The sequence below is a fragment of the Rhinopithecus roxellana genome, chromosome 7, assembly GCF_007565055.1.
Source record: "Rhinopithecus roxellana isolate Shanxi Qingling chromosome 7, ASM756505v1, whole genome shotgun sequence".
In the NCBI taxonomy this organism is placed as follows: Eukaryota; Metazoa; Chordata; class Mammalia; order Primates; family Cercopithecidae; genus Rhinopithecus; species Rhinopithecus roxellana.
Window position 1 is genome coordinate 129,394,362 of NC_044555.1, and position 69,339 is coordinate 129,463,700.

The 69,339-nt window shown below is 38.3% G+C and overlaps 1 protein-coding gene across 3 annotated transcripts; it reads left to right on the forward strand.

The window, feature by feature from the left end:
• The first annotated feature begins 5,154 nt into the window (after positions 1-5,154).
• On the forward strand, positions 5,155-60,747 carry PHF6 (PHD finger protein 6). Of its 3 annotated transcripts, none has more exons than XM_010371670.2 (11): positions 5,155-5,339; positions 9,455-9,638; positions 9,888-9,989; positions 24,923-25,056; positions 25,341-25,384; positions 44,788-44,954; positions 45,122-45,265; positions 46,298-46,402; positions 48,313-48,446; positions 57,147-57,276; positions 57,615-60,747. In XM_010371670.2, the coding sequence occupies exons 2-10, from the start codon at positions 9,501-9,503 to the stop codon at positions 57,274-57,276; spliced, it is 1,098 nt and encodes a 365-aa protein (XP_010369972.1). In that variant the 5' UTR covers positions 5,155-5,339; positions 9,455-9,500; the 3' UTR covers positions 57,615-60,747. The 3 variants fall into 3 exon arrangements, with proteins under 3 accessions (XP_010369972.1, XP_030790293.1, XP_030790294.1); XM_030934433.1 differs by having other exon boundaries at positions 5,165-5,339; positions 44,785-44,954; XM_030934434.1 differs by having other exon boundaries at positions 5,165-5,339; positions 44,785-44,954; positions 59,461-60,747.
• The last annotated feature ends 8,592 nt before the right edge of the window (positions 60,748-69,339 follow it).

A 69,339-nucleotide genomic window follows, 5' to 3' on the forward strand; every position in this document is an offset into this window, starting at 1 on the left:
AATGGGACTAATAATATTCCCTGCTTCTCAGTGCTATTGTAAGGATCTAATAAGACCATATACACAAAGTACTGAGTGCACTGCCTGATACATTGTCTGCAGTCAGAGTTAACTCCTTTTGAAATGATTCATGATTGCACCAGTACTGTGAAGTTTAGTTACTTCTGCAATATTGCCATCAACATATTAAATTAAGATCAGCTTCTGTGTTTATTCAGCACTCAATAAACAATGTTGTAGAGATGTTGCTGTGTCTCTAAGCATTTCCCCTCCCACAGTTGCTAGTTTCCTGAGCTGTGTCTATACCATACCCAGCCTCAAATTGCTAAACAAGGAAGAGATATCAACAACAAAGTCCATCAGACTCCCCAGCTCCTCAATTAGTTGCCTGAGTATTTCCATTGGCTGGATAGAATTAAGAACGTTGACTGGGCACAGTGGCTCTTGCCTGTAATACCAGCACTTTAGGAGCCTGAGGCGGGTGAATCACCTGAGGTCAAGAGTTCGAGACCACCCTGACCAACATGGCGAAACCCTGTCTCTACTAAAAATACAAAAATTAGCCAGGCATGGTGGCAGACGCCTGTAATCCCAACTATTCAGGAGGCTGAGGCAGGAGAATGGCTTGAACCTGGCAGGCAGAAGTTGCAGTGAGCCAAGATCGTGCCATTGCACTCCAGTCTGGGCAACAAGAGTGAAACTCTGTCTCAAAAAAGAAAAAAAAAAAAAGAATGCTATAAAGCCTCACCAATACAGTAAGTGAAAATTTAAAAAAAACAACAAAAACTAAGTAGACGCTGGGAACCAACACTAGTAGGTAGATCAATCAGATGATATGACAGTTAAGGGATATATTTTTAAAAACCATCCTTCATATTTGTTGGGACAAGAACATTCACAATCATCATTATCTCTCTTGTGTCTCATAACAACCTTGCAATTCTCATTTAATTGATGTATAAATTAAAGCTAAGTGTAGCAAATGAACTGCCCAAGTAACCTCTGCTAGTTAGTGGCAGGCCAGTGATTAGTACTCAGGACATCTGAATCTTATGCAGCATTTCATACAAATAAATAGCTTTTTTTTCCCCACAGGAACATTTAAAATGCTTAATCCATCCACTTGAAAAATAAAGAATAAGAAATACAAAATGTATTCAATATACAAAATGCAAATACATAATACTTCACTTTCTTTTTGTATTTGTCATGTTTGCAAGTTTACATTTGTTTATGCGATTACATGATTCAGGCCCATCTCCCCTACTACACCAAAATGAATCATATTAATTTTTAATCTAACACATAGTAGGTGATCAATATGTATTTAATGAATACATGAGTGATCTACTGGTGTTGATTATAACCAGGAGGTCACATGTAGGTGAATTTAGTTGTTGGTTTAAGGAGGAGCAGAAATGCTAGCGGTATCTTATATATAAACACTGAAAATGGACAAAGGAGTCACTTCCTAGTTGCTGAAGAGGATGATTTGCATGTACTGGAGTTCGTGATTTGAAGTCAAGAGCAGGGCTGATCTAAGCAGAGCAGATGCGGTTGCTAAGCATTGGTTTACAGGGTAGTGAAAGTCAAGGGGCTGTCTCAATTCTTAAAAAAAAAAAAGCGGGGGGGGGGGGGGTTTCTTAATGCTTAGTCCTTAACAGATCTACATCAGAATACCTGGGTAGTTTAAGGAGGCAGATTCTTGGATCCAAACCTTCAGAATTTCCAGAGTGCAGTGCCAAAATATCTGCACTTATAACAAACTCTCCAGGTAATTCTCACTTCCAAAGTTTAAGAACTACTGGACCTGGAATAGGTCTAAGACTGTGTCTGGGGAAGAGTCAGCCTTATGTTAACATTATAAAGTAAGAAGAGAAACCTATGAAAGAAAAAAAAGAGCAGCCAGAGAGCCAGAGTCAGGGCATTGCTGTTATGAGCCAAGGGAGGTGAAAGTTTAAGAACAAGTAGATGGCCAAAAATGTCAAATGTAACAGAGATGTCAAGAATGAAGACAGACCAGCCTGGGCAACATGGCAAAACCCCGTCTCTACTTAAAAAAGTACAAAAGTTAACTGGGCATGGTGTTGCGCATCTTAGTCCCAGCTATTCAGGAGACTGAGGTAGGAGGATCACCTGAGCCCAGGAGGTCGAAGCTTCAGTGAGCTGTGATCATGCCACTGCATTCCAACCTACAGAGCGAGACCTTGTCTCAATTAAAAAAAAAGATGAAGATAGAGAAAAGCTGTTGGATTTGGAAAAAGATCAACTGTGGCCTTGGAGTATATTTTTTGTAAAGTTGTGATGTAAAATATAGACTTTTCTAGGCCCTGACCTGTCCTTCAAGACCCAACTAAAAACATTGCCTCCCAGTGATGTATTTCTTGGACTGAGTCCACCAATCCCTGTGGTAGATAATTCTATTATAGCAGTTCACCTATTATACTAAAATTCTGTTCACCTGTTTTTCTTCCTTATTAGACTGTGAATTTATTGAAGGAAGAAGCTGTGTCCCCCTTTTTTTTCATCTGTTTCACCCCCACCAGCTTTCTTGAGATCTAATGGACAAATAAGAATTGTACATATTTAATGTATACAATTTGGTGTTTTGATAAGAAGCCATATCTTGTTCCTTTTCAAATCTCCAGGGTCTGGCATAATACGTGGCATACAGAAGATGTCTGTAAATGCCTGCTGAATGAATGACTGGAGAGCAATTGGAGGCAAAGGAGCAATTGCAGTCTGGCAGTGAAAGGAGATGAATCCCATAGTTTGAAGGCAAATGAGAGCAGGGCAGTAGATGCTGCTGGAGCAGGTAATAAGTAGGGAATCAGATTCTCCAGAGCATGGAAAAGATGTAATTAAAAGCGCAGCTTTGAAAAGCTTTAGAAAGCAAGCGGGACAGCTCTTTCTCTGAGTCTTGAAGGCAGCATGAGAGGGTAGGTGTATAAGATAAAGTAGCTTAGCTCAGATGGCCCTTTGCTAAATAAGTCATGAAGTTAATACCTTTGCTGAGAATGAGGTGGAAAAAGTGAGAGCTTGAGCCTGAAGAAAAAAACTGGAAGAGTGTTGGTAAGAGTGTATTGGTGAATCAGTAAGAGATGACTAGATCTCACGCTATATCCCCAGGCATTAAGGGCATGTTATCACAATCCGATTCCTTTCTGTAGACCTTGAAATAACAGCCTGCATCTATCAGTCATGCTAATTGGGACTGGCTACCAGACTTGGGGCCTGGAAGTAACTAGTCACTGATAATCTCCCTCTCCTGAACTCTCTCTGCACTTCCTTTCCACCTTTTAAGGCACTTAGTGCAGTTATCTCCTATTGTAACTATTTATCTTTTTCTTGATAGACTGTAAACAATTGAAGGCAAGGGCTGTGTCTTAGTTACTGTTGTGTCCTACCTCAGCATGGTGCTTTGTACATAATAGGCAGAAGATGTCTGTACCAGCCACACGTCTCTAATATAGCATTTATCACATCATACTGTATATGTCTGCTTGCTGTCTCTTCTTTTTGACCACGAGCTCAAGGGCAGGGTTTGAGTTGTATTGATCTAGGTCTCCATTGTGTTTGGAACTTAGTAGTTTTGCAAGTGTTTATTGAATCAAAGTTTGTTGAAATGAATGCATGGATGAAATAATGAATAATGAATAAAAGATAGCAAAATGTGGGGATTTGGGGCGGGGACTTAAAAAGATGGCATACTGCCTAGGCATTGTATTTTGTCAGTCTCATCCTGGCATCAGTAAGTGTGTAAAGCTGGTAGAAAATGATGCTGGGAAACCTGTCTTCTTGTTCACCATAAATGTTTGGAATACACATTCTGGATCTTCTTATGCAAATCTTTAGCCACTCCCTTTCACAGCATAGGGCCTTGGGTAAAAGGGCTAAGGGTTCCTTGCAGCTAAATGGCTGATTTGTCCACCCTTATTAGGTACCTATTTGAAGAGTTCAACGTCACACCACCATGGTCACTGTTTGCTTGGGAAATTACACTTTAAAGTTGACATTGCAGAGAAAAGTAAAAAGATTGACGAAACAGCATAGAAACAGCACTGGATCAAAACAGTGGAAATCCACCCCCACTACAGGAAAAATGGCTCTTGAAGAGCATCTTTAAAATTTCACTAGTTTGTTAAGGCTTTTTGTGGTTGTTGTTGTTGTTGTTAAAGTCTGTGAAGCCCATAGCAAATAACAAAAGCTAACCCTTACATAGGACATACTATATGCCTAGGCATTATTCTGTGTGATTTACATGTATTATCTCATTTCTCACAACTACCTTTTGAGACAAATACCATTATGATCTCCATTTTGGACAGGATGAAACTGAGGGACTGAGAGGTAATACAAAGCAATCAAGGTCATACAGCTAGAAGTGGCGGAGCCGGAGTTCAAACCCAAGCATGGCTCCAATACACCAAAGAGGAAAGCACTCATCTAGGTGTCTGGTTTACATGTGTAGATTATAAAGAAAATCACCTTATCATTTCTGATTATGATAATCCCAGCATTTATGGAGAGTCTGTTATATGCCAGGGATGCTAATAACATGCTTTAGTTGCATTATTTCATTTCTTCCTTACCACAAACCCGTGAGGCACTATTTTTATCACCATTTTAAAGACCAAAAAAAAAAAAAAAAAAAAGGTATAAAGGTTAAAACGATTCGCCCAAGGATTGAAATGCTGGCAGGCTGACTTGACTACGAGCTTCTCAGTCTTTCCTGGCAATAAAATGAACGGAGGACCTGAAAGAGATGCCACGAGAGTACAATGAAATAATGGATGTGAAAAGGCCTCGGTGAACAAGTGCAAGGGATAAGGCCTGTCTACATGAATCACTGTTGTGAACTGGTTACCCAGGGCCCCTGTCCAACGGTTTCCAGTCCCAACCCTGCCCCTTCTCCGCCCAACCCACAGCGATATCTTTGAATCTCTTTATCTCCTCGGATCCTGCCCCCAAACACTTGGCGGAGCGGCGGAGCGGAGAATAGAAGGTCCGCGCGCGAACAGGAGGCGGGGCCTGCCGCCTCGAGCCGTACAGGGGGTGGTTTCTGCACATGCGCTGTGTCTCTGCGGCTTCAGCTGCCCCCTCTCTGCGGCCAATCAGGGCCCGCGGCGCGCTCGGGACGTATCAACGCTCTGTGGGTCGTGTGCGTGCGAGGGGGGCGACGTAAGGGCGCTCCGCGAGCCCGTCTCTCCTCGAATGAAAGGAAACAACCTCCGGCGACAGAGCCCCGCTCTCAGGCACTGCCGGAGAACCGAGACCGACTTCTTTCTCTTTACCCTCATTGGCGCTTCTCTCCTGCCGTCCGCCTCTGGGCCCTGCCGGTGAGTCCCCACGGAACCCTGGGGCCCCCCATTCTCTGCCCGGCGGGAGAAGACAAGGAGGATGGCGGTGGCCAGGCCGCCGCCCCTGCCCGTTGTTAAAGGGGACTCTTGGTGGTCTCGCTTTATTGTCAGGGACCCCAGAAGCGCCGCTCATTGTAGACGCTTGGCGGAGAGGCTGCTGAGAAAGTGCCTTGGAGGTGCAGAAGGAGAGGTTAGGCTTACGCCTAGACTTCGGGGGAGGGGGCGCAACATTTGAGGAGGGAAAAAACTGGGAATTTTTAGTTTTTGCCATTGCTTAGAACATATTTGGGAAGGAGGGAGACTCCCAGTTTGGGAAGAGGAAGAGGAAGAATTGTTAGGATGGCAAAAGAGCTAGCCTTACGGAACGAGGAAAAACTCCGGGGTGGGGGGAATTAGGGGTGAAACTGGGGTATAAGGGGAAGCTTACAACGAAGACTGTGAGAGGGCTAACTCTTGGGGGAGGGGGCATAAAGAAAGTGGTAGGATGATATTTTCCTGGATTCGGGAGCATTGGAAAAGGACGTTTAGGGGACCCTGACTTTACGACGGAAAGGAACCTGCTGAAGTGTTTTAGAGGAAGATAGTTTTGTGACTTTAGCGCTTGATTAGAGGGAGATCTTGGAGTCTAGTGTGTATTGGGGGAATAAATAACGGAGAGGATCCGGTACTTTATGTGTACCGTCTTTCATTATATGGATGAACACCACGGTATTCTTTTCCAATTTCTATTCATTTTGGTATTCTGCGTGGAAGTTAGAAAATCTTTTGTTTTTAGAAAACCTTTTATTTTCATCGCCTTACTACGTAATGTCAGGTCTTATTTATACTGTTCAAATTATTTCTCTACCCTTGGGTTTGAAACAACTGGAAAATTCCTTTAGTTTCCTTTTGAATAACCGCAAAAAGCAGTGCGAAGCATGTAATAATATCGTGCAACCAAATTCAGGTGCCCTTCCGGTATATCTTATTCGTTTATTTCTGTCCACTGTAACTTTCCTGTTAGAAATACTGCTTCTTTGGGGAATCACGTTTGTTATCTATTTTGATTTGTATATTTCAACTTGCTGTCGCGTGGAATGTTTTAATCTTCCGGAACTGCAGTTTTTGTTGTTTTGTTTGTTTTTCTGTGAACATGCTTTTTCAGATACCAGGCATTGAATGAGCTCTGGAGTTGGTTCTTGAATGCTCTCTCTGATGTTTCAGGTTATTTCTACCTTGGTGCTTCGCAGCATCTTGGAAAATCAGAAATGCATTGATTGCTTAAGCTTAACTAATCTAGTTTTTGTTTTTTTTCCAGGCATTTAAATTATGTATTACACGCCGTTATTGTTGCCTCTCTATTTCTGCTTTGTAGTGTTTTCCATAATGCGATGTTTCTTTTAAAGAAAAGGCTTCATTGTTGCGTGAAAGCATCAAACTTTGATCTCCGCATGGCCTGAAAAACCTTTTAGACTAAAATTAAAATGCCATATAGCTGTGGATCATTATGAACCCCTTAGTATTGGTCCTTGGAATGCCCTTATTCTACTTAAGTAGAGACCACAAATGTGACAACATTAGATAAAAATCTGTACTTTTATGATAAAGACATTTTTTGCTAGGAGTCATTGTTTCCATGATGTTCTCCACTTCATGTTTTACAAGGAGACTAAAAAAATTACCAAGATATGCACAGATGTATTATTTGAATTTTAGTGGAAAAATCCATTTAGTAATTGCACATTGGGGAAAGTTTTTAATTGGTTTGGTGCACTTTTTTTGTGACTCTTGTTACTTTACAAATTAAATTTAAACTGATTACAGAAAAAATACACTAGAATATTTTTGAATGCAAAATAAAGTGTACCTTTTTTCTCTTTTAGATTTTGGGGTGTTTGATATCTAGAAAAGCAGGTTCTCAAAATTAGGATGAGAAATTAGCCTGTTTATAAATTGGAAGAGGCAGAATTCAATATAGATAGGATTTTGGGGATGCCATTTCGGAATTAATTTTAAGAATACGAAGTGATTTTTTCCATTCTAGAAATTTTCTTTATCTTAAGCCAGTTTTATAGCCAGTGCTAGGATTGTATGGAAATTACACATTGAAGATGTCTGTACCGGATTTGATTTATACTGTGCCATCCTTTCAGCTGGCCAGGATGACCGGGAGTAATGCTGAATACATTATTATGGTGATTTCAGAGTGCCTACTATTCATTGCATAGTAGTAAAGAAACTAATTTAGAACTCAAATATAATAGCAAATTCTGATGCTGTTTATGGATTTTGGTATTTTGCATAGTTGATTCTAAAAATTTGGGCAGCTATATTCTTGATAAAGCAACCGAACACATACTTGCCTGAGCAAATGCAAACACACTTCCCTTTTGTTTCTTTTGTTTCTCTGTTATGTCCTTTTTTTTTTTTTTTCTTTAATCCTAAAAGTATTTGCTGCCTGTTTTCAATCAGTTTCACGGTTTATAGCCAGTGCTATGAATACAGTACTATGGTAAAGTATCCGTTGCCATTTGGAAGACTGAGATATTTAAAATTATAGATAGCATTAAGAGTTTGTTAAACCTATCAAAGCAGAGACTGTCATGGCCTTTGAAGTTGTGTTAAAAAGAAAATTCTAGACATAAATGGATGAGAAGACATGTTTTCTTTGTAGCTTCAGATTAGATTTTGATTAAGTATCTGAATTTTATATTGAAAAGCACTGAATAGTTTGTAGATATTACCTTCCTAGCATACAGCTGCTACTGTTCTTGTTGGTGAACTAATGCTTCTCGGAAAGCTGCAATGTAGTGTTAGAAAATTTTTTTAACATAGTATTATGAAACTGTTCAAATATATAGACAAATGGAAAGAATTTAGTAAATTAATTTTAAGACAAAAGTTTGAGATTTTTCTTGATTGTGATGTGTGTTGTGGCAACCTGGATCTTGAACTGCTTAGTCCTGTTGATTTGGGAAAACTATACAAATCAAGTAACTGGTTTTAAATTTCTTCTGAGGAATCCATATTAAGATTGATGATCTAAATCTGAAACCTTTCATGTTACAGCTTTCCTTCCCTTTTTTTTTGACTACCCTGTACTACCTATAATTATAATGTGACCAAATTTAAGGCTCATTGAGAAAAAAATTTCTTCCTTTACACAATATTACTAATTTAAGTATGGAAGTTACTACATTTAGAAGACCACTATCAGTTTGTGACTTTAATTTATAAGCAGGCTTGGAGTAAATCTTACAGTCATATAATATGGTTGTTTTATAAATAATTGGGTCTTAAAGTTTGCATTTTTAAATAGACTGTTAGAAGCTTAACTTTTTATTTACTTGAAAATGGAATAGAATAGCAAAAATTAATTTATTAAAGACATATACCTGATTTTTTTTTAACTCAGAAATAATTTTTAAAGTGCATCAAAGTCGTAGTTAGGTAAATTCATTTTACTTTTATTGTTTTATCAATATGTGAACTTCGAGAAATTGTTCAGTTGTAGAATTCTGTTCCCACGGAGTATTCTGAAGTTTCCTTAGTAGCTTTTGCCCTGTTCTTAAGAGGTATAATTCTTTATCTCCTTGAAAGGGCACCTAGCTACACATGAAAAATATTTTACATTAATTATGCCAGCAGGTGATAATTTAATATTATACATTGTACATTTTTATCTGCACAGAAATAGTGTCAGTTATTTCACATAGCCTCCAATTTGGGAGCGGTTTGATTTTTCTCAGTTACTCTAAACTTCATTTAGCTGTCTGTCTGTCTATCTGTATTGATTATGGAGGCACCTTAGATTTTAATGTTAATTTATGTATACTAAATAACCGTTTAAAAATGTATGTATTAAAACCTAGGTCAAACATTAAACAACTTACTTGAATATGTATAAACTGATTTTAAAACGAAATGAACTTTGTTACCTTTCTTATTCTCTGTAGCATTTCTTGGGGCTTCAAGGGGCTTAATTTGTCTATACTAAATAAATATTTTAAAATGTGTATATTAAAACCTAGGTCAAATTTTTAACAGCTTTAATGAATATGTATAAACTGATTTTAAAATAAAATTAACATTGTCGCCCTTCTTATTCTCTGTAGCATTTCTTGAGGCTTAAAGTGGCATTCTAAAGGCAATTTAAAAATCATGTCAAGCTCAGTTGAACAGAAAAAAGGGCCTACAAGACAGCGCAAATGTGGCTTTTGTAAGTCAAATAGAGACAAGGAATGTGGACAGTTATTAATATCTGAAAACCAGAAGGTGGCAGCGCACCATAAGTGCATGGTAAGTATACCGGCAGCAACAGAGACCTTGAACCGATTCATGAGAATCTTAATAACACATGAATGTTCCTGAATACTAAAAAAAAAAACAAAAACCAAAGAAAACTCAGTTAAATTTTAAGAAATGGTTTATCACTAATGCTATGCCATTTTTACTAGAAAATTACCATTTAAATTTAACATCTTATTTACTGTTTTACTGTAATTAATTTATATGTGAACCTTATTTTTTTTTAAATGTAATTTATAGCTCTTTTCATCTGCTCTGGTATCATCACACTCTGATAATGAAAGTCTTGGTGGATTTTCTATTGAAGATGTCCAAAAGGAAATTAAAAGAGGCACGAAGCTGGTAAGTTGTTATTTCTGCCTCTTGAGAATAAAAATTATTTAAACTCATTAAAGAGGAAATTGCTTATGTTAGAGTGTATTGCATTATTAACTGAGTATAATTTTAAATTGCAGGCTTTTTTTTTTTTTTTTTTTTCTGAGCCAGCAAAATCCAAGGCCGGGTTTATCTTATTTACCACTCAACAAAAAGGAATGAGTCAATATTTATACTATTCAATTTTTTTTTACTTTTCAAAGAGAATTAAAATCTTTTTGGAGGCTGTTTACTTAGAAAACAAGCAGTTTGGTTAATTCGAGTATATTTTGTGTTAAAGTCTTCATTCAAGTTTATTTTTCATAATTCTGATATGTTTTCATCTCCATCATAAAGTTATTATGGTCATTACAAATGAAGATGACAGTAGCCTCTCAACAGGAAAGTGTTAGCTCTTGCTGAATGAAGTATTTTATTGTAGTTCAGCTGTATAACACAACATTTATGACTTTGGATAACTTTCAGTGAATTTCACAGGAGCTTTTCTGAAGCTGTGTTAATGTTCCTGTAGTCTTCACTACCAATAACCATATTAGTAAGATATTACATTGCTCTATTGGAATAGTAGTGTCATCTCAGTTGGTACTTATGACACATATGGTTTACTTTGAAACAATGAATGGGAAGATTTATTTTTATTTTTCTCATTTGAACCCTTTATTAAAATTACATCCATAAATGTACCTTTAATAGCTTTGCTCTCCAGTTTCATTGTTTAAAAGATAGGTTTTGCCAAACATATAACTGTGTTTGTAGTTACTACATAACCTCTTATTTCACAAAGACTCTGAGATGGTAGTTTTTGGATGGAATGGTAATGGGAAGGGGGGGGCTATCGTTTTGATGATCAGGAATGATATGTTTTGAAAAGTAGTCTTCTATTAATAGTTTTACATAAAAAGCAATGTGAAGAAATATGGGTTCAAAGATGACATTTGAGATTTGCTTTAGGATAGTCTCAAATCCTAGTATCAGTGTTAGTACAAATGAGAATTCAGAGGTCAGACCATTTCTGTTGTAGTGAGACCTTAACTGTGAAAATGTTTATCTTCCCCATCCTAAAAAATGTAGATAGTAATAGAAAGCTCTGTTTTGTTTTGTTTTTCCTTTTTCTTTCTTTTTTTTTGAGACAGTTTCACTCTTGTTGCCTAGGCTGGAATGCAGTGGCGCAGTCTCGGCTCATGGCAACCTCTGCCTCCTGGGTTCAAGTGATTCTCCTGGCTCAGCCTTCCAGGCAGCTGGGATTACAGGCATGCGCCACCATGTCTGGCGAATTTTGTATTTTTAGTAGAGACAGTGTTTCACCATGTTGGTCAGGCTGGTCTTGAACTGCAGACCTTAGGTGATTTGCCCACTTCGGCCTCCCAAAGTGCTGGGATTACAGGCGTGAGCCTCCGCGCCCAGCCTAGAAAGCCCTGTTTTTTAAATGTGAGTTTTATTTGATGGTTTTAGGTTTCTTCATGTTACTGTGCTGATTTCTGAGAACTATAGCACTATGTTTTTATTTCCTAGTCCTTAAAACAAATGCAGATATAAAAAAGAATGATACTTACTTGAAAGTGATTGTGCTGTAAACCTTATTACCCCTTTATTTATTGCTTGACATTATGAATATCCCTGGAAAATATTTCTGTATCTTGACTCGTTAGCGTTTTGTCGCTTGACACAGCTCCTATAGTCAGAACAAAAGCAGTTTTGGTCCCTAATGTTGAAACATTATTAACAAATGCAACGCCTACTGTTACGTGTTATGTGAAGCAACAACACACATCTGTCAATATTGCTAAGTTCAATGGAGATTTAATTTATTTGGACCTATTTGTTGAAGCATCAGAACTTTGTATGGGTTTTACTATTATAAATTATTTTGATTAATTTTTAGTGTTATAGTGTAGGGAGATAATTTTTTCCCCAAGTGTAGTGTGTTATAAATAATGAAACTTGTTCCTCGATCTAGGGAATGGAACAATACTGGGAATTGAGAACACAAGCTTTAGTAACAGATTTGAGTTTGAATCCCAGCTCTGTCATTTACTAGCTAAGTGATCCTGAGTAAGTTATTTACTTCTCCAGGCCATGTTTTCCTCACCTGCAAAAGGGGATAGATAATGACAGTACTTGCCTCCCAGAATTATTGCCAGAATTAAAAGAGGAAGTATATAGGATTTAAGGTGGTGCTGGGCACATGATTAGGACTTGGTAAATAGTAGCCACCACTTACAGTTATTGTTTTTGTTTGTTTTTGTTTTTGAGATGGAGTCTTGCTCTGTTGCCCAGGCTGGAGTGCAGTGGTGCAATCTCGGCTCACTGCACCCTCCACTGTGTTCAAGCAATTCTCCTGCCTCAGCCTCCCGAGTAGCTGGGACTACAGGTGTGTGTCACCATGCCTGGCTAATTTTTAAAATGTTTTTTATTTTTAATAGAGAGAGGGTGTCGCAACATTGGCCATGCTGGTCTTAAACTGACTTCAGACCATCTCTCCGCCTCGGCCTCCCAAAGTGCTGAGATTACAGGCGTGAGCACTGAGGAATAGTGGCAGAAGGGAAGAACTTTTGCTCCATTTCCTTTCCTTAGAATGTCACAGTTTAAACAACTTATATAGGGGATAGGAGTGTAACATTTATACGTTTAGGTTTGAAATAATTTTTGAAACTCCTTTTAGCCTTCAGTTTTGCTTCTTTCATTATATCATTTTTACATGATGTGCTATCAGGTAACCAAAATTCTAGATTTAAGTTTTATTCTCTACTATTCCCTGTGTCAATTTGTCTAAGCAATAAAAGGGCTATCAATCAATAGGAGGGGGAAAAAAAGAGTGAAAAGCTTTATGTAACTAGATAAAGTACATATAAACTAGTATAAACTAGGTAATCAGCTTCCCTGATTGACTTTTTTTTTTTTTTTTTTGAGACGGAGTTTTGCTCTTGTTGCCCAGGCTGGAGTGCAATGGCACGATCTTGGCTCACTGCAACCTCCACCTCCTACGTACAAGCGATTCTTCTGTCTCAGCCTCCCAAGTAGCTTGGATTACAGGCATGCGCCACCATGCCCGGCTAATTTTTATGTATTTAGTAGAGACGGGATTTCACCATGTTAGTCAGGCTGGTCGCGAACTCCTGACCTCAGGTGATCCACCCGCCTCGGTCTCCCAAAGTGCTGGGATTACAGGCATGCGCCACCATGCCCGGCCCCTAATTGACTTTTTAAGGCATTTTATCCCGTGAGCCTGTGAGCCTGTTTGCTCTGGCTCCTATTCATCTGGATTTCTAGGTGAAAAGTAAGTCATGAACACTCATCGAAAATCATCGAAAACTGGAGTACTGACCCCTCTGTGCTTTCAAGACAAATTTCAGTCTGTACCTGGTGTTGACTCCAAAGTTGTTCGCTTGCCCCAAAGAAAAGAACAGAGATAAGGAGGCTAGGGCTTGAGATTAAAGTGTATGTATCAGCAGCCAGGTGGGTCAGAGTTGAGGATGAGAGGGCTCAGTAGAGCAGGAGGTGCGTGTGTTTGGTTTTTATGTTCTTGCTGCCACAAGCAATTTTCCAAGGTTCGTGTCAGCCACAAGGATCAAAGGAGGAAAGCCATTCTGCATGAACATTTTCATCTCCTTGACACCATCTTTAATTATATAGCACCAAGATGGACCAGGAAAAATTTGCCAGAGTACTAAGGCTTTTATGATTTGATGCCCTGTTTTTGCAGTTTAGACAGATATATATTTTTCCAGTATGATTTCCAGTTTCTACTGAAGCCATATGGAGATACCACATCTGTACCATCTATTCTTACTCTCCAGTCATCTAGCCAAGAAATGCAAATTTCCAAGTAAAATTATGAGTTATCACTGCTTTTTTGAATTTGTTTAAGGAGATACTTGAGAGAAGGATATTTGAAGAATTTATTGTTTCTGGATAAAGCTAGCTGGTGAGATTACTAAGGGTATCTACATTGGATAGCTTTTTTTTTTTTTTGATGGAGTTTCACTCTTGTTGCCCAGGCTGGAATGCAGTGACGTGATCTCAGCTAACTGCAACTCCACCTCCCAGGTTCAAGCAATTCCCCTGCCTCAGCCTCCCAAGTGGCTGCGATTATAGGCGCCTACCACCATGCCCAGCTAATTTTTTGTATTCTTAGAAGAGACAGGGTTTCACCATGTTGGGCAGGCCGATCTCAAACTCCTGCCCTCAGGTGATCCGCCTGCCTCTGCAGATAGCTGTTATTCTAATTGGTACCGGTGTCAGATTATATCACAGATTACAAGAAGAGAAAGAGTTCAGAAGGCCATTTAGTTCACCTTTCTTACCCCTATGCAAGATTTTTTACAAGCCACTCAAGATAAGATCTTTGGCCTGAGGACTGGCTGACACGTGTAATCCCAGTGCTTTGGGAGGCCGACTGGGAGGATTGCTTGAGGCCAGGAGTTGAAGGCCAGCTTCCACAACAAAGCGAGACCACTATCTCTACAAAAAAATATAAAAATTTTGAAATGTGTATTCCTGTAGACCTAGCTACTCAAGAGGCTGAGGTGGGAGGATTGCATAAGCTCAGGAGTTCAAGGCTGTGGTGAGCTATGATTGTGCCACTATGTCCATCTAGCCTGGGTGATAGAGTGAAGTCCTCTCTTTAAAAAAAAAAAAAAATTTTGCCCTGTTCTTAAATATATCAAAAAATTGTGATTGGCCGGGCGCGGTGGCTCAAGCCTGTAATCCCAGCACTTTGGGAGGCCGAGACGGGCGGATCACGAGGTCAGGAGATCGAGAGCATCCTGGCTAACACGGTGAAACCCCGTCTCTACTAAAAAAATACAAAAATCTAGCCGGGCGAGGTGGCGGGCGCCTGTAGTCCCAGCTACTCCGGAGGCTGAGGCAGGAGAATGGCGTAAACCCGGGAGGCGGAGCTTGCAGTGAGCTGAGATCCGGCCACTGCACTCCAGCCTGGGCGACAGAGCGAGACTCCGTCTCAAAAAAAAAAAAAAAAAAAAAAAAAATTGTGATTCTACCCAAGTAACCTGAAACAAGACTAGTAATATATAACACTCTTCAGAGTTGAGAAATTCATCCTTCTGTATAAATTAAGTATTTCTCTTAATTTAAAGCCATTTTAGATCTGTCTCCTTCCATTAAATAAATATTTGGGGTTTTTTTTTTTCCTTATAAAAAACCCTTCATATACTTGATGACTGTCCTCAGGTCACTCCTAAACGTTCCCTTTTTTCAAACTAAATTTTACTCATGTCTTATGAAATCCTCTGAACAGTTTTCCTGCTTTTTCTAGTAGTAGAAATAGCTAACATTTGTTAGACACTTAACGTGTGCTAGGGACTGTTCTAAGTTTTTTAATTATATGATCCTTTTTAATGCTTATAATCATGTTGTGAGATAGGGAAGTATTATCATCTTACATGTGAGGAAATTGAGGCTCAGATGAGTTAAGTAACCTGACTGTAGCTAGTAAGTGGCAGAGCTGGGATTTGAATCCAGGGTCAGTTGACTCCCAAGCCAGAACTCCTAATCACCAGGTTACGCTAGACTGTCTTTTAAGCTACACTCCAAAATCGCATTTAAAGAAACAATGATTACAGCTTAGCAGTTTTCTAATAAAGATGGAAATAGTACTGAATTTAGGACATAATCAGACTCCTATTAATATGTTCTATTAAGTAGTAATATCTTGTTAATTTTTAGGACAAAAACCCTATACACATCCTATGTAAGAATATTGTGATATTACCCTCCACATATATTTGTAGCCTCTGAAAAATAAAAAGACGATTTCCACGTAGTCTTCACTTTTGTTATTTACTCAGTACCAGTGGAGTACTTAGCATTTTAAAGAACAGGGTGTCTTCTGTCTGGGAGGAGTCTTACCTATTGAGATAGTTCAGACTGCTTCCTAGAGCTGGTAAGGTTAAAAAAATGGAATGAGTCTAGGAAATATTAATAGGTTAGCCATACCAGAATAGGTCTTTGAGACCCACCCCAGTTGAGTAAGGTGGGATGATTGCAGGGTCTTCCAACATTAGAGAGGAATTTCAACTCAGATAGGAAGGGATGGGGAAGGGTAAAAGCAGGATTTTTCAGGAGACAGGTGATATACAATAGTCACTGTGAAGAATGAAGTATAATGATGGCAGCACATTTGTCTACTCTACATGGATGTCCTGCGGGTATGTTAAACTCAACCTGTCTAAACCAGTTCATCACCCGCCCCTCCCCAAACCTGATTCTGTTTCTGAATCCTTTACCATCAACTCTTCCTTCTTCCATATCAGTCATGTCAGTCCTATTTGTGGGATGTCTGCCTTTTCTTTCTTAATGCTACCCTATGTCCAGTCTTGCTCCTCCCACCCTTCCAGCATACTACTGATAGTTACCTGATGTCTGCTTTTAAAAGCTAATGCCACTCCCTAACTGGAAACCTTTCATGATGTCTTACTGCATACAATATAATGTCCAGAGGCCTCAGCCTGCCATTCAGAAGTCTTGTCTTAACCCACTTTTCCATCCTTATCTCATTCTCTCTCCTCTGGGTTTTCCAGGCATCCTGTCTCTGACCCCATTGCGGTGCACATACTGATTTTCACCTCTGCTTGCGGCTCTTTTTTCCTCCTAGCTGCCTCTCAAAACTTCTGTTTTTGAGATCCAGCTCAAACTTCACACTTTGTTTCTGTCATACAGCATAACACAATATGCATTGTATTTGATACACATGTGCAAGCCTTTCTTCTCCACTGTATTGACGACTCTGTGAGAGTAAGACTGTATTTTCTTTGCCCAGCCTAGCATGACATGGGGATAATGCATAGAAAACTCTTAATATGGTGCTTGATGTCTTCTTTGTGCTCAGTAGTGTTCTAATAAATAAGTGGGCACTCATTGTTGGTGGACTTTGAAGATAGAAAGGGCTTCAGCTGGATAATAGTGTGAAGCCTTAATAACAGGCTAGGTATAAATTGACTAGGGAAGTCATGGCGTAGCACAAAATTCCTCTGTTTTGGTTAATTAGTGTTTCAGTGTTGTTTGCAACTTGAGCGGTTTGAAAAGGGAGGAGAGTAATTTAGAGGGAAAAATCAGGTTGGTTATTTTTTTCCAGAGAGTATAGAGAGCTGTGTGTGCCTCAGACGTGAGAGTTTTCATGTTTCTTCAGCCTTCGCTCCCTCAGTATAGTTTTGTGTTTATTGTTTCCTTGGGTATTATATTAGTCAAGTTCCCATACAATATAGAGTTTAGAATTTACCTATCTGTTTATCAAATACTTGAGTGCCCACTTTCTACCAGCACAATGCTAGGTACTTTGAATGTAAACATGAATAAATATGGTTTAGCCTTAGAAGTATGTAAAGAATGACACAGGAGAGCTGGGAAAGAGGATCACAATTAATTATGAGAAGTCAGAAGACTCCATAGAAAATGAGAGTTGAAATGTGTTCCTCCAGGAGAGGGAAACTATGGAAGTCAAAGATGAAGAGTTTCAAGGAGGAGGAAGTGGTCAAAAAATATTAAATAAGTATTAAATGCCAGTGCTATTTATAGTAGATTGTGTGACTTACTTAGCATTCAGTAGGGGCAAAATGGAATACCCACATTGTATAGAATGCTGCCACTTTGCTTTCTGCAATCACAGAAGCTGAAGATTCTAGATGACTCTTGGTGCTACTAAATCCTTAGAGCAGTGGTACCTAACCAACTCTACTAAATCAGAAAAGGGGCAGGGGTGAGGGTTGTGCTGCAGACAGGTATCTTTTGAAAAAGGTTCCCTTTTTTTTTTTTTTTTTTTTTTTTAGACGGAGTCTCACTCTGTCGCCAGGGTGGAGTGCAGTTGTGTGATCTTGGCTCACTGCAACCTCCATCTCCCTGGTTCAAGCCATTCTCCTGCCTCAGCCTCCTGAGTAACTGGGATTACAGGCACGCACCAGCACACCCAGCTAATTTTTGTATTTTTAGTAGAGACGGGGTTGGGGGTTTCACCATGTTGGCCAGGATGGTCTCGATCTCCTGACCTCGTGATCCGCCCGCCTTGGCCTCCCAAAGTGCTGGGATTACAGGCGTGAGCCACCATGCCCGGCCTCCCAGGTGATTTTTGATGAACAGCCCTGGTTACGGACCATTGCCTTGGGTCAGGGGTTGGCAAACTTTCTGTAAAGGACCAAACAATATTTAAGGTTTTGCAAGCTATGTAGTCTCAGTTGAAATCACAGACAATACACAAAGAAATGAGCGTGGCCGTGTTTTAATTAAACTTTTTATTTACAAAAAACAAAGTTTTTTGTACATAAAAATATTTTTACTTTAATTGTAAAAAAATGTAAATAAAAATGTTTACAAATAAAGTTTGTAAATCGCATGGATTAGGCCCACAGAAGGATGCCTTCTGTAGGGAGGAAAAGAGGTAAATTTTCTTCCTGAAGATTTGTTCAGTGGCCTCATTGTCATCCGTGTACCTTAGTATACATGCATTGTGAATGTATTCATATAAATGTGAATTTTTTTAAAAGCTCCAATTATGGCATGCAGATTAATTTTAATGTATGCAGATATTTTACCAGTCATTTATATTAAAATGAACTTTGCTTTACTTTTGAGGTGATAAAGGAGAATGAATGTAAGGTCAAAGAGAAACTTGGAAGTGTAGTGGTGGAGAAAATTGGGTCTTTGGCTATTACTGAATAAATTTTTTTTAATGCACAATTTTTTTATTTGCCTCCATTTAATACTTTTTGGCAATTGGGAATACTGTCAAGTAATTTCATTATAAAATCCTCATTTATTTTTGCTAATGGAGGAGATCCAAAACCAATAATATAAACAAAACATATTCTTGGTTTTGGGGGCTATCTCGGTACTTATTTGAGCATAGATGTGGACGAGGTGTTCTTCACAGATTAAATATAGCAAGCGGCATAGCAGTTTAGAGTACCCTCAGCTGGAAAAACCCATACCCGAGAAAAGCTTGGACATAAAAATCTGAGCTCAGAAAATGTCTGTCTGAATCTTTCAATACACAAAAAGAAACTTCAGAAACTCCAATAAGAGAATTTATATTCCTCGTCAGTCATGATGCAGAGAGTTGGATAGAGTTGGAGTGTGTGATATTCTGAGCAAGGTCAGGAGATGAGGTTAAGGCTTAGTTCATTTCCCTCCCATTTCCAAGACATCTGAAATAACCTATTCAGTAACTGCTTAGATTTAGCCTGTTAAATCTAGTAAAAATTTAACGAGTACTTTTCAGTGGCCCCATTTTTTAGAAGTACCTGGAATTTAAGGTCCTAATCTGTTTTTCAAGCAACTTGTCACTTTTCAATGACTGACAGCTTTCAGATTTCACTATTGTTTTCTGGCTTTCCATTTAAACCTTAAAAGTAGTGTTTGTGTTTTTATGAGAACTCCTTCAAAATGCTGTTTTTAACAAATAGTAACTAAAGGATCATACAAACAGTTGTAAGTTCATATTCCACCCTCCCATGAAGTGGCACTTTTTAAGGAATTTTTAACACATAAATTTAACAAATAAAAACTAAAACAGCAGTTAACCAGATAATTCAGAGCCACTCTGTTGTCTAGTTATTTGGATATGTGAGGTATTACTATAAATAAAGCAATGAAGCTGGAGTTAAGGAGCATTTTTGGGTGCATCTCTGAAAACTTGCCCCAACTGTACTGTCACTTTCTAGTATTTATTGGAGGTAATATTATCTGTTATTCAAAACAAAACCAAAAGCCAAGCATCTGCGTAAGGTAAGCTGCTCTCACTTTGTTTTTGGCTCATATCTCCTGTGAAAATATCCTCGGTACAGTGTTCCCTACTCCAAGAGCTTTTGGCATTTTTTTTTCTTTGCCTACAGGCTCAAGAATGTGACCTCTTTTTGTACCCTCCTTTGCCTTGTCTGTGCATTCGTAGCAGTTTTCTTGGAGCAGGTTTCTTGAGAACAGTTGACTGCTTGGCTGTGAGAATGTCTATCTATACACTGGTAGTCAGTTACTGACAGACATATTATAGGGCGATGAAGCTGGACAAAAGCTAAGTTGCAGGCAGCCTTTCTTCCCTCAGTTCCCTATGGCTCTGTCTGACCATTAGGTTCCAGCTTTTCCCCAAGAGCCTATCGTAGAAGTTGGCAATCTCATTTTCATTTTACTCCCCTATAGTTACTGAGAAAGCAATATTTTTCCTTGTGCTCTTTAAGACTTCTTTTTGCAAACTGAATTTCAGTCCTGTCCTAGTTAAGTTGACTGAGGAGCAGGTATGTCCCAGCCTCTGGCTCCTACCCGACATTAGCTCAGTCTCAGTCCATTTAGTTCCTTGTGTCTCCTCTCATGCATGACTTAGTTCCTCTTTCATCAGTAGGTCAGCTCCTTGAGACTCTGCTTATGTTGCACAATTTAACCTTAAGTTAGTGTAGCTTATAGAGATGCCGTGCAAATATCTATAATGAGACAGGGCCTCTTTTTCCAGTATCCCTAATTTGAAGCTGGTAATTAATTACTAAGGTTTGCTAGGTCGACTAGGTAGCAAACCGAATAGAAGAGTAAAAGAAAAATCATTGTTAATGAAGGAGTTTTCACCTCTATCTAAATCAAGAACTTGAAATCAGGATACAAGCAGGATAAGCTGAGAATTAACATGTATGCCTATGATGGGGGCAGGAAATTAGCCCTCAACAGAATGTTTGATATATGGAGCAGGCCTTTTTTGGGGGGATTGGGGGAGAGATCTTCCATTGTTCTTGAAAAACACGTTTCTGTCAGGTTAACTTTCATTTTCCCACGTTTGAGGAAACCATGGATACTGTGTAAGCATGATGGTACATGGCAGCTGACAGTCATTTTGCGGAAGCCCCAGTAGGGACTGTGGTAAATTGGAGAGCAAATGTTTTGTGTAAAGGGAGATACTGGAGCCATTATTAGGGTATAACCAACCAGGTGCCTTGTGGTAGAGGGGTCCCCATTTTCCAGTTATTTCACATTTTTCTAGGGAACACCTCTGCTTTATTTTTATTTCCTATAGCATTTTTTAAACTGGACTAGCCACCTATCTGGTTTCTCAGCTCCTTTAATTTTTCTTTTTATCTCATCTTAGTTCTCAACCTTGTTTCTAATGGGGCTAATCTTTTCCCTGAAACATTCTTGCCGCTGTTGATTCTGTGCTGCTCCAACTGGATTGATCTCCCCAATTTCACCATTCCCAGTCCTAGATCAGAATGTTTAAATATTTTTAGAAGTAGCTAAAGATAATTATGTTAAATCTGCAGGTATTAGAAACATGAATGAGAAAAAATATGCCGTAAGATTAAAATCTTCAATAATAGAGTATGTTTGCAGTGACATACTTACTGAACACTACTTTGTAAGGCACAGTGTTAGTCTTCAAAAATAAATTCTGTCTAGAATGATTGATTGATAAAATTTATGTATTTATAAAGATAATTAGCCATATAATGGAGTAAAATGATAAGAGCCAAAATGAACAGTTTATATATATATGTATCTCCTAAGTCCCATAGGAGTTTAGAGAAAAAGGATTATTTTAGAGGTTGGAATATAGCATGGTAGACTACGATAATTTTCCCTTTTTGTATTCATAGGTAAGCAAGCAAATGTAAACATTGTATTTTGGTTTTATTATGGATAATTTTTGCTATTTTGTTAGTACCTTGCCGGAAATTCGACTGCTTGTATGTGAATGCTGCATAAAATAGGTCTTGTGAATTCTAATTTAGCAAAATTCCAACTCCTAACCTTGTAAAGAAGTTTCCACTCTGAAAATATTTTTTATTGGTATGTCTTCCTCTTTCTTCTCTTTCTTGAGTGAAACTGACTATAAAAGTAAAGTAAGCTTTAAAAAAATTATCTGTCTTGAGTTGCTATAGTTAACTGGTTATTTGCAAAATGCATTTATTTCACCATAGCAGCTTAAAACCAGTTACTTTGGGCAGATTTAAATTTATAACCAGCCAAAAACTATTTTGGTATACTTTGGGTTTTTGGTTCCCATCTTATTCTCACCAGACTGAGAGATGGGTATTGAAAGCATTTACTGGAGTTTTCCTAATTTGTTTTTTAAATAATACTTTTGCATATAAAAGTACTTTTGCCCATTGTAGAAAAATCAAAATACAGGGCATTATAAAGAAAACCAGCCACCCAGAGATAGCCACTTAGCATTTTGCTGTTTTTACTTCTACCCGTTTTAAAGAATCTATGTTGTAAACATAATTGGGTTCATAATTCACATAGTTTTGTATTCTGCCTCATTTTTTTTACTTAACATTACACATAGATCTTCCTGTGCCATTCCAATTTATTTGTAAAGAATGGCTGTAGAACATTTTCTCATGTGTATAATTTATTTAAACATTTTTCTTTTTCTTTTTCTTTCTTTCTTTTTTTTTTTGAGATGGACTTTCACTCTTTTTGCCCAGGCTGGAGTGCAGTGGTGCAATCTTGGCTCACCGCAACCTTCGCCTTCTGGGTTCAACCGATTCTCCTGCCTCAGCCTCCCGAGTAGCTGGGATTACAGGCATGCACCACCACACCCGGCTAATTTTGTATTTTTAGTTGAGACGGGGTTTCTCCGTGTTGGTCAGGCTGGTCTTGAACTCCCAACTTCAGGTGATGTGCCTGCCTCAGCCTCCCAAAGTGCTGGGATTACAGGCATGAGCCACTGCACCCGACCCTAAACGTTTTTCAGTTGTTGATAGGTGGTTTTACATTTTAGACTGTTCTAAATAATTCTACAATGAATGTGCTTGCGCATTAATTGCCTGAGTCTGATTATTTTTTAGACTAGATTTATAGGGTAAAATTACTGGCTTAGAGAATACAAATTTTAAAAAAAACCTTGTTGAATCAGGCAAATTGCATTCTAGAGAGTATGTACCAATTTCCAGCTGTGTATAAGAATGCCCATCTTAACTGTATCTTGTCAATGTTGAGCTCAATATAGTATTTTAAATGGCACCTCTCTTTTCAGTTTTGCTTGCTAATTGAATTTAATAATTTTTTTTCAAAATGTACCCATCTAAACCTGTTTTAGATGTAAGTTTCAAGATAAACTACTTTTCCTAACGTTCTTAGTGAAGTGGGATAGTGTTTGATGCGTTAAAAAAGATAGATTGCAAAATAGTATGTATAGAATTACGTTTCACATAAGCGTTGTAATACTGTGAGGCATCTCTGCTTGGTGAGTATGAGTGATTTAAAAATTTTCTTTGTGCTCTTTTGTGTTTTCTAAAATTTCTTTAATATAATAGAACTTTGTAATTAAGCAACAGTTCAAATGCTCTACCTCCTTAAGAATTTATAAGCCATCCAAAAGCTTTGCCTTCTTGATAATTTGGCATAGTATTTCTTTTTACAGTAATACTTTGAAGTTTCTATATTTATTTAAGGAAGAAAGGGGTATTTCTTGTATCAATAGTGGGCACTGACCCTCATGTTTTCTGGGAAACAGCTGTAGCAAGACTGTTTCTGTTTCTGACTTATATATGAATATTTTTAAAATGATAGCTTGAATGAGAGTGTGAGTGTTTGACTTGCTTAGAGAAATGTAAGAAATTTTATTGGAATTTATATTAGCCTCTTGATACACCAATATTGCTTAGAGGCCGAGTAATCCAAAAGTTAGGAATGCTAAGTGTTCTTTATGTTCAAACTAATAAAAAAGGGATGAGAACACTTTAGAACAAGGTGTCCAGCAACCAAGAAACAAATGAACAGTTTTTTAGATTTAGCTTGTTGTGAATCTATTTGGGCATGTCATCTACAGTTAAATGGCCTCATTATAAAAGTTCACTTGGTACAGTACATTATGATATGTTAATCAAAACCACTGAAAGTCATTGTTACATAACTTTTTAAAGATAACTTTTTTCCTAAATGTAGAGTATGAGCTAGTTAATCAATATGAATTATCCATTAAATTCAAAAGGTAAGGTATAATAAAATACATTGAAAGCATCTGTTATATGTTTACCTGAATTCGTAATGCAAGAGGTAAGTGACATAGATTAAACTGAAGTACCATGCATATTTTCACAATATAATCAACTTGACATCATAAAATAGTCTCAGAGCTCAAGGTATTAAAAACACTACCTAATTCTTTTATCCTCTCTCCTTCCCTCACTTTAAATGGATTTTACCAGGTTTTCAAATAGTATGTTATGTGAGATTTTTTTCCCACAGAGTTTCATTAATTAAATGGAATTTCTTTTTTTTTTTTAAGACGGAGTCTCGCTCTGTTGCCCAGGCTGGAGTATAGTGGTGCGATCTCGGCTCACTGCAACCTCCACCTCCTGGGTTCAAGCATTTCTGCTTCAGCCTCCCAAGTAGCTGGGGTTACAGACGTGCGCCACCATGCCCAGCTAATTTTTTTGTATTTTTAGTAGAGTTGGGGTTTCACCATATTGGCCAGGCTGGTCTTGAACTCCTGACCTTGTGATCTGCCCGCCTCTGCCTCCTAAAGTGCTGGGATTACAGGCATGAGCCACCGTGCCTAGCAATTAAGTGGAAATTTTAAGGGAAACATTTTTTTCTGGTATGAGACATTTTCTCCAGTTACTTATACCCAGGAAGATCTGGATTGCATAAAAAGTTCTCTTTTATAATGTTACATACAGCTCACATTCCTGAATTACAGTATTTCAAATTTTCTCTTGACCATAATGAAATAATAGACATTAATAACATTCTGTTAATTTTGTCAGTGTTTAATGTGGGAACAAAATACCCCAGAAGAATTTTATTCCGATTATTCTAAGGAGAGAAAACAAGAAAAATAGCATTAATTACAAAAGTTTTCAATAACCAATTTGTTTCCTTGACAGAAATTGATATGCCTCTAATCTGATATACAGCCTTAGAAAGTCACATACTAATAATATTATTTTGTCGTTTTGCTGCAGATGTGTTCTTTGTGCCATTGTCCTGGAGCAACAATTGGTTGTGATGTGAAAACATGTCACAGGACATACCACTACCACTGTGCATTGCATGATAAAGCTCAAATACGAGAGAAACCTTCACAAGGAATTTACATGTAATTATTTAACTTCTCTTTAAGTTTTTTTTTTTTTTTTTTTAACAATTATACTTTCTTTGGGCTTTTGTAAAAATTTTTCCCATTTCAAAGCATTTCATTGTCATCATAAAGGGTGTTTTTGATAAGAAATTTAATACTTAGAGAAATAGTACAGGAAGTTTAATAATATTTTTTGAATCCAGCTAGTAAATGGGGGTGAAGTGTACTGCTCATTTTCTTAACTTGAAAAGTGAGTTTAATTTAGTTTGCTTACTAATTTTTGATTTCTTCACTTTTTATAGGGTCTATTGCCGAAAACACAAGAAAACTGCACATAACTCCGAAGGTACATCATTTAGCCACGTTTCAGCCACTTTTCAGTTTCAAGAAGAAATTTGAGTACAAATTAGTGAATTGTACTATATCAATTTTAACCATAAGATATATCTCAACATTCAGTACATTTAGAAGAATTGAGAAAAGTGTTAGGATAAACTAACGTGCATAGTAAAAAGATCTGAACTTTTTTTTTTTTGTCTGAAACGAAGTCTTGCTCTGTCACCCAGGCTGGAGTGCAGTGGCGTGATCTCAGCTTACTGCAACCTCAGCCTTCCAGTTTCGAGCGATTCTCCTGCCTCGGCCTCCTGAGTAGCTGGGATTACAGACGCGCGCCACCATGCCAGCTAATTTTTGTATATTTAGTAGAGACAGGGTTTCACCATGTTGGCCAGGCTGCTCTTGAACTCCTGACCTCGTGATCCACCTGCCTCAGCCTCCCAAAGTGCTGGGATTACAGGCGTGAGCCATCGCGCCCAGCCAAGATCTGAACTTGTAAGAAAACTTTTACCCCAAAGTCCTTGTAAAGTATATGTTGAAAATCTATCTTTAGTAAGAAATTACGCTGGTGGCTGCGTGTTTCGTTTCTTTTTTTTTTGAGACGGAGTCTCACTCTGTTGCCCAGGCTGGAGTGCAGTGGTGCAATCTCGGCTCACTGCAAGCTCCGCCTCCCAGGTTCACACCATTCTCCTGCCTCAGCCTCCCGAGTAGCTGGGACAACAGACGCCTGCCACCACGCCTGGCTAGTTTTTTGTATTTTTAGTGGAGACGGGGTTTCACCGTGTTAGCCAGAATGGTCTCGATCTCCTGACCTCGTGATCTGCCCACCTCGGCCTCCCAAAGTGCTGGGATTACAGGCATGAGCCACCGCGCCTGAACTCGTTTCTTTTCTGTTTTCTTTCTTTTTTTGAGATGGAATCTTGCTGTGTTGCCCAGAGTGCAGTGGCGCAATCTCGGATCACTGCAACCTCTGCCTCCTGGGTTCAGGCAATTCTCCCGCCTCGGCCTCCTGAGTAGCTGGGATTACAGGCACCCACCACTACACTCTGCTAATTTTTGTATTTTTAGAAGAGATGGGATTTCGCCATGTTGGCCAGGCTGGTCTTGAACCACTGACCTCGGGTGATCCACTCCTCTCGGCCTCCCAAAGTGCTGGGATTACAGGCGTGAGCCACTGTGCCTGGTCAGCTATGTGTTTCTTTAAGGATGCTAATTGGGATCCTTGCTACTGTCATATTATAAATGATGTGAACTTGGCAATAGTAGTACATTTTGTGATCACCAGGCTTTCTGTTAAATTTTTATTCACATTTGTAGTACTTAAAAAAATGCGAATGTGTTAATAAGTAACCAAATTTAAAATACAAACTTTAAACATTATTTTATAGTTTGTTTCTACTTACATTTATATAAAACCAGGTTAGTCATGTTTATATGTAGTTAGCCAAGTTGTACTTGGTCTGTAAAAAGTATGGGAAAACTCTGATATTGAGTTCTGACTTGTTTCAAACATTTTCAAACAGATGGTTTTGGTACTTTTACTAGCAATATAAAATGGCTTAGATGTAATCTGCAATTGTTCTATCCCTTCATTTAGATTAAGATCTTTAAAATTTTTGTTTGCTTTTGAGAATATGTTGCTTAGAATTATAATGGTTTGAGCACTGTTGTTTTAGGAAGTTGTTTCTTTTATAAAAATTTACCTAATTATTGGTATTCACATGTTAAAATTGGTGGCCCTTTTTGATCTCTAGATCTTGGCTTTTGTAATACAAAACAATATTGTTTCCACTTCTGGACTTGAGATTAGTCCAAATACTTTAAAGTGTTGGTTAAAAACACAGTCATTAGCAAAATTTAGTCTTTAAGGTAAACAAACTGGATAAATAATAACAGTGTTTTTTGAGGTGATAAAATATGACGCAAAAAACCTTAATAATGCTTTTCTTCTGTTTTCTCCTCACTGAATTCTAGAATTGAATTGGAAAATCCTTTGTGAAAGATTGAGTATGCTTTTCCACCTTTAATTATTTCAGATTTTAACAGTACATTTATTTCATACTCTTTAAGATTGTAGTGGCCCTATATGGTTTTTTCTTAATTTTTAATTTTTGTGAGTACAGAGTAGGTATATATATTTATGGGGTACATGAGATATTTTGATACAGGCATGCAATGTTAAATAAGCACATCATGGAGAATGGGGTATCCATCCCCATTTCAAACAATCCAAGTTAAGCTGAGGATTGAGACGATGTTATGCTGTATGTTAAGCTGAGGATTTAGACTATGTTATGCTGTATGTTAAGCTGAGGATTGAGACTCATGATCTGATGAATACAAGTATGAGCACACTGAGACAGGATATTTGAGATAATTAAGGATGATTAATATATACTGATTAATATAAACAGCTCCCATTTTATTCCCTGAATTTCTGAAGCTGATAGTACCATCTAGTGGTAGGGAGAAGTCACTGCAAACTATATAAAGGAGAATAATTTTGGCCATGTTTTAGCACTATGAAACTTAATAGTGAGAGATCTAAATTCATACTTTTCAAGACAACTTTTCTTTTAATGTAACTGGCAGCATTATTATAACTTCAGATTTGTGATACAATTAATTTGAATTTGGGATTCGATGTGTACGTCTGTAGAACAGTGGGCAGGGGTTTGTATCATTTTTATATATAGTGTGTTTATACTCACATTGTGGACCTTGAAAGAATAATTCTATAAAGTATTAAAGCTTTATGTTTATTGATTTCTGGCTTTTATCACATTGATCTATCTCAAATTTAGTTGATTTTGAGTGCTTTGTCAGAAACAGAACTTCCAATTATTCCATTGTTCTAATGGGAAACATATGTTCTCCTTTATGATCGTGATTTATGATGGGAGGTTATAGGATTGTATTTCAGGGACTGTCTTTTAAGAATTGTGCCGCACTAGTCTCCAGAGCAAAGAGGAATTAATATCTATGGTAATGTCTTGGTCATTTGCCATCTGTGGCTCAATACTTACTTTGCTAATACTTGATATGATAAATGCTATTAATATATAATTCAGTCTGCCATGTTAGCTTTATATAAAATGAGCTGTTTTGAAATACTAAATTTGAGAATAATTGCATAATATAGCAATTCAATTTTCCCATCACAAATAAAATATTATTGAATATTAAATACCTAAAACCTATGTCATCCGTTTTGCTTCAGAAAAAGTGGACTGTGAATTTGAAAAGCAATTTAAAATAACCTATGTGGAGTTTTTAACTATCATTATGTCACTAGGTTATTAGAATGCCCATCCCAGGAACTATATGTATTTACCTGTTAGTGGTGATGGGCTTAGATAAGCTGCCTATAAAATGATTCCAGACATGCAAGAAAGCATTTCTGGGCTGGCGCAGTGGCTCATTCCTGTAATCCCAGCACTTTGGGAGGACAAGGCTAGTGGATCACCTGAGGTCAGGAGTTCGAGACCAGCCTGGCCAACATGGTGAAACCCCGTCTCTACTAAAAATACAAAAATTAGCTGGGTGTGGTGGCGCACACCTGTAATCCCAGCAACTCAGGAGGCTGAAGCAGGAGAATTGCTTGAACCCAGGAGGCGGAGGTTGCAGTGAGCCGAAATTATGCCATTTGCACTCCAGCCTGGGTGACAGAACAAGACTCAGTCTCCAAAATAAAAGGAAAGCAGTTCTGATGCAAAATATCTCCCCTATCAATGGTGACAGTTAACTGAGGACAGAGTCCCTCTGGAATTATATACAAGCTGGTAAATACATTTCAGCTACTATTTGCCAGGCCTGTTAGATAACTGGGGAGATAGGGATAAATTAGATGGGTCTCTGCCCCAAAGGGCTTGAAGTCTAATGTGAGAGATGTACACTAAATAATTGCACAAGTAATAGGTTACAATTGTAATAAATCATATGAATGAGAAATTAGAGTGCCATGAGCAAATGTTTGGGGGGACCTGTGAGAAAATTTCATTTAAATTAAGTCTTAAAAGGCTAAAGAGGATTGGAGGCACATTCTATGCAGAAGGAACAGGATCTTTGAAGACTTAGACAGGAAGGAACTTGATACTTCCAAGGAATTGATAGAAAGCTATGTAAGTAAAAGATAGATTGGGGCAGGCATGGTGGTTCATGCCTGTAATCCCAGCATTTTGGGAGGCTCCAGTGAGGAGATGGCTTACGGCCAGGAGTTTAAGACCAGCCTGGACAACATAGCGAGACCTTCTCTCTACAAAAAATTTAAAAATTACCTGAGCATGGTTCTGTGCACCTGTAGTCCCAGCTACTCGGGAGGCTGAGGCAGGAGGATTACTTGAGCCCAGAATTTCAAGGCTGCAGTGAGCTACGATCATGCCACTGCACTCCAGCCTAGGCAACAGAGTGAGACTCTGTCTCTTACTCAAACAAACAAAAATGATAGGTAGAGTGGCACATGAGGTTGGGAGGAGAATGCATGGGCCAGATTGGTAGGGATTTTGAATATCATCCTAAGAACAGCAAGAGGTAATTGAGGGTTTTAAGCAAACAGAATGGCTTGTTGTAGGAATCCTGTTTAGTAATGATAGCAGGCTTGGACTAGAGTTGTAATTACGGGGTTGAGCAGAAGTAGACAAATTTAGGAAGAGTGTTTGAAGATAGAATTGATAGCACTTAGCAGGTGCATCCAGTGTAGAGATGAGGCAAAAGAGATATTAGAGATGACTCCAAGTTTTCTGGCATATGCAAATGGGTGACTGATGTTACCATTTGCTTACATAACAGGAGAGGTGAAGTAAGCTTTTGGGGAAAGTTGATGACGTAAGTTTGAAAGATCAAGTTTAAGGTACCTATGAGCTAGTTAAGTGGGGTATCAGAGAAGCAGATGGATTGATTATATGGTTCTTGTTCTCAGATTAGAGACCTTGGCTAGAGATAGAAATTTGCCAAGTGAGAGTATAAATAATTGCATCTTTGTGAGTGGAGGAAAAATCCCCTAAGGAGAGAGTTCAGAAGAGGAAAGGGCTTAGGACTGAGCCTTGAGGAACTTTAACAATTAAAGGCTGGGTATAGAAGGATGGGCCTGCAAAGGGAGAGAGAAACAATGACTAGAGAGGGAGGAGGAAAGTCAGATTAGTGTTACATCCTGGAAACCAAAGGAAGGAAGAGAGTAGTTCTGAAGGAACGAAATGGTCAACTTGGTAGACTGTTGAAAAAGCATCCATTAGATGCAGTGACAATGGAGCCATGGGGGACCTTAGAAAATAGTTTGGGTAAAGTAATAGGGGCAAAAGCCATATTGATATGCACCTCGGCAAATGGGAAGTGAGAAATTGGAGATTTGTGACATGGCATGTTACATACATGTCAAAATTCATAGAATGTACCACACTAAGAGTACCCTAATGTAAACTGTGGACTTCAGGTGATAATGATATGCCTATATTGGTTCATCCATTGTAACAAATGTACCACTCTGGTGTAGGGTGTTAAGAGTAACACAGGTAAGCGTCCTAATACGTTTGCTTGTAAAGGGGAGGGGAATAGTTAGAAGGAAGTTAAAGGGTGGCTTTTTTCCCTTGATTGATAGACTTTATTTTTAGAACAGTTTTAGATTCATAGCAAAATTGAGCAGAAAGTACAGAGTTCCCATATATCTCCTGTTCCCCAACCCCTAACACACACACACACACACACACACACACACACACACACACAGCCTACCCACTATTAACATCCCACACCAGATTGGGTGATATTGGCACATCATTATCACCCAAAGTCCATAGTTTAAGTTAGTGCACTCTTGGTGTGGTACATGCTATGGGTTTTGACATGTATATAATGACATGTACCTACCATTACAGTATCATACAGAATCATTTCACTGCCCTGAAAATCCCATACAGAATCATTTCACTGCCCTGAAAATCCCCTGTGCTCCACCTGTTCATCCCTTTTCCCTCCCAAACCTCTGGCAACCACTGATACTTTTACTGTCTCCATAGCTTTGCCTTTTCCAGGATGTCATGGTTGGAATCATACAGTGTATAGCTTTTTTCAGATTGGCCTCTTTCACTTAATTGCCTTTTATTTTTATTTATTATTTTGAGACAGAGTCTCACTCTATCACACAGGCTGGAGTCCAGTGGCTCAATCATGGCTCACTGCAGCCTCAGCCTCCCAGACTCAAGTGATCCTCCCACCTCAGCCTCCTGAGTAGCTAGAACTACAGGCATATGCCACCACACCCGGCTCATTTTTATTTATTTATGTATTTATTTATGTATTTATTTATTCATTTATTTTTGTAGAAACGGGGTTTTGCCACATTGCCCGGGCTGGTCTCGAACTCCTGGGTTCAAGCAGTCCTCCACCTCAGCCTCTCAAAGTGCTGGGATTACAAGTGTGAGCCACGACTCCCAGCCTTTGGCTTTTTTTTTTTTTTTTTTTAAGGAGGAGAATTAATTGATTGATAGACACTTATGAGAAAGGATGCTTTGGGCAGGAAGAAATTGAAGGTAAAGGAAAAAGGATTCAGCACACAAGCAAAACAACTGGCCTGTGATAGGAGGGCATTTCCACTGTAGTAGGAGGGAACAAACAGGATAAGTGGCTCCTATCTGGTCTGTCTTCTCTGTGAAGGAGAATGTAGCGAAAGGTGTGAGGGTTGGAAGCTGAAGGAAAGAGAACCATTTGAAAGAATAGCTCTGAAGACTGGGAGAGGAAGTTTGCCTGGAGAAATGTAAGGTTTCCAGAATAGGTTGAGGGCGCTGTTGAGGTTAGTACCTATGAGTTTATGTAGTGATTCCCATCAGTCAAGTGATGTGACTTTTCCACCAGTAATTCAGGATCCTGTATGTGCATAGAGAAAGTGGCTAGTAGGGTAAATAAAAATTGGGATCTTGCCAAGTGAGTTTAATGAAGTAAAGGGATATGGGAGTTTCAGATATTTGCAAGAGAGCAGTTGGAGCGAGATAGGGAGGGAAGTGATGGCAGGAGAACAAGAAACAAGAAGTCATCAATGGACTGGAGGTCCTAGTAGGGTTGAACAATGAGAATGAAAGTACTTAGGAAAACAAGCATTTGTGGTCCCAGAGTGTGACACAGGGATGTCAGAAATAGAACCGTTTTATGTGATTATAAGGTTTTTGAGTGTGGTAAATTGGGGAGAGTAATGCCCAATTTACCAGTACACCAACACTCCTCCTAGTATTATAAAGCCCTGTCTGTCCCTTTACTGATTGTCTTCTCTTCTTAACCACTACTTTCCTTATCTTACCTTCTTCCTAGTTTATGCTCCATCTTTCTCCTCCTAAGTTCTCACATCATTTAACAGTGTGAGGTAGAAAGGATATCTGGACAGAAAGTCTGAAACTGCCCCACAAAGTCTTAACTTGTTTAACTTATTCACAAGGCGAAGTGTCCTCATGTATCAAATGAGACAAATTTTAGTTTTGGGGGAGTTGGGGAGGACATAATTTAGTGACAGATATGTGACAAACATTAAAATACAGTGGTGACATCATGGCTGCATTTTACTCTTAAACTTTTCAGGAAAAAGTGTGTATGGATATTGAGAGAGAATGAATGATAAAGCAAATGTGGTAAAATATTATTTTTAGAATCTGAGTGAAGGGTATACAGGAATTTTTATGACAACTTTTTTTATAAGTCTGAAATTACTTAAAAAGATAAAGTGGTGATAAGTGTTAGAATTACAGTGACCACAAAATCCCTTGCTTTCTGAGATGGTGTAAAGGAATCTTTTGTGCCTAACCTTGGAGGCTATAGTCTGTATTTTATTCAAGGACCTGGTGGATTCCCTAATGGACAGTTCTGAAACTTTATATTAGAAATTGCTTGTCAAATGATATAACTCAGTTTATGTTTCAGGAAATAGGGTCACCATAGTTATGTTAAAAGTATCTTAAAAATGTTATAATTTATGTAGATTTGCAGCCTTTACCTGCTTTAATATTAGTGTTTTGTTTGTTTGTTTTTTGTTTGTTCGTTTGGTTGAGACAGAGTCTCATTCTGTTGCCCAGGCTGGAGTACAGTGGCACGATCTCGGCTCACTGCAACCTCTGCCTCCCTGGTTCAAGTGATTGTCCTGCCTCAGCCTCCCGAGTAGCTGGGATTACAGGCAAGCGCCACCACGCCCAGCTAATTTTTCTATTTTTAGTAGAGGCAGCGTTTCACCATGTTGGCCAGGATGGTCTTGATCTCCTGACCTCGTGATCTGCCCGCCTTGGCCTCCCAAAGTGGTGGGATTACAGGCTTGAGCCACCGCACCTGGCCACAGTTTGCATTACTTTTATTAAATGGAAATATAGGGAGATTTTGATATTGGTATTAAGCTCTTTAAAAACCTTTTAAGTTGAGTAGTACTGAATAGACTTATGAAGTACTGGGAAGGCAGTATTATATACTGGTTAAGAGTATGGGCTTTGAAATAAGGCCTATATTTGAATCTTAGCTCTGCCACATCCTAGGCACATGATCTGGGGCAAATTACTTGATCTCTCTCAGAGGAGAGCGTTAGATATTGCATCTGTAAAATTTGTTTTGTTTTTTTTTTAAACCTACCTCATAGGATTATTCTAAGGATTAAATGAAAAATAATGTGTGTACTACTCTAAACAATGGCTCAGTACAGGCATACCTTACTTTATTGCACTTCAGTTTATTGTGCTTCACAGATACTGCATTTTTACAACTTGAAGATTTATGGCAACCTTGCATTGAACAAGTCTGTTGGCATCATTTTTTCCGACAGGATGTGCTCACTTTGTTTCTGTCACATGTTGGCAATTCTCACAATATTTCAAACCTTTTCGGTTTTTTTTATCCGTTATGGTGATCTGTGATCAATGATCTTTGATATTGCTATTGCAAATTGTTTTGGGACATCATGAACCGTGCCCATGTAAGACAGTGAACTTAATTGATAAATGTGATGTGTGTTCTGGCTGCTTCCCCAACCAGCCATTCTCCATCTCTCTCCCTCTTTTTGGGCTTCCCTATTCTCTAAGACGTATCAGTATTGAAATTAGACCAATTAATAACCCTCTAATGGCCTCTTAAGTGTTTAAGTAAAAGGAAGAGTTGTACTTTTCTCACTTTAAATTCGAAGCTGAAATTATTAAGCTTAGTGAGGAAGGCATGTTGAAAGCTGAGACAGGCCAAAAGCTAGGCCTCTTGTACCAAACAACCAAGTTGTGAATGCAAAAAAATAGTTCTTGGAGGAAGTTAAAAGTGCTATTCCGGGGAACACACAAATGATAAGAAAGTGAAATAGCCCTATTGCTGATATGGGGAAAGTTTTGGTGGTCTGGATAGAAGATCAAACCAGCCACAATATTCCCTTAAGCCAAAGCCTAATCTAGAGCAAGCCTCTAATTCTTCAATTCTATGAAGGCTGAGAGAGGTGAGGAATCTACAGAAGAAAAATTTGAAGCTAGCAGAGGTTGGTTCATCAGATTTAAGGAAAGAAGTCTCCATAACAATAAAGATGCAAGGTGAAAGCAGCAAGTGCTGATGTAGAAATATAGTGAGTTATACAGAGGATCTAGCTAAGATCATTGGTGAAGTTGCCTATACAAAACAACAGATTTTTAATATCAATGAAACAGCCTTGTATTGGAGGAAGATGCCATCTAGGACATTCATAGCTAGAGAGACGTCAATGCCTGGACTCAAAGCTTCAAAGTACAGACTGAGTCTTGTTAGGGGCTAATGCAGCTGGTGACTTTAAAGCCAATCCTCATTTACCATTTAAAAAATCCTAGGGCCCTCAGAATTACAATAAATCTACTCTGTTTATGCTCTATAAATGAATGATAGCACATCTGTTTATAGCATGGTTTACTGAATATTTTAAGCCCACTCTTGACACCTACTGGTCAGAGAAAAAGATTCCTTTCAAAATATTACTGCTTATTGACAATGCATCTGGTCATCCAAGAGCTCTGACAGAGATCTGCAAGGAGATGAATGTTGTCTTCCTGTCATGCTAGTACAGCATTAATTCTACAGTCCATAGAGCCCATGGACCAAGGAGTACTTTGGACTTTCAAGTCTTATTATTTAAGAAATACATTTCATAAGGCTGTAGCTGCCATAAATACATAGTGATTTCTATGTTGAATCTGGGCAAGGTAATTAAAAACCTTCTGGAAAGGATTCATCATTCTGGATGCCATTGAGAACATTTGTGATTCAAGGACAGAGGTCAAAATATTGACGTTAACAGGAATTTGGAAGAAGTTTATTCCACCCCTCACGGATGACTTTGAGAGGTTCAAGACTTCGGTGGAGGAAGTCACTGCAGATGTGGTAGAAATAGTAAGAGAACTAGAATTAGAAGTGGAGCCTGAAGATGGGACTGGATTGCTGCAATCTCATGATCAAACTTTAACAGATGAGGAGTTTGCTTCTTATGGATGAGCAAAGAAAGTAGTTTCTTGAGATAGAGTGTACTTCTGGTGAAGATGCTGTGAACATTGTTGAAATGACAAAGGATTTAGAATATTCCGTAAACATGGTTGATAAAGCAGTGGCAGGGTTTGAGAGGATTGATTCTAATTTTGAAAGAAGTTTTCCTGTGGGTAAAATGCTATCAAACAGCATCTCATTCTATAGAGAAATATTTCACAAAAGAAAGAGTCCATCAGTGCGGCAAACTTCAATGTTGTCTTAATTTAAGGAATTTTCACAGCCACCCCATCCTTCAGCCATCCACCACCTTGATCAGTTAGCAGCCAACAGCATCAAGGCAAGACCCTTCACCAGCAAAAAGATTACAGCTTACTGGAAAGTTCAGATGATTGTTAGCATTTTTTTTAAGCAATAAAGTATTTTTAATGAAGGTACATACCTTTTTATATGCATAATGCTATTATACACTTAGTAGACTACAATATAGTGTAAACATAACTTTTAAATGCACTGGGAAACGAAAACATTCGTGTGATTTGCTTTACTGCGATACTTGCTTTACTGTGGTAGTCTGGAAGCAAACCCACGATATCTTGAAGATGTCTGTAAATACTGTGTTCTATATCATTATTATTCCTTTAAACTTCCACCTGCTTTTATCACCATCTTTTCATATGCTCTTCCTTAGATGACAATGGAATTTAAATTCTTTGTACTTTAACTTGGAAAATTTTAGTAGTGTATTCATATTGTGGTCTTTGCACCATGTAAAACTGACTCCATATTCTTTTTTTGTTTGTTTGTCTCATTCTTTCACCCCGGCTGGAGTGCAGTGGTGCGATCTTGGCTCACTGCAGCCTCCACCTCGCAGGTTCAAGCGATCCTCCCACCTCAGCCAAGTAGCTGGGATTACAGGCGCCCACCACCATGCCCGGATAATTTTTGTATTTTTAGTAGAGGCAGGGTTTTGCTACGTTGGCCAGGCTGGTCTCGAACTCCTGACCTCAGGTGATCTACCCGCCTCAGCCTCCCAAAGTGCTGAGATTACAGGCATGAGCAACTGTGCCTGGCCTACTCCATATTCTTTCTGATTCACCCATGTGCAGAGTACTGTGTTAGGCATTGTGTATGCTCATGTTTGATTTAGCACATTGTACAAACTTTCATTATAGGAAATTTCAAACTTAAGCAAAAGTAGAAATAACAGCATAACGTTTCATCTTTACCCCCCACTCACTTTCTTCATCTGGATTATTTTGAAGTAATCCCAGGCATCAGATTTCATTTTAGCACACTTAATTAATAATATATTTTGGGTGTATGCTACAAATTTGTGTATTCATGTGTATGTATATGTGCATGTGTTTGTATATGCATGTGTATGTGTATATATATTATATACACATATATATATAAATCATTTACCTGATACCTTTCCTGAAAAAGCAGGAAACTGAGTTCACAAATGACTCCGCACATACAGAGTAAATGCACATCACATTTACACTGGAAAAAGCAGGACGAATGTCCTCCAGTTTTCCTTTTGCAGCAACCATGAAGATTCAAAGCAGAGGTGGTGATGCTTGCCTCAACCTTAATGCTTGTCCTTCTTCTTTCTTTCTTTCTTTTTTTTTTTTTTTTAACTCTGACAAATAGTTATTGAGTGCCTGCAAAGTGTGAGCACCTTGGGGAATTTAAGAAAGAGTCCCCATGTGGACAAAGAGCTTACAGTCTACACAAGATATGCCAAGAGTATTAACTAACAAATATAATTTTATAGTTTACAAAACATTTTTCACAAGTAATTTCTTCAAGCAGCCTTGTAAGAAAGGTATTAACATTAGTCCCATTTGACACATGAGGACACTTGTGAATGGTAAGTAACTTAACCAAGTTAAGAGCTAGTAAGTGGCAATTTCAGACGTTCTGTCCAGTTATCCTTTCTACTTCACACTGTTAACTGATGGGAGAACTTAGGAGGAGGAAGGTGGAGCATAAACCAGGAAGTTGTAAAATGAGGAAAACATTGGTTACTAAGAGTAGAGAATCAGGAAAGGGACAGACAGGGCTTTACAGTACTAGCAAGAGAGTTGGTGTCCTGGTAAGTTGGGCATTCCCCTCCCCATAGGGGCCAGAAAAGAGCAGAAGGGTAATAGAGAGGGGCCTGGCCATTCTAAAGTGACACAGACATCTGCAAGCTGTGCTGATAAGAGGCTGGGAATGTTTGGTGGCTTGAGAAGGAGGACAACCCTATTTTGTCACCTACCTTATCAGCCTGGATTTTTAGAAATTGCAGTTGTGAATGCAAGTGTAAAGTTTTACCTTTTATCGTATTTATTTTGAATAGGTACATGAACATTGTACAAAAATCAGGCCTTCCTGTCACCTGTGCCCTTGTATCCTTTTCTGAATTCTTCTGCTAAAAGCAGACACTATCTGTGAGTTTCTTGTGTTTCCTTCCAGACCAATTATGTGCATACATAAGCATAACTGTTCTTTTTCTAACATCCAGGAGCATATGGAAATGTGTATTTCCATGACAATGAATATTACTATTTTAAGAGCATACTTGTAGTTATTCACTGACATATATGTATTTGTCCCAGCTCTGCCATTCTCTAGCTTTGTGACCTTGGGCAAAATTACTTAACCTTTCTAAACTTCCTTATCTGTAAAACAGGGCGGTGGAGGGTGAAGAGGGGGGATTGGGAAGATGACCGTTACAACTTTGTGGAGTGATTGTGAGGCTCAAATGAGATAATGCATATAAACCACATAGCGTATCTGGTATGGTGAAAACTCAAAAGCTCAGATGTTAGCTCTTACTATTCTATTTCCAACTTATACACACATATTTACAAATGAAAGCTGTAAAGATACTGTACAAGTGAGCAAAGATAAATGGAGAAAGATGTTCATCACATTTGTAACAGCAAAAACACTGAAAACTTACAAGTCATAACCATGGGGGCTGGTTAAATACGATGGATTACTATTAGCTCTTACATGGAAGGAGGTAAATTCCTATATACTGACATGGAAAGTTGTCAAGCTATATTAAGCGGAAAAAGCAAGATGCAGAATAGTGTGCTTAGAATACCATTTTAAAAACGTGTGCATATGCAGAGAAAATAATAGCATTTACTAAAAGCATCTTATATGCCAGGCACTGTTTTAAGTACTTTACGTGCACGAATTCATGTAATTAATTTAAGAACACCCTGAGGTAGGTTTCAGGTCCAAAGATACACAGTATGTGGAAGATCCAAGATTCAAACCCAGACTCTTATACACTGAAGTTGAGAAAAGAAGCAGTTAACAGTGCTTTCCTTGGTGGGAGGTCAGGAGGTTAGGGAGGGAGGCAGGTTAGGGAGACTGAGGAGCCAGCTGGAAGCACAGAGCAGGTGGAAGTAGAAGGTGAAAGGAAGATTTTCACTTTTTTTTTTTTTTTTTTTTTTTTTTTTTGAGACTTGCTCTGTCTCCCAGGCTGGAGTGCTATGGCGTGATCTCAGCTCACTGCAACCTCCGCCTCCTGGGTTCAAGTCATTCTTCTGCCTCAGCCTCCTGAGTAGCTGGGATTACAGACGTGCACCACCACACCCAGCTAATTTTTGTATTTTTAGTAGAGACGGGGTTTCACCATGTTGGTCAGGCTGGTCTTGAACTCCTGACCTCAAACAATCCACCCGCCTTGGCCTCCCAAAGTGCTGAGATTACAGGCGTGAGCCACTGTGCCCAGGCCTAACGATTTATCTATTAATAAAATTGTTTATATCTGTTTTTTCACGATTACAAATAATACTGCAACACCTTCCCTTATACATAATATACTTATGTACTTAAACGAGTGACTCTATGAGATAAAAGTCTTAGAAATGGGGTTGCCAAGTCAAAGGGTCTATGCATTTAACATGGGGAATGAGTACTGTCACGTTGCTTCTGAAACTGTTTACCCAGTTTATGTTCCCACCAACGTCAACTTCCCATACCTGTGCTAGGTATAAGTCTTTTTGTCTGATTATTTCTTTTAATTTTAATTTCCATTTTCACTGGTGAGGTTGGGCCTCTGTTCATGTTTTTTTTGTCATTTATATTTCTTTTGTGAATTGCCTTTTCCTATTCTTTGTGCATTTTCTCTTGGGGTTTGTCTTTTAAAAATTGATATGCAGGTAGGTGTTCTCTATAATATAGATATTCTGTCACTATATGCAAATGATCTTCCAATTTATTTATTTATTATTTTAGACAGAGTTTCGCTCTTGTCACCAGACTGGAGTGCAGTGGCGCGATCTTGGCTCACTGTAACCTCCGCCTCCCAAGTTCAAGCAATTCTCCTGCCTCAGCCTACCGAATAGCTGGGATTACAGGCACCCTGCCACCACGCCCAGCTAATTTTTGTATTCTTAGTAGAGACTGGGTTTCGCCATGTTGGCCAGGTTGGCCTCAAACTCCTGACCTCGGGTGATCTGCCCACCTCAGCCTCCCAAAGCGCCGGGGTTACAGGCCTGAGCCACCGCGCCGGGCCCAATGTATTTCTTTTAACTTAGTTTATGGTGCCTTTAGCTGTACAAAAGTTACTAATTTTTAGTCAAATCTCCCAGTCTTTTCCTTTAGGGCTTCTTATATGTCCTGATGCAAGATTATTTTTTAAAATTCTCCTCTATTTTCTCCTATTGTATTAATAGTTTACTTTACAATTAGATTTTTAATCCATCTGAACTTTTTCATATAGTATGAGGTATCCGCTTTTAAAAGGTGGATAGCCAGTTGTGCCATTATGTCTTTTCCACTCACCTGAAATGCCGCCATTACCATACTTTCAATTTTCATGTGCATGTGGGTCTGTTTTCAAACTTGGAGATTCTCTTCCACTGGTATGTGTCTATTCTTGTGCCAGTGGTTTAACTGCTATTGCTTTATAGTATATTTTGATATCTTCTTTTCAAAAGGATACTCTTGTGTATTCTTTTTTTCATCTTGTGTATTCTCATCCATTTTCCAGAAGACCACAGAATCAACTTTAAGTTTCATTTCATAAAGTCAGATTAGTGAGAGCTGATTTTCTGTCTATCACGTTCATTCAGAAACATAGTCTATCTCTCCATTTAGGGGCACTTGTTTTATGTTTTCTTTCTAACACATATTTTGTTGGGTTTATTGTACCTTTTTTTTTTAACTTGTATTTCAGATTCGGGGTACACGCACAGGTTTGTTACCTGAGTATATTATGTGATACTGAGGTTTGGAGTATGAATGATGCCATTACCCAGGTACTGGGCATAGTACCCAATAGTTAGTTTTTCAACCCTTGCCCTTGTCCCCCTCTCCTCCTTCTAGTAGTCCCCAGTTTCTATTACTGCCATCTCCATGTCCATGGGAACCCAGTGTTTAGCTCCCACTTATAAGTGAGAGCATGTTGTATTTGGTTTTCTGTTCCTGCCATATCCTTATTGCCACAAAGGACATTATTTCATTCTTTATTATGGCTACAGCGTATTCCATGTAGCAGGGCATTCCACTCCAAACCACATTTTCTTTATCCAGTCCACTGTTGATGGACATCTAGGTTGATTCCTTGTCTTTGCTATTATGAATAGTGCTGTGGTGAACATACCAGTGCATGTGTCTTTTTGGTGGAATGATTTGTTTCCTTTTGAATATATACCCAGTAATGGTGGTGTTGGGTCAAATAGTAGTTCCGTTTTATGTTCTTTGAGAAATTTCCAAACTGCTTTCCCCAGTGGCTGAGCTAATTTACATTCCCACCAACAGTGTATAAACGTTCCCTTTTCTCCACAGCCTCACTAGCATCTATTGTTTTTTGACTCTTTAATAATAGCCATCCTGACTGATGTGAGATGGTATCTCATTGTGGTTTTTATTTTAGCTTTTAATAACTATTTAAAGTCTGCTGTTTTGATAGGTGAAAATGATATATCACTTAATTTGCACTTTGATTCTGGAGAAGTTAAATATATTTAAACTGTGCTTATTAACTACTTATATTCTGAGAATTATCTGATTATATCCTTGATCTATTTTTCCATTTGGGTCTTAATCTTGTATGAGCTTATCATGTCAAAATGATACTAATTCTTTGTCAGAGGTACAGCAGAAGCAGATATTTTTCCAGTTTATTTTATTTTATTTTATTTTTATTTTATTTTATTTTATTTTTGAGACAGAGTCTTGCTTTGTCACCCAGGCTGGAGTACAGTGGCATGATCTCGGCTCACTGCAACCTCTGCCTCCTGAGTTCAAGTGATTCTCCTGCCTCAGCCTCCCTAGTAGCTGGGTTAACAGGCACACGACACCATACCCAGCTAATTTTTTTTTGGAGTTTTAGTAGAGATGGGTTTTCACCTTGTTGGCCAGGCTGGTCTCGAACTCCTGACCTCAAGTGATCCAACCACCTTGGCCAGCATGCCCAGCCTTTTTCCAGTTTATTGTCTGCCTTTTAATTTACCACTTTTTTTTTTTTTTTTTGAGACGGAGTCTCACTTTGTTGCCCAGGTTGGAGTGCAGTGGTGTGCTCTTGGCTCACTGCAAGCTCCGGCTCCCGGGTTCATGCCATTTTCCGTCTCTGCCTCCCGAGTAGCTGGGATTACTGACATGTGCCACCATGCCCAGCTAGTTTTGTATTTTTAGTAGATACAGGTTTCTCCATGTCAGTCAGGAGGGTCTCGAACTCCCAATCTCAGGTGATCCGTCCACCTTGGCCTCCCAAAGTGCTGGGATTACAGGCGTCAGCCACCGCACCCGGCCCAAATTTACCACTTTTTAATTTATACTTTTCAGAAGTTCGAAAGTCTAATATAGTTAAATATATTAATCTTTCGTGACTTTTACTATTGATGTTAAAGTTGTTAAAAATTTTTGTGGAATGATTTCATATTTAGAACAAATATGCCATGTGGGAAACTAATCATGTTGGCTTGATAATGGAATCAGTTCTTAAGTAATTTTTATAGATGTTTAATAATGTTATTTATTAAACATCTTATTTGTTTATTAATGTTATTTGTTAAACAACTATTAAATGTTATTTAATAGTGTTATGTATGGTGTTAGTGATGCTTATTTTCATAATAGATAACTGAATATATTATATGTGTATACATATGTATAAAACTGAATGTTTTATATATACATACACATAGATGTCTTAGAATGATTGAAACGGTTACGATTTTTCATTTTGAGAAATTTTAATATTTGGCAAGTGCAAGTAATTCTTTTTTGAGATGGAGTCTTGCTTTGTCACCCAGGCTGGAGTGCAGTGGCACAATCTTGGCTCAGTGCAACCTCTGCCTTCCGGGTTCAAGTGATTCTTCCGCCTTAGCCTCCCAATTAGCTGGGACTACAGGCGCGCACCACCACGCCTAGCTAATTTTTTGTATTTTTAGTAGAGATGGGGTTTCACCATATTGGCCAGGCTGGTCTTGAACTCCTGACCTCGTGATCTGTCCGCCTCGGTCTCCCAAAGTGCTGGGATTACAGGTGTGAGCCACCATGCCCAGCCAAGTGCAAGTAATTCTAACAGCTTTTAGTGAAATTCCGTGTATTAAAGATTGTCAATTTGAATATTTAAATTAAGTAGTATATTCTGACATGAAATTTGCTACTGTGTTAAGGAGAGGAAACATCTTTAATTGGCTTCTCTGTCTTCACAGGAAGTTATTCACATGAATTTATGTTGTTGCCTATAAAACACTATCCAATAACTTTTACCTTTTCCCCTTAACTCCCTCAGGTCCTACCACAGCTCTGTGAAGTTGCACTCGTGTATATTGTTATTAACTGTTTTGCAAACAACCTAATACTTGTAGTTCCCTTAGTTTATATATATTCAGGTATACCAACTGAATTGCCCTTTTCTTATAATAAATGTGCTTTCATTCCTAATAAACAACCTTCAAAGTAGTAGGAAAGATATTAACATCTGACCATAGGAGTTGATATGGTTTCTCATTGAGAAATTAGTCTCTAGAATTATAATCAATAACATGGTAAAGGAAAAAATGGTGAAGATATTAGAGCTGTACCTAAAACTTTCCATAGTTTGACCTTATGGCAAGTGAACATTTGGTTTTTATTACCCTTTTAAACACTAAATATTAATACATTATCTTATACAGAGGCCCTCAATAAATAAAATATTTATAGTAAACTACTGATGAAACACCTTTCATTATGGTAGAAATTCTTTTCAGATTACTGAGAAATGCAGTTCTCAAATTTCTGCGTAAGTTTTGCTTAATTCATTAAAGCATATGCAACTAACTAGCAACATACTTCTTTTACTGCTTGTATTAGAAATTCTTTTTGTACTTAATATTTGTTTAATTATTTGATCCATTAGTTCAATTGTAAATGACTTCCTTGTTGAATTTATTCATTCAGTTTTCATGATAGTTTGAAGAGTAATCTAGACCAATGTTATCCAATAGAACTTTTTTTGTGACAGTGACACTGTATATTTGCTGTCTAATACAGTTGCAACTAGCCACATGTAGCTAATAAGCTCTTATAGTGCAGTCAGTGTGACTATGAGACTGAAGTTTTAATTGTATTTAATTATAACTGACTTAATTTTTTTTAAGCCACATGTTGCTAGTGGCTACCACATTGGATAGCACAAATATATCTACTTTATTTTCATTTAGTTTTCCAAGTTACAATAAGTGTATTTTCTAGGTAAGTGTTCTACTTTTACAAACTCTTTGAAACCTGTGATAAAAAAAAAAATGCAAAAGCAAACTCTAAAAATTAATTTACTAAACTATTTGTATTTGATTTTTATTGCATTTATTTGAAACATTGGGTTGCTATATTGAGCATACCACAGACCATTTCTCCTCATTTCTGGAGACAGTTTCATTCTAAGGAGAAACATATGTCCTAAAGACCCATGAACTAATACTTATTTTGAGGTTGGTCCATAAAAGGTTTTTGTTCATTTTTAAGCAGCTGATTTAGAGGAAAGTTTTAATGAACATGAACTGGAGCCCTCATCACCTAAAAGTAAAAAGAAAAGTCGCAAAGGAAGGCCAAGAAAAACTAATTTTAAAGGACTGTCAGAAGATACCAGGTCCACATCCTCCCATGGAACAGACGAAATGGAAAGTAGTTCCTATGTAAGTAAAAAAAACTGTTGGATTCTTACTTTTTGTTGCACCATGAATATTTCATTTAAACTATCTATAGGTGAAGTTCATCATTTGAAATGTTAAATAAGCTTGAAATACTGATAGCATATTTTCATGATTTTTTTTTAAGTTCTTTTTTTCTTTTACATTTGCAGAGAGATAGGTCTCCACACAGAAGCAGCCCTAGTGACACCAGGCCTAAATGTGGATTTTGCCATGTAGGGGAGGAAGAAAATGAAGCACGAGGAAAACTGCATATATTTAATGCCAAGAAGGCAGCTGCCCATTATAAGTGCATGGTAAACATGGTTCTTTTAAGCCCAATTTTGTTTGTTTGTTTTTCTTTGTTTCCCCTGTGATCTAAAAGCCCAAATGATTTTTAAAAAATCATTTAGCTAGTAACCAAAAAACTTCCCCTACAAGCTTTAGTATTTTAGAGTTATGAATAGTATATCTTGTAATCCCAAATCTTAATAAAATTTAGATTTTGTTAAATTATAGCCTTTATGTTTTAGTAGGATTTGAAGTAATTCTAATTATAGTTACTGTAGTTAGGATAATCTGTAATTAATTATTTCATAACTGTAAAAATTTATAAGCATGTCATGAAATATATTTTAGACTTTTACTATAACCTAATAATTATCTCTGTTGTACTTAACACACTGTATTACAGTTATTCATTTATGAACTTACCTTCCCTAACAGACTCTTAAATTCCTTGAAGATAAGAATAAGTTTTTATCTTGATATCCTTAGATCCATGCCTGACTTACAGTACACATAAATATCTTTGACTTAGAGTGTATTGAATGACTCATCCCATTGATAAGGTTTTTAAAATTACATTATTTATGTCACAGGTTCTTAACCAGAGTACATATCATATTTACCTGGTGAGCTTTTTCCAAAATATGTGCATCTAGGAACCCTGTGGAATAGATCTCATATATGTCTAGTTTGAAAAACAAAATCCCCCAAGTGATTCTGATCTGCATCTATGGTTGAAATTTGCCAATTTAAATTGCTTTTTAAAACTTTGTGGAAATGTAAAGTAGTTGAAAATAGAGTGACATAGTTGAAATTTTCATTGCTTGAAGCGATTTAATCTTGGCTTCACACTGGCAGTCCTCATTTTTATTTCAATGTCCATCATTTTGGCTGTATTTTAATCAGACATGTAAATATATTAAAAATATTTGAGCAGATACTTGATTATTAAGGAAAGATTATCTTTCTTCAGAAATTAAATATAACACATTTGTTATCACATTTAATGTTTTTCTCATAAGGATTCTGAATGTTAATGTTCCTGCATTTTTCTTCTCTAGTTGTTTTCTTCTGGCACAGTCCAGCTCACAACAACATCAAGAGCAGAATTTGGAGACTTTGATATTAAAACTGTACTTCAGGAGATTAAGCGAGGAAAAAGAATGGTCTGTAGTTTTTATATTTGTTATGCAACATTACACTTGACTTGCTGCTTTAAATTTAGAGTACATCCCAAATTTATCCAGTCATCAGAAAATTTAATATAAAGTAGTTCATATGTTAAAGCAAAGTATATTGACTTATTTGTAATATAATAAAGGATGTTAATGTTACTGAAACTTATTTCTCTTTCTATGTAACTTCATTACTTAAGAGGATTATACTGAGAAGATTTATATACATTTCAAGGCATTTGCAAGCCTTTAACAATAAAATAAATGAAGATATGAATGTGACAAACTTTATTAAGTTTAAAATGTTACATTGTGTAAGCTTGCTTAAAGGAAATTTTTTTCAGGGCTTTCTTTTTAAAGTACACATACACAGGACTGCCTCTTAAAATGTTTGTCATAGCGTTACAAGTTTTTTTAAATAAAATAATATAAACTACACCTTAGGCTCATGTTGTTAAACATACTGAATTACCAACAAGTAGCTCTAAGAAATATTGGCATCTTTATTGATCACTTACTCCTTTATAGCTTATGAATGCTATAATATGTCAGTTGTCTCTAGAAATTAATTTTTAAATTTTTTGTTGGGAAATTTTCAAACATACCACAATTGGAAAGCCTAGTAACACGTATCTATCCATCATCTTGCTTCATCAATTACCAAAATTTGTGGCACTTGTTTCATATAGGCCTTTGTTGTTGTTGTTTTTTTGAGACAGAGTCTCACTCTGTCGCCCAGGCTGGGGTGCGGTGGTGCGATCTTGGCTCACTGTAACCTCTGCCCCCTGGGTTCAGGTGATTCCCGTGCCTCAGCTTCCCAAGTAGCTGGGATTACAGACATGCACCACCACACCTGGATAATTTTTGTATTTTTAGTAGAGACAGGGTTTCATTATATTGGCCAGGCTTCTCATGAACTCCTGACCTCATGCAATCCACCTGCCTTGGCTTCCCAAAGTGCTGGGATTACAGGCGTGAGCACCCAGCTGAAAAGGAAACTTTCATAACAGAGCCTGTGGTACTGAAAAAAGGAAAAACCACTTTATCGTATTGTTCAGAGCAGTGTTGTATAATACAGCTGAAGTCCAAATAGGTGACTAAGATAGCAATTCAATTATCTTGCCAACTTATTGTTTACCTCTGCACCATTGAGGGTTGGGGTAAACACTAACCTAGCATTTCCAAGTGTGCTCCAAAGGAATTTAGTTCATCAAGATGTTCCCCCACCCCTCCAGAAATAAAAGGGCATCTAGATTTCAATAAACTTGAAAACTGTTTACTCTATGCCCCCACCCTTGGAGAAAAGGCTGTGAGAAGTCCTGCAATAAAGTGATCTGCTTAACCTATCCTTTCTCAAACTTATTTGACTTGAAACCCCTTTTTCAACAGTTACCTTTTAATCTCCGAACGTTCTTCAGGCAAGGCTTATCTAGGCCAAACTGAGAAGTCTTGAAAAGATTTCAGCCCCTTTAGTCTCCCTCTGCACTTTTGTCTACTGGTAGTGATTCCTCTGTGGGGGAGCTGCTTTTCTGGTTTCTTATTCTTTCCCCTAATCATAATAGGAAAGGATCTGATCTTAGGGAGGAAAAGAAACCAACCACTAAAATATACAACATCATTCTTTTTGTGTATTTGGCAGTATTAAGAAGAGTCTTATCTACGTTTAGATGTCAGACCTGGGATGGTCAGTAGTTTTTTCTAACAAGCCGGCAGTTTATAAATGTTAAATAATAAAAACGTCAGGGGATGGCAATATTAGAGGGCTTATCAAAGTATGGTTTAAGTTGCAGCGTTATTTCAGTTATATGCTATGTGATAATTTCAGTGTATTCTTTTTCAATAGAAAATGGCTGCTGTTTTCTTGAAATACTGCTTACGATTATTTCTCTTTCCTTATACAGAAATGTACACTTTGCAGTCAGCCTGGTGCTACTATTGGATGTGAAATAAAAGCCTGTGTTAAGACTTACCATTACCACTGTGGAGTACAAGACAAAGCTAAATACATTGAAAATATGTCACGAGGAATTTACAAGTAAGAAAACAACAATTGTCTATTTCCCTAAACATGTTAGTAAGTAAAATAGATGACATTAGTTTACTCAATCTCTATTCTTAGGTGGTATTTAGTTAAGTATAGAATAGAATACTGAGCACATTGTGTAAGGAATGAGTACTACAATTGGCATTTTCCTCTGACTGCATATCCCTGGATTAGCATTCATCCATCCAATATTAGTTATGCTTCCTGTGTGCCAGCCATTGTGCTTGAAGCTGGGCATATAACAGTGATCAAAACTACATACACTGGGCCGGGTGCAGTGGCTCACATCTGTAATCCCAGCACTGGGAGGCCAAGGCGGGTGGATCACCTGAGGTCAGGAGTTTGAGACCAGCCTGACCAACATGGTGAAACCCCGTCTCTACTAAAATACAAAAATTACCCAGGTGTGGTGGCAGGCACCTGTAATCCCAGCTACTCAGGAGGCTGAGGCAGGAGAATCGCTTGAACCCAGGAGGGAGAGGTTGCAGTGAGCCGAGATTGTGCCATTGCACTACAGCCTGGGCAACAAGAAGCTTACAGTCTATTGGGAGAGACCTATTATTTAAGTGGCCAGACAAATATGCAATTACAACATAGCAGCATAAGTGTTCCAGAGAAGTTACAAAGTGTTATGAGAGCATGTAAGAAGGAAGAGGTAACCTAGTCTGTAGTGGGGAGTCTTTAAGAATTTTCTGAAGGAAATAGTGCTCAGCTTTAAGCTGAGATATTAAGGACAAAAGTGAGCCTTGGTTGGGAGAGGTATTCTGGGCAGAGAGAACAACATATGCAAGAGCCCTGGGTGAGACACAAGCAGAGGTGGAAATGGGAAGATGTGTTAGGAGGCTAGTGCTGGTGGTCCAGGTGAGAATTATTGGTGGCTTAGAATAGGATGTGATAGATAGAAGGCAAAAGGTTCTCTTGAGAAGATGGTGAAAAAATAAAGTTTGAAGATTTGGGATTGGGGGTCAGCCTCTTTTTTATGGGTCTTCCACTTACCCGTGCTGCCTTGGGCTAGGTGGTGTTAATGTAATGGTTCCATTTGTTTAATCAACTGGAGTATAAGTTGGCAGGTACTCCTGAAGTTTTTATTTGCTGTCTAGAGTTGTAAAGCACTTCCTTACTCTCACATGCCTAGAATGCAATAAACCAATAACTTCCGGGTCTAGTATTCTGTGTAAAAGACAATGTGCACAAGCAGTCACCAAGTCATTTGGGTGCCTACATAAGGCGCTATGCTACATAATAAAATTTGCCAAATTCTCTTTAATAATCAAGGCACAAATGTTTTCAAGTGAGTTCTATAAAGCCTTTAAGGAACAAATAATCCCAATGTTATTTAAGAGATCCAGCACATAGCAAGAGATGGAAAACTTACTGGTTCATTCTGTAAAGCTTACATAACTGTGGTACCAAACCTAACAAAGATACGTTAAAAGACAAACAAACAAACTGTAGACCAGTCTCCCTTTTTTTGCTTTGAGACAGGATCTGACTCTGTTGTCCAGGCCGGAGTGCAGTAGTGCGATCATGACTCACTACAGCCTTGACCTCCTGGCCTCACGTGTTCCTCCCACCTCAGCCTCCCAAGTAGCTGGGACTATAGCCCAGCTAATTTTTTTAATTTTTTTTTTTTTTTTTTGAGGAGGGGTCTTGTTATGTTGCCCAGACTGGTCTCAAACTCCTGGGCTCAAGTGATCTCCCTGCCTCAGTCTCCCAAAGTGCTAGGATTACAGGCATGAGCAATGCCCAGCCACAATCTCACTTTTATAAATATACAAAAATTCTAAATAAAATATTAGTAAATCAAATCCAGCTCTGTATTCTAAGAATTGAAAGACTGTTCAGGCTGGGCAGAGTGGCTCACACTTATAATCTCAACACTTTGGGAGGCTTAGGTGGGAGGATTGCTTGAGGCCAGGAGTTCCAGATCAGTGCAGGCAACAAAGCGAGACTCTCGTCTCTATATAATTTTAAAAATAGAAAGAAAAAAGACTGTTCAAAATTAGGAAATATATTAATATAATGTGTTAGTAGAGTAAATAAAAATCTTATCACCTTCCTTATAGATGGTGAAAAGACATTTGATAACATTCAACATCAGTTTCTGAATTTTAAAGTAACAAGTGCTCTTGGTAAGCTAGGAATCTTAATAGGTGTTTATGAGAAAAACAACAGCAAATAGCTTATTTGTTGTTAAAGTAAAGGAGCAATGGTTCTTAACCAGGAGTGAGCCTCAGAATCACTGTGGGGTGGATAAGACCCTCTTTTAAAATGTTCATGCCTGAGCCCTACCCGTAGAGATTTAAATTTAGTAGGTCTGGATTGGGGCCCAAACCATGCACTTTTATGACTCCCCAGGTGATTCTTATGTTCATCTCTAACTGAAAACCATTAGACTATACTTTAATTCAGATTAGGAAGAAGACAAGGATGCCAACTACTAGCATGACTTTTAACATTCTTCTAGAGGGTTAAGCTGATGCAAGACAAAAAGAAAGAGGCCCAGTGCAGTGGCTCACGTCTAAAATCCCACACTTGGGGAGGCCGAAGCAAGAGGATTGCTTGAGGCCAGGAATTCGAGACCAACCTGGGCAACATAGTAAGACCCATCTCTACACAACATTTAAAAATTGGCCACGCAAAGTGGCACACTCCTGTAGCCCCAGCTACACAGGAGGCCCACACTGGAGAATCGCTTGAGCCCTGGAAGTAGAGACCAGCCTGGGCAACATAGTGAGAGACCCTGTCTCAACTTAAAAAATAAGGCCGGGCGCAGTGGCTCACGCCTGTAATCCCAACACTTTGGGAGGCTGAGTGGCAGATCACGAGGTCAGGAGTTTGAGACCAGCCTCAAGATTGCCCCACTGCACTCCAGCCTGGGCAACAGAGTGAAACTCCATCTCAAATAAAAATAAAAGTAAATAAAAGTGTGTAATAAAATGATCAATATTTGTTATTTATATCATTATCTACCAAGAAAATTCAAAGGAATCAACTTTGAATTTATTAAAATTAGTAAGAGCTCAGTAAGATTGCTGAATATGAGATGACTTTTAAAAAACAATTCCAGTAATAACTAGTTAGAAAATGTAAACGAAAATCGTCTGCCATACTCCGCCAAACACACATACACTAAAGATGAATTTTTTCCATTTAAAAAAAGCAGACACACAAAGCTTTGTTTTGGGGCATGGGTGGGGAGACAGGGTCTCACTCTGTTACCCAGGCTGGAGTGCCACTACATGATCATGGCTCACTGCAGCCTCCACCTCCTGGGCTCAGGTGATCCTCCCACCTCAGCCTCCTGAGTAGCTGGGACTGCAGGCACACGTGACCATGCCTGGCTAATTTTTGCTATTTTTTTGTAGAGACAAGGTTTCACCATGTTGTCCAGGCTGGTCTCAAACTCCTGGACACAAGTGATCCACCCACCTGCGCCTCCCGAAGTGCTGGGATTACAGCTATGAGCCACCATACCTGGCCAAAAATTACATTTTACAAAGGACTGAAATGAGTGGTGAAATATATTATGTTCCTTGATAGAAAACTCAGCTTCGAAAGACACCTATTCTCACCAAATGTATAAATTTGGTATAATTTTGATCAAATCCAAATTTTTTGACAGTTTTATTTGAAAGGCTAAATGTGATAATAATTTTCACTTGTAATGGTTGTGTTTACCTTATATAACAGAAAAAAAAAAATAGCAGCTTAACAAGAGAGAGGGTTGCTTTCTCACCTAAAAGACATGCAGAGAAAAGCAATCCAGATGTGGTAGGCAATTTTTCAGTGTCGTCAAAGACCTACATCACCATCCTTCTGCTCACCCCTCCTTAAGGTCTCCTTCCACATATGTGTGTGTATGTTTTTGTGTACGTAGAAAAATCTCTAGAAACGTATTCAACAAGCTTAATGGTTATATTACTTCTCATTAGTTACATAGGGATGGAGGAGAAGAGGCAAGTTTATATTCTCCATGATAGGATTCTGTGGTGTTTGAATATCTTCATGAGCAGTATATTATTATTAAAGTAGCCATTAACATTTTAAAATAACAGGCTGATTTTAAATATCCAAAATCAGATTATATGGAGAACTATTATATTTAAAATGTAACTTTTAGATGCTTTTATTATAATAGTTTTAAATGGAAAATATTTCCATTTTCATTTTGGAAGAAAAATGGAAATATAGATGAGAAAAAATACTTAATGTCAACTTTAAGTCTACCACGCAGAGGTAATAATTTTAAATCTTTTGGAATGTTTTCTCTTAGACATTTATGTGATTATGTGCGTGTATTTATAAAAACAAGATTTTCTGCTGCTCTGCCTATGGGGCAGCCATCCTTTTATTCCTTTGCTTTCTTAAAAAAAAAAAAAGATTTTCTTATCTATGCCATTTTATAATCTCTTTTCCACTTATCTGAGACATTTTTGTGTGACATTAATCAATTTTACATCTTGGTTTTTTTTGGTTTTTGGGTTTTGTGCTTTTTTTTTTTTTTTTTTTTTTGAGACAGTCTCACTCTGTCACCTAGGCTGGAGTGCAATGGTGCGATTACAACCCATTGCAGCCTCAACCTCCCAGGCTCAGGTGGTCCTCTCACCTCAGCCTCCCAAGTAGCTGGGACCTCAGGGGCACCCCATTATACCCGGCTGATTTTTTTTGTACAGACGAGATTTCACCATGTTGCCCAGTCTGGTCTCAAACTCCTGGGCTCAAACGATCCACCCGCCCCAGCCTCCCAAAATGCTGGGATTACAGCATGAGCCATTGTGCCCAGCCTACATCTATTTTAATGATTGCATGGTATTCCATTATATAGGTATATCAGTTAATTCTGTTGGTTCCTTTTTCAGACATCTAGGTTGTTTTTGCTTTTTAGCTATTAGACAACCATATTTCAGTGACCCTCTCAAAACAAAAATATTTGTACTTGGATCCATAATGATTTGAATTGCTCTTTTACTTTTTTCCTGTTGAGATTTATTTCTGCAATCCACTTGTAATGTGGATTCCAGATAGAGACCATTGAGTTCAAATGAGAACCCATATAGGTGGGTAGTTTGGCAAGAGAAGAAGGAACAAATAGGAGGAAATGCAGGGAGGAATATTTCTGAATGAAATGGCTTCCCTGGCCAGGTGTGGTGGCTCACGCCTGTAATCCCAACACTTTGGGAGGCCAAGGCAGGCGGATCACGAGGTCAGGAGATCGAGACCATCCTGGCTAACATGGTGAAACCTGTCTCTACTAAAACTTCAAAAAATTTGCCAGGCGCGGTGGTGGGCCCCTGTAGTCCCCAGCTACTCAGGAGGCTGAGGCAGGCAGAGCTTGCAGTGAGCAGAGATCGTGCCACTGCACTCCAGCCTGGGGCGACAGAGCGAGACTCCGTCTCAAAAAAAAAAAAAAAAAAAGAAAAGAAAAAAAAGAAATGGCTTCCCTGTCTCCTAACTATGGCTTTTCTTCCTTACCAGCCCTTTCTGGGTCCTGACTGTATTCCTATTCAAAAGACGAGGGAGGGGTACATAATAATTGTTATTTATGTTTATCCTGTTTTATTGTATTTATTGTATTTTTAACCATTTAAATATGGATTCTTTTTTTTTTTTTTTTTTTTTTGAGACGGAGTCTCGCTCTGTCACCCAGGCTGGAGTGCTGTGGCCGGATCTCAGCTCACTGCAAGCTCCGCCTCCCGGGTTTACGCCATTCTCCTGCCTCAGCCTCCGGAGTAGCTGGGACTACAGGCGCCCGCCACCTCGCCCGGCTAGATTTTTGTATTTTTTTAGTAGAGACGGGGTTTCACCGTGTTAGCCAGGATGGTCTCGATCTCCTGACCTCGTGATCCGCCCGTCTCGGCCTCCCAAAGTGCTGGGATTACAGGCTTGAGCCACCGCGCCCGGCCTAAATATGGATTCTTTTAAAATGTCAGCCTCCCACTATAAAAAATGGAGTTCTGGCCGGGCACGGTGGCTCATGCCTGTAATCCCAGTACTTTGGGAGGCCGAGGCGGGTGGATCATGAGGTCAGGAGATCGCGACCATCCTGGCTAACACGGTGAAACCCCATCTCTACTAAAAATACAAAAAGTTAGCCAGGCGTGGTGGTGGGCGCCTGTAGTCCCAGCTACTCGGGAGGCTGAGACAGGAGAATGGTGTGAACCGGGAGGCGGAGCTTGCAGTGAGCCCAGATGGTGCCACTGTATTCCAGCCTGGGCGAAAGAACGAGACTCTGTCTCAAAAAAAAAAAAAAAGGAGTTCTGTGACAGCAGGGACCTTGTTTGACCAGTTGACACCTGTGACCTTGGCACCTAGACTAGTGAAGGCCATATAAGGGCCTATGGGAAATATTCTGCAAGTAAAAACTAATCCCGTAAAATGATTAAAAGTTGCTCCAACAACAAAGCACTTGCCCTTTTAGAGGAAACTTTCTATTAAAAAGATGATTTTCAAATGTAAACAAAAACAGAATAGTATAACAAGTCCTCATATCAGCAGTTACCAAGTTACTGCCACAGTTGCTTTATCTAATTGTTTATTTTCCTGGAGTATATTGTTTATTTTCCTGAAGTATATATATTAAAGCAAAATTCCAGATCCCTTGTCATTATATAATTATTATTCCATTATCGCACTTTGTAAAATTAACAATTATTTCTTAGTATCATCTTATACCCAATCCATTTTCACATTTGCCCAGTTGTGTAAAAAAAATCTCATTTTAGACTTAATTTGTTCAAATCTGGATACATGCAAGGTCCATCCATTGCATTTGATATGTCTCTTAAGTCTAAATACGGACAAATACTTGTCCCCTTACTTATTGAAGAGCCTCGATAAATTGTCCTAAGTCCCACATTCTAGATTTGTCTCTTTGCCATTTCATGATGTCATTTTACTTGTGTCTCTATCCCTCTCTCCCATTTCTTGTAAACTAGAAGTTGGTTCAGAAGTTTAATTAGATTCAGGTTATATTTTATGGGAAGATTCTTCGTAGGTGCTATTGTGTAGGAATCTCACTCTTGATATTTAAACTCATGATTTAAAAATGTAAAAAGAGGTAGTTCCCAATGTGTAGTATTTGAAGTGTACAAATTCTCCCTAGCTCTTTGAAAGTTATTGAAAATGTTTTAAGACTAAAAAGAAAAATAATGAACAAAACTAAAGTCAGTTGTTATTGTTGTCTACTGTGTCCTGAACCCCACCTTTGCCTTTTATTCTACTCAAATATTAGACTTAGTTTAGATAATCTAAACTAGACATGTGAATTCCTAGATGATTTCTTTTATCTATTGCTGACCACAAGAGGGCATCCAGTGAACATGTTCTAAGCATTCTTCCATTGTTGTCTTATGTATAATAGACATAAAACTGAGGAATCGCCTCCCACTCATAGGTGGGAATTGAACAATGTGAACACTTGGACACAGGGTGGGGAACATCACACACCGGGGCCTGTCGTGGGGTTGGGGGGAGGGGGGAGGGATAGCATTAGGAGATATACCTAATGTAAATGACAAGTTAACAGGTGCAGCACACCAACATGGCACATGTATACATATGTAACAAAACTGCACATTGTGCACATGTACCCTAGAACTTAAAGTATAATACAAAAAGAAAAAAAGGGCTCAAATCAGCCTGCCCTTGTTTGATTGTCCAAATCACCTATATTATGATTTTTATTAAAAACTTAATGAACTTTAAATATACAGTCTGTATACCCAAATAAAAGGTTAGAACCAAGCATGATAATCAAAGTGTCACTCCAGAGATAACTTGCCAGATTTAAAGGGGAAAACCTACCTTTACAATGGAGAAATCTGGCCATCACCACTACTTTAACCAAATGATCAAACATAGTGTTACCCAGTAGCAGGATATTTTGAAATTAGATGCCTCCTGAAGTATGCAGGATTGCCTACAAAATGTCTTGACTGAAAAAGAAAAGCTGAACCTGAAGCTGACCAAGCCCTTAGACCTTATTCCCAGTGTATAAGAAATACAGGGCGAGAGAGAACCAAATAAAACAGTACCACAATTAGACAAGTCCAGAATGTGCTACAGTTGACAGACTGTCTGGTCGGATCTCATCCTAAAAAGTCAGTGTCATGTAAAAACAAGAAGTTGGAAGGACCAGTCTAAATTAAAAGAGACATAGCCAAATGCAGTGCCGGAAAACTGTTAGATGACTCATGTAGGTATTCCAGTGAAGGCTAGGATGCTGATAATGAAAAGACATTTGAAGAGTTTGAGTAAAATTGTTTCATCAAATGTGAGCAGAAGGCAGCAGTATAGATAGAATATATATTTCCTGAAATGTGATTTTGAATTAAATATATGAAACAAATTTATAGAATTTGATTATTTCATCAGTATACCTGAAGGTTGGTATTTTTAAGTTGGCCAAAACTTTGCTTTTAATCTCATTGGGCAAAATGAGGAATTGCTTTATGATAACTGTCATCTTAAACCAGAGATTTTGTTTCAGATGAACTTTTATTATCTCAATAGTAGTGTGTTTTCCTATCTTTTAGATAAAAATGGGTCTGTAACTAATTGGGGAGTATTTTCTAAAGTGTGGATGAGGAAACTCATGTTTTAAATGGGCACTAGCCTCATCCACTAATGTTGGTAGGAATGTTCAACAGTGACAAAGCATTTTGAGATTTTTGCCTTTCATCGTTATAGACTATACTGTAAAAATCATAGCGGAAATGATGAGAGAGATGAAGAAGATGAGGAACGAGAGAGTAAAAGCCGAGGAAAAGTAGAAATTGATCAGCAACAACTAACTCAGCAGCAACTTAATGGAAACTAGGTATGAAAGTTAATTATATGGGATCTGTTGTGAGGATACAATACACGCTGATATATACATGTTGAAGTAATGGTATGCAGTAAGATTTTTTTAAATCCTATTATGTTTAGTTAAGAGCATGTTACTAAAATGCTGAGGATTTTGTAGGCTTGCATAGTAGTTTTTTTTTTTTTTTTTAACTAGCTGATTTTGTAACCGTAAAAACAAGCTATCTGCTTTATCAATAAGTGTAGTTGTAATGTCAAATCAATAAGATAATCACACTCCTCAATAACATTATATTGATTGTGTTCCCCTCCAGCATCATATTTTACATTTTTTTATCATCTTTTAAACAGGTTCATGGGACAGAGTTAGAAAACTGGGAATGAATAAGACATCCATAACTACTATTCTTTTTTCACTGTTTTCTAAAATCAAAAAGGGTTTGTAACTTTTTACTGCCCAACTCTTAGATCCTTCATTGAACTGCCTAAAAATGTCTTGTTTGTTTTATGAGCCTTCACCAGAAGGCTGAGTTTGACATGTTGATATTACTTAGCTATAGTTTGCAGTTTCTGGGAAGCAGCTGAAACACTATTAACCCTGTGTATAGTGTCAACAGTTAAAGCAGATGAAACAAAGTAAGCTATATTTCTGGACTGAACAAAGTTCTGCTGTTTAGAGTGTTTAAGTTTGTTTAGTGGATCCATACTCAAAGGAAAGCATAAGCAAATTTTCCTTTACAATGCAAACATGCCACTGGTGGCAGCACGTGGTAATTTGTGAATTTTTTTTTTCACACTCAAGTAATGGAGGCTAGAAATGAAGAGAACCTTCTTTTTCTCTTGGCTTTAACAGCACATGCTAAAAATCTCTTCCAAGAAGTACGCTAAAGCTTTTCATTTGGTTCCTGTTAAAGTTGTTCTCACTGACCAGCATGGACTCAGGCAACTGCTAATTATAAGCTATGAGCTCCAGTGCTTTTGCCAAAATTCTCTTGACAGCACACCTCCTCTCTTTCTATGTTATACAGAGGACTTCTGGCAAAATGATTGAGTCCTTCAAGTTTAAACTAACATTTGGCAACAGCAAATTAAATGTTTTTAAGATGTAAAGAAAGGGTTACCGCTTGCTAAGGACTTCAGACATCATGTCCGAGACGTGTTCCTCTCAAGTGCCCTGTTGTGTGGAACACTTCCCATACTGGCGCAAAGTACGTAAGGAGGTCTCGTGCTGTAGGAGTAAAAAAGTCTTTGCATAAAACAGTATTTATTTTTACTTTTGTGACCACTATTTTAGAAACTTTATTTAATATTTTAATGTTTTCAGTCATTGCTTTGGTTATCTATAAAATAGGCTTTTGTGCCCTACTTTTCTTCTTGTAGGGTTTGGTGGTGTTTTATCGATTGTCAGAATTGGTTTTGAAAGCCTAAGAACCCAGCTTTTTAGAAAGGATTTTCACACTGGCATTTCTAGGTAGTGATATTTTCTTCCACTTACCTGCTGAAGCACATTTATGCATTTCTTTATGGCAAAACCAAATAACTTTAGTTGTGGTCTGCCTGATATTACCATAGCACCTCAATACCAAGGGAAGGGATTTTGACTAGTTGAATTATTAAGCCACCGCAATAAAGCAGATTTTTAAATAAGGAATAATCATGTTAACTTGACTGTACATTGAGATATTCTACATCTGATAGAGCAGCATTTTTAAAATGTAACAGGTGGAAAATTACACTGTGCTTAATGACTGCTTTTTTTAAAAACTGTGAGTCCCTTAAGGTCATGTTTGTCAAGTGTGTATTCACACATTTACTTAAATCAAGGGACTCAATGCTTGCTTTTATTTTAACCATCTTTTACTATTTTTAGAAGGAAACTAGCTTTAGTAGTGGGTTGCCCTGTATGTTTTCTCTTTTTGCTCTTAATATGCCATTAGGTTTTTGTGTGTATGTGATTTTCAAAATTCATGACTTGAAGTGCAAGGACAGATCTAGCTGTTTGTTTACCAAGCTATGTGACTTCTCCCAAAGGATCTGTACTTTCTTTCCTTACAACAGCTTGAAAATCATTATTTTAAAATCCTTAAATCACTGTGTCTAGATCATTTTTTACATTGTGTGCCATAGACTTACCCATGGGACAACAGAGCTCCTTCATTTTTGAACAACTACTGTAATCATTTTTTTTTTTTTTTAGGAAAAATGGAAGGTGCCAGGGGTAATCATGGCCAGTCAATAATTATATAAAGGAGTTCAAATACTATAGCTGTCAGTTGATGAATTTGTTATGTAGTAAAATGTATGACTTTGTATGGGTTTCTTCAGCCCTTTTTCTGCCACTAGCAACCAGAATAGCACTTTACCTTTTGGTTGGCTAGATAAGTGGCTGACTACCTGTTTTTCTCACTGTGGTGTGATTGGCTAAACAATCTTGCATTAAAAATTCAAATGTAAATTGAATTCACATGAAAAATCATGTTTGGTTGTAAACCTCCAATGTTTTGATTCTCTAATCATGTTTTCGTCACATGCTGAGTAAAAGTGCCTTACAATGTAAAAATTGTACAGTACTTATGTTCCCAAGTAGCATCATCATCTTCTGGGTAGTAATTACATTGTGGTATTAATATTTAGAAAAATGGACCTCAGCAGTGTATTTACTGTACATCTCTTAAGTCTTTAACTGTAGTTTTAATAAGCATGACATTATTTGATAAGTATATAACATTTACATCATTTCAAAAAATACTGCCGTTACTGTCTTTTATGCATATTTTAGCCTGAAATTTTGAAGCGTCTTTTTTCTTTCTTTTTTCTTTTTTTGTTTTGTTTTTTGTTATTGATATTAAACAGTGTAATCTTTGCAAGCGTATATTGAAGATTATTCTGGAGCATTTATTGCCTTACCAGAAATGTTAGTAGGAAATGTTCTTTAGAGTAGAAAGATAGACTTGAGTTTCTATACTTTTAATAAGAGCTCTTTGTTCCTGGGGGTAGGGGGGTAGGGGTGAATTTTACTTTCATCTCAAGTTATTAAAAACCCACAACTGAGGTAAATTTTATTTCAAGGATCAGCAGTTTTAGAATTTCAGATAGTACTTGCTCAGAAGTACATGCTACTCAAGATATTAAGAGATAACAAGATCTGTAGATCTGCTATTGAATCAAAATCTGTGTACTTGAACAAATGTGTGAATCTCAAATATCTCAAAGCAAAAGAAAAAGTGTTCTAGAGTGTTGTTGCTTTTTAAAAAAAGCACTGAAGTTAGACCAAGGTATACAGTTTTGTTCTAACAGACATTTAGGTTAATTGTAAAGATAAGGAATGCATTATGGGTCAAAAATCAAACATTCCTCTCATGTTATGTATATTTTGTTCCTGTTATATTGGCTTTATTTTCAAAATTGTAGTTTGTAGTATTAGTTTCCTTTTATTGGTATTCTTGCATATACTATTCATTCAATAAATGACTTATGACTTTCATATTTGTTTGTCTTTTTTGTGAAAGTGTATACTGAAGCTTATTTGATAACAGCAATAGTATTGTGTTCCTTTTAATCTTGCTTTATTTCAGAGTAAAATGCCTAGCTTAATAACTTTTCATTAAACAAATGTGGGAGAAAAAAATGTGAATTTGAATTCAGTTCAAAGTTTCACAATATAAAGGTTTTATCATGGAGAGAAACTGCAATCTTGTAAGTACAGTCGAACTGCATTACATCTTGGTTTTTTTATTACATGGTTCAGATACCCATAGTTTAAATCAGATCCTCTGGAACCAACCAGAAGGTTGTTTTGAAAATAAACCAAAACTCCTAGTACAATTTATCAGATTGGTTATATGGGTACAGGATTAATATCCTTGTCATAAAGGGATTTTACCTTATATCTTTAAATGTACTCCCATTACCATGGACAGTGTGCTTCTAGTACAGTGCTTATATATTGAGGTTTGTCACATCCAGGGCAGAAATCAAAGTTGAAATTAGTAGGATATGCTCATTCCATACACACAATTCCTAACCTGCAGAGTGGGGGGAAAAATCAAGTAACATGTTCTAATTAACTCTGGAACATAGGATGGTGTACTTCACTGCAAATGTTACCTAGTAGTGCCTGGCACATATGTGCCTGTGTGTGTTTAAAATCCATTATTAAGTCTCAATTGCCACCAATTTTTAAAGTCTCATTTTAATTGCCATAAAAATATGGAGATGGGGAGTTGTGTGCTGTTCTTTAGCTAATTGAAGCTATTTAAGCTGTTATTTTTTTGTTGTTTGTTTGTTTGTTTTTCCAACTGCAGTCGCCAGCAGTTGCTAAAGTTACTCCAAAGGATGGACCTGGTAGAATTTCTTAGGAAAATTCTCTAGCCAGCAGATGGCTACTTTATCTTTTTAAGAGTAAAACCCAATCCCTTTTATATTTATATATTAGACTAAGTCCTCAGTTGTGTAGGCAAAATGCTGCTTTATGCATCAACCAATGTTACATAATACTGCCTTGTTCAGATAATGAGGTAACTGAATATTAATGATGTAAAGCAAAAATGTATTTGTGATTTTTATTCAGAAGATGAAAACTATAAAATAATCAGTTACTGTATAAGTTAATGGTGGCATTTGGAAAGTGTTACATGATAAGCAGACATGATCTACACATGGTCAGTGTACTGAAGTCAGTCAACCAGACCTGATCCTTGTCAAAAGACAGCAGATCCGTAAACGTCCAAATTATACTTTTGCCTATACCTCTCAGTGGCTATAAGTGGGTTTTGATGCTGGTGGTCGGGCAGTGGTGGGGAGATAGGGAAAATAAAATGCAGCTGGGCAGAGTTAGCTAGCTCTACTGTGTGAACAATAATATTCCAATGAAAACAAGAGTACTGTTTGAGCGGGTAACCTTTTAAATGGAACCTGAGAGACTAGATAATGAAGACAGTATTAGGAGTTGGTAGACAGAAACTACACTTTAATATGGAGACTGGATTTAGAGTTTTTGTTGAGTTTCTATAAAGTAATTGGTACAGAAGGGTAAGTTGTTTCTGAGTATTTTAAAAATCAGACCTGTTTACAGATTTGTATTAAAGTAATATATAGTCATAAAAAGGAATGAATTACTGATACATATGCCAATGTGTATGAGCCTGGAAAACATGCCAGGCACAGAGGTCACATATTGTATGATTCCATTTATAGAATTGTTCAGAGAGGCAAATCCATAGAGATGGAATACAGATTAGTGGTTCCCAGGGACTGCAAACATGGGGGAATGAGGAATGACTATTATGGGGTATACTGTTTCTTTTTGGGGGTGGTGAAATGTAGAATTAGGTAGTGGTTAATGGCTGCACGACTTTGTGAATGTACTAAAAATCATAAATTATACCCTTTAAAAGAGTGGATTTTTTTTTTTTATTATTTTTTTTTGAGATGGAGTTTCACTCTTGTTGCCCAGGCTGGAGTGCAATGGCACGATCTCTGCTCAGCACGACCTCCGCCTCCCAGGTTCAAGCAATTCTCCTGCCTCAGCCTCCCAAGTAGCTGGGATTACAGGCGTGCGTGACCACGCCCAGCGAATTTTGTATTTTTTTTAGTAGAGACGGGGTTTCTCCATGTTGGTCAGGCTGGTCTCGAACTCCCGACCTCAAGTGATCCACCTGCCTCGGCCTCCCAAAGTGCTTGGATTACAGTCGTGAGCCACCACACCCGGCAAGAGTGGATTTTATGTGAATTTTATCTCAATTTTTAAAGTGCTATGTAGCCATTTTACAAAATTAAAATACAAAGGTATATGAAGCAAAATGTGAAAATCTCCCCTTCTGTACAAGCCTGCTCCCTAGAAGTATTTGATACATAGTCTTCTAAATGCTTCTGTACATATAGAACAAACACTTCTTTTACATAAATAGAATCATACATAAGTAGAATCATGCATAAAAAATATTTTTTACCATAAGTAGAATCATACCTACAGTTCTGCACCTCGTCTTTTTTACTTGAACAATATTACAAGGTGTCAGTACATCTAGATTTCTTTTTTTTTTTTTTTTTTTTAGTAGCTCCATGGTATTTCAGTGTATGGATGAACTGGAATTGTTCTCTCCAGCCTTACATATATCGTTTATGCAAGTAATTTCTTAGAATAAATTTCCAGAAGTAGAACTGCTAAGTCAAGTGTATGTACATTTAAAGTTTTGATAAAAATTGCCAACCAGGGCCGGGCGCGGTGGCTCACGCCTGTAATCCCAGCACTTCAGGAGGCCAAGGTGGGCGGATCACGGGGTCAGGAGATTGAGACCATCCTGGCTAACACAGTGAAACCCCGTCTCTACTAAAAATACAAAAAATTCACCGGGCGTGGTGGCAGGCGCCTGTAGTCCCAGCCACTTGGGAGGCTGAGGCAGGAGAATGGTGTGAACCCGGGAGGCGGAGCTTGCGGAGAGCCGAGGTCACACCACTGCACTCCAGCCTGGGTGACAGAGTGAGACTGCATCTCAAAAAAAATTGCCAGCCAGCCCTTTTTGGCTCACATCTGTAATCCCAGCACTTTAGGAGGCTGAGGTGGGAAGATCTCCCAGGAGTTCAAGACCAGCCTGGGCAACATAGTGAGAACCCCATCTCTACAAAAAACAGAAAAAATAGCCGCACGTGGTGGCATGTGCCTGTAGTCTCAGCTGTTCAGGAGGCTGAGGTAGGAGGATCCCTTAAGCCTGGGAAGTCAAGGTTGCAGTGAGCTGTGTTGGCTCCACGGCATTCCAGCCTGGGCAACAGAGCAAGACTCTATATACAAAAAAAAAAAAAAAATTACCCATCCATTCCAGAGATTAAGCTGTGCCCACTTCTCCATTCCAGAAGAGTGCTTTTAAGTGTGGTGCCTTTAAGTGGTTTTTAAGAAAAAAACACACACTCCAGAAAATTCTATGGGGTTTGATTGTATTGTAAAACCCATATAGACTATATCTGAAAGTGACATATGAATCATCTTCGGGAAATGGAGCACTACATTTCGTTTGTGAAAGGCTAAATTGAAAGGTTTCTTTCGTATGTATTAACAGCAGTAGCTGGTGAATCACTTCCCTTCCTGCTTTCTGAAAAGTAACAGATTGCTTATCACTGTCTATTGTTTCCAGATGGACCTGCCCTGTGTCCAGAGTCATATGTAGCTCAGTTCAGGACACCTGAAGGGGCTGTGTACTGTTTTGTTGAAGAACTCCTATGACCTTTATCTGTCATGTGATGATTCTTATTCCCAAAATTATGACTGTGCCTAACAAGTGGTCAGTTACGTGAAACAAGATAAAATCATCTGAAGTTTCCACTTCAAGTAGTTGTTTTGTCCTTTTATGAATAAAATCTAAGCCTAATCAGAAAAATTGTCATGGTGCTTTTAGCTCATTTGCCAAAAATGAGCTATTATTTTTGTCATTTAGCAATTTCAAGCAACAGTTACCTGCATGTCTGAAAATAAATTGGTAAGAATAACATGGATACTGAATTATGCTGGTCAGTCAGCATGGAAGTTTTAAAATAAAGAATAAATTGAATGTAGTGAAGGATGAATTAATGCTACATGAAAATTAGTTTTTTCTAATTCTCAAAATCACATTTGGTACTAATTAGTATTTTTTTTTTTTTTTTTTTTTTTTTTTTTTTTTTTTTTGAGACGGAGTCTCGCTCTATCACCCAGGCTGGAGTGCAGTGGCCGGATCTCAGCTCACTGCAAGCTCTGCCTCCCAGGTTTATGCCATTCTCCTGCCTCAGCCTCCCGAGTAGCTGGGACTATAGGCGCCCGCCACCTCGCCCGGCTAGTTTTTTGTATTTTTTAGTAGAGACGGGGTTTCACGGTGTTAGCCAGGATGGTCTCGATCTCCTGCCCTCGTGATCCACCCGTCTCGGCCTCCCAAAGTGCTGGGATTACAGGCTTGAGCCACCGCGCCCGGCCTACTAATTAGTATTTTTAACATTAACCAAACAACAATTTTATTGAAAAAGGTTTGTAACTTAGGACTGTAGCAATCGTAGAGACTGCTGTTATTTTTATTTCAGAGGCTAGCCAGACAGTTTAACACAAAGGCTTATTTTCAAACGTTCCTGATCCTTAAGCCCAATAGGCTTATGTTCTATATTTAGTATTGATTTAGTATTACCAGGAAGCAATAATTCTTTGGACCCTGTTCTCATATGTTCCTGGTTAGAGAGCAAGCACAGAAGATAAGCAGTTTCTGAAAGTTAACAGATCAAAGAGCTGGAATTTTGGCATTATCCTCAAATACAACATTCTTTCTGGACATCCCTTAGAAGAATTGTTATTAAGCGCTTCAACCTATTCCATGTGCCCAAACAGCTTAGGGCAGCTAGCCAGTGTGCTGGGGATGCAGGGGGAGAAAAAAGCGTTAAAGAAAACATATGTTGCTTAGCAAAGAGACAGGGTAGGAGAGAAAAACTTTAGGCAGCCTCTACTGTGGTCTTTGGAGCATTTAATAACTGGGGACACACCATTGCATGAAACTTGGAAATGCATCCTGCAGTTTATAGGCCACTTCCTAGAAAGATTGATGCAAAACTTCAAACAGTCACAACTTTATTCTTTTTTTCCTTTGATGCCCTCCGGGAAACTCTCTTTCCTTAGTTCCTGTATCTGTACCACCCCTTCAAGACCACTCCTTTTTTGACTCTTCTCCCTACCCCTAACATAAGTGTCACCTGGTTGTGATCTTTGCCATCTTGGATTATTCTTCCCTATCACCACGATCTGCTTATAGGTGCCACCTGTGTGTTCCACATGATTATCCACCACTCACTGCAGCTTCATGCTAAGTCTCAACACTTCTTCTGGACATGTCTACCCAATCTGGTGGCTACCCAAATGTGAGTCCCAAACTAAGTTGTCCTGACCTAAATTTTATCTGTTAATGACACCATCAGTCAGTAGGGTTACAATTGGTCTACCTGGATTTCCACATCCACTTGCTAAGTTCCACAAAATCTACCACTCTACCTTTTGGATCTATTCTCTCCATTCTTATTGCTGATAAGCTAGTGTGGTTTCTACCTTTTTTTTTTTTTTTTTTTTTTTTTTGTTTGTTTGTTTGAGATGGAGTCTCACTCTTGTTGCTGAGGCTGCAGTGCAATGGCGTGATCTCAGCTCACTGCAACCTCCACCTCCTGGGTTCAAGCCATTCTCCTCCCTCAGCCTCCCGAGTAGCTGAGATTACAGGTGTGCGCCACCACGCCTGGCTAATTTTGTATTTTCAGTCGAGGCAGGGTTTCACCATGTTAGCCAGGCTGGTCTCGAACTCCTGACCTCAGGTGATCCGCCTGCCTTGGCCTCCCAAAGTGCTGGGATTACAGACGTGAGCCACTGCGCCCAGCCGTCCATTAATTACGTCTTGATACCACTGACCTCAGCTTCCCCACTTCTCTCATTTCACCTCCCCATGCCTAGAATTCACCCCACTCTTATATCTGGGGAAGATGACCTGCTCAAGAACACCACAACAGTGCAGACTGATGCCACTGCAGATATTTGGCATTTGGTCTCAGGTTCTCCACATCAGTCTTCTGTCCTTTTTACCTACTTGTCTTTCCCATTATAGTACCTAGAAACTATGACAAACATAAGCACGCAGACTCTAGATTTTGGTGGCCCAGGTTCAAATTCCATGTAAGCTTGCTTAATTTATTAAGCCTCTCTCCACTTCCATTATCTCATCTTTAAAATGCAGATAGAGGCAAGGCACGGTGGCTCACACATGTAATCGTAGTAATAACTGATTTGGGCAAGAGTCATCAATGGGTGCTAAAAGTAGTGGGTGAAGGCTCGATGAGGAATAGGATACTTACATACCCCCAAACTAAGCCACAAATTGTTAATTACAAAGGAGAAAGTAATTTTACAATGGCAAGACACTTACTGTAAATGGGCAATGAAAGAACATCAACAGTAATGGGGAAAAAATGACGCTACTTACCTCCTGCTGTGCTACTCTGAGAACAAGTATAATTTCTGTCGTAGTCCTCCAAAAATGCATAACCTGAGTCTGTTCATGGGGAAGCATCAGACAAACCCAAATTGAGGGACATTCTACAAAACAACCGGCCTATATATGTCAAAAATGCCAATGTCTGGCAAAGTCTGGGGAACTCTTCCTGGTTTAGGAGTCAACGTGTGATCCTGGACTGTGAAAAAAGTAACTATAAAGGATGGTATTGAAACAGTTGTCAAGATTGGAGTATAGTAGTAACAAATCAAGGCTAAATTTTCTGATTATACTGTGGTGTGTAAAAGAACGTCTTTGTTAGAAAATACACACTGAAATACAGGTCAAGGAGAACAATAGCTCCAATTTACAAATGGTTCTGAAAAATATATACACACACATACAAATAGAGAGACAGAGTGAGAAGGCAAATGATAAAGCAAGTGGGACAAGATTTTTTAAAACTGGTGAATCTGAGTAAAGGGTACTCAGGAATTCTTTGTACTACTGTTGCAACATTTTTGTAAGTTTGACCTTACATCAAAATTTAAAGTTTTAAAAGGAAATAAGAAAGAGAAGGCATAAACAATATTAAAAATAAAACAACATTACTATAGATGTAGTAGAGATTTTAAAGATCATGAGGAAAACACTAGAAATAAGAGTCTTTATCTTTTAGATATACATACTGAAATACTTATTGTAAAGTGGTGGGATATCTGAGATTTCCTTGAAAATAATTCAGGGGGCCAGGCACAGTGGCTCATGCCTATAATCCCAACACTTTGGGAGGCTGAGGTGGGCGGATTACTTGAGGTCAGGAGTTTGAGACCAGCTGGGGCAACATGGTGAAATCCTGTCTCTACTAAAAATACAGAAATTAGCCAGGCATGGTGGTGAGGGCCTGTTATCCCAGCTACTCGGGAGGCAGAGGCAGGAGAATTGCTTGAACCAGGGAGGGGGATGCTGCACCACTGCACTCCAACCTGGGCAACAGAGCTCAAAGTAATAAATAAATAAATATCTCTAAATAAATAAAATGCAGGTAGGAATCATACTTCACTCACAGACTTGTGAGGATTAACGAAGTTGAACATAGACCCAAGACTCTCTCATCCCCCAATACATTGGCCCTTGTACCTGTGTTCCCAAGTCTAGCTTTTCTCCTCTTCTCATATAATTCCCATTTCTCTCCTCATATAATTTTCTTGAAAGTCAAGTTACCACTTGATGTCTCTATTTCTGTATTTTTATTGTTTGTTTGTCAACCCACTGCACTCGCTTCTGTCTCCCCACGTTCACTTCTCTCAACTACAGAAAAACTGCCCCAGCAAAGTTTACCAGTGACTGTTGCGAAAACCAATAGGTGTTTTTCCAGTCCTTTTTTTGTTTGTTTGTTTTGAGACAGGGTTTTGCTTTGTCACCGAGGCTGGAGTGCAGTGTACAATCACAGCTCACTGCAGCCTCAACTTCCTGGGCTCAAGCAATCCTTCTGATTCAGCCTCCCAAGTAGCTAGGACTACAGGCATGTACCACCATGCCTTGCTTTTTTTTTTTTTTTTTTTTTTTTTTGAGACAGAGTCTCACTCTTGTCACCCAGGCTGGAGTGTAATGGTGTGATCTTGGCTTACTGCAACCTCCATCTCCTGGGTTCAAGTGATTCTCCTGCCTCAGCCTCCTGAGTAGCTGGGATTACAGGCATGCGCCACCACACCCGGCTAATTTTTGTATTTTTAGTAGAGGCAAAGTTTCACCATATTGGCCAGGCTAGTCTTGAACTCCTGACCTTGTGATCCACCCACCTCAGCCTCCCAAAGTGCTGGAAGTACAGGCGTGAGCCACCACACCCAGCCTGCTTTTTTTTTTTTTTTAGTTCTTGTAGAGATGAGGTTTTGGTGTGTTGCCCAGACTGGTCTCAAACTCGAGCTCAAGCAGTCCTCTCGCCTCAGCCTCCCAAAGTGCTGGGTTTACAGGCATGAGCTACTGCGCCCAGCCAGTTTTCTTACATCTTGACTCTACTTAATGTTCCTGACAATCCAAGTACTGTCACTTGGTCCTCTGCTAATCTGCTCTTGCAGGTGACCCAACAATAGAAG

Coding starts and splice junctions, on each gene's coding strand:
- PHF6 (XM_030934433.1), top strand. CDS start 9,501: ATGTCAAGCTCAGTTGAACAGAAAAAAGGGCCTACAAGACAGCGCAAA. Junction 45,266..46,297: donor CTGCCCATTATAAGTGCATG/GTAAACATGGTT, acceptor TTTCTTCTCTAG/TTGTTTTCTTCTGGCACAGT. Junction 46,403..48,312: donor TTAAGCGAGGAAAAAGAATG/GTCTGTAGTTTT, acceptor TTCCTTATACAG/AAATGTACACTTTGCAGTCA.